This window comes from Brassica napus, chromosome C4 (assembly GCF_020379485.1).
Source record: "Brassica napus cultivar Da-Ae chromosome C4, Da-Ae, whole genome shotgun sequence".
Classification (NCBI taxonomy): Eukaryota; Viridiplantae; Streptophyta; class Magnoliopsida; order Brassicales; family Brassicaceae; genus Brassica; species Brassica napus.
The window spans coordinates 53,037,112-53,089,980 of NC_063447.1; the positions used below are offsets into that span (position 1 = coordinate 53,037,112).

General features: G+C 33.5%; 3 protein-coding genes across 3 annotated transcripts; 1 reads left to right on the plus strand and 2 right to left on the minus strand.

The window, feature by feature from the left end:
- Positions 1 to 3,756: 3,756 nt before the first annotated feature.
- Positions 3,757 to 7,544, minus strand: LOC106381103 (U-box domain-containing protein 12). Its single transcript, XM_013820965.3, has 4 exons — positions 6,751 to 7,544; positions 6,517 to 6,633; positions 5,095 to 5,529; positions 3,757 to 5,008 (listed from the first exon to the last, which is right to left on the minus strand). Exons 1-4 carry the CDS (start codon positions 7,015 to 7,017, stop codon positions 3,866 to 3,868), a joined length of 1,962 nt encoding a protein of 653 aa, XP_013676419.2. The 5' UTR covers positions 7,018 to 7,544; the 3' UTR covers positions 3,757 to 3,865.
- Positions 7,545 to 26,367: 18,823 nt separating this feature from the next.
- LOC106381101 (putative E3 ubiquitin-protein ligase XBAT31) lies at positions 26,368 to 28,758 on the plus strand. Its single transcript, XM_013820964.3, has 8 exons — positions 26,368 to 26,702; positions 26,774 to 26,833; positions 26,900 to 26,971; positions 27,205 to 27,326; positions 27,414 to 27,554; positions 27,625 to 27,732; positions 27,813 to 28,080; positions 28,151 to 28,758. The coding sequence occupies exons 1-8, from the start codon at positions 26,523 to 26,525 to the stop codon at positions 28,559 to 28,561; spliced, it is 1,362 nt and encodes a 453-aa protein (XP_013676418.1). The 5' UTR covers positions 26,368 to 26,522; the 3' UTR covers positions 28,562 to 28,758.
- A 15,195-nt stretch (positions 28,759 to 43,953) lies between these two features.
- On the minus strand, positions 43,954 to 44,637 carry LOC106395188 (cyclin-dependent protein kinase inhibitor SMR10). The gene has a single exon (XM_013835700.3). It carries the CDS (start codon positions 44,420 to 44,422, stop codon positions 44,018 to 44,020), a length of 405 nt encoding a protein of 134 aa, XP_013691154.1. The 5' UTR covers positions 44,423 to 44,637; the 3' UTR covers positions 43,954 to 44,017.
- Positions 44,638 to 52,869: the final 8,232 nt, after the last annotated feature.

A 52,869-nucleotide genomic window follows, 5' to 3' on the forward strand; every position in this document is an offset into this window, starting at 1 on the left:
CTATATTGATAATAGTCCCATCTCATGGTGTTCACAGAAGCAAGAAGTAGTAGCATTATCAAGTTGTGAAGCAGAATTCATGGCTGGGACTGAGGCTGCACGGCAGGCTATATGGTTACAAGATCTCTTGAGCGAGATAACAGATCAACAAAGCGAGAAGGTGCTGATATGTATCGACAACCAGTCTGCTATTGCCTTAACAAAGAATCCGGTGTTTCATGGAAGGAGCAAGCACATACACAGGAGGTATCACTTCATCAGAGAGTGCGTAGAGAATGGACAGATTGAAGTAGAGTATGTTCAAGGTGATAAACAGAAAGCGGATATCTTGACAAAAGCTCTAGGAAGAATTAGATTCAGAGAAATGAGAGACTACATTGGAGTGAAAGAAAACTTCAAGCTTAAAGGGGAGAATGTTGGATAAACTTGAAGTTACTTAGGCTACAAGTAATAGATATCCTAATGAGTTTAGGAAATATTGTGTTGTGTTTATCTTAATGAGTTTAGGATATCTAAAGTGTTATATAAAGAGATATCAACTTGTGATATAACTTAAGAGTTTAGAAGTTTGAGAGCTTGAGGTTTTGAGATAGTTTCCTCAAGAGTGATTAATAAGAAGTGTTCTTATTCGAGTTACTATAATTGTGTTTGTGATTACTGAGAACTATAAAGATGAAGCCATGAAGGTAGAGTATGCTTTTGCGGGGTGTTCTAATCATCCTAACTCTTAAGCCACAATTGCATTAGGTTGTTGAAAGACTTTTGCTACTTCCTTCCCAAGATTATATCACGCAGTTGGCGATCTATGAGCTAGAACTTTTTTGCTGGTGTTGATGCTTACTATCACGTGTCTGCTATTTCTCAGCCCAAATGGAATATGTTGAGAACAAACCAAATCAAACTCGAAGAAAGCAAAGAAACCAAAATGATTGAGGCAAATACTCGTTTATGGTTTGTATATTACAGTTGCCTCAAAATCCGATTCTTTTCGCTTTAAGAATATACTAGGTGATTTTGCCGTACTCAGTTACGGGTATAAATATTTACAAAACAAGTATATTATAAAATTATTAATATTTAATTTTAATTATTTTGTAATTATATGTATGATTTATTTTAAATAATATTATATGAATTTTAATTAGACATTTAATTTGAATATTATAATATCTAATCAGCTTGGTTATTACTTGGGTATATTGAATTGTATCCACTTTTCCAAGTTTAATCATAGTATTTTTGTGTTGAAATAGATTAAAATTTTGATTTTTTTTACTTCAGCTTTTGATTTTGGGCATAAAAATTTAGATTGTTTCAGTTATGGGTTATACATATTTCTTCAAATTGGAGCATAATTAGTTTTGATTCTAGTTAAACTAAATTTGATTAGTTTTATTTATTGCATTAGTGCAGTTCTTCATATATATTAAATATGTATATAAACTTTCATAAATTCTTATATATAATTTGATATTTTAGCATTGTAAAAATAGTAGAAAATATGAATTGATGATAAGTACCAATTTTTATAAACACATTACCAATAAAATTTTAAAACTCATGAACAAATATCAATATTTACAGAATATTTTTTTTTTATAAATTCTAAGTAACTTTATACTTTTGATGTATAAAATATAAATTAAAAACATTCTAAATAATCGTAACATAAAATTTTAAATTGGTTTATGTATTCTAATTATAGGTATATCATATTGTATAAATATAATTTTTTTGATAAATCAAAATAAAAATAAAAATATTAAGCCTTAAAGTTTTAGGGGTATTTAGGTTTGATTAAAGTTTATATATATATATATTAAGTATTTTGATAAAAATAGAAAATGTAATCAAAATTAAAATTTAACAAAAAGGCATTTGCAAAAATGATATTTTATTGTCTCAATAGTAGTAATTATAAAATATTTTAGCTCATCAATGATATTCTAGTATATGTTATTTAAATTAATTTTCAAAATAATCTGAGAAAATATATTGATGTAAAAGATATTTTATTAATTTAATATATATTATGTTGTTTAATATTATTCTGTAAAGAGATGATTATTTTTTAACATAAAATATTTTTTGTGAACTTTCCTTTTTATGAAATCACACTACATATAAAATATATTTTCATAAAATAAGTTTTCTTTCCTTTTTGTAAATATAATATTCTTTTTTATTAAAATATGTTTTCTTTCCTTTTTGTAAATATAGTATTCATTTTTATTATATGAATATTTAATTTTATTATATATGTTATTTGGAAAACATAAAAAGAAAACTAAAAAAATAATTGGCATAAATTATTAAATAGTTTTTAATAATGACAATGAGATATAATAGTTTAATTCATTAAAGGTATCTTGGTAATTGACCATCATAAAAATTAACATGAGCGCGACACACATTCAAAACTAACTTATTAAATAATATTATAAAGATATTTATCCTAGAAAAGGTAATTTTCATAACCAAAGTTATACATATATAAGTATATAACAAATAAATCTCACCAAAAATCAACTCAGCAACTTTCAACTGAATTCCACAAAAAAAACACATTTTTTATGGCTGTGACGAGACGTTAAGAGTGGTCAAACACGGTGAGTTACAAAGGTAAATATGTCTATGTTTTTTAAAGACTTGGTCCGAAAGACCCTAAAGAAGAACAAAGACACATTTGGTGTGCGGAGATTTTGCTAGAAAGACGCCAAGGAAGGGATAATTGGAGTGACTTTTAACCCCTGTTCGTTTGGTTGCCGCAGGTTTCAGCGTCAGCGGCAGCGTCGGCGTCAGCGGCAGCGTCGGCGTCAGCGGCGGCGGCAGCGTCAATGAAGACAGTTGTTGTTCGTTTCGCAGACGCTGACGCTGCCGCTGACGCTGCCGCTGACGCTGCCGCATATTAATATCACGACCGCAGGTTTTATCGGCGTCAGCCGCAGGACGCGGCGTTTGGACGCGGCGTCAGACGCAGCTTCCTGCGTCAACGAAACGAACAAGAGTTGACGCAAAATGTTGACGATGCCGCTGCCGCCGGTACCTGCGGCAACCAAACGAACAGCCCTTAATGTGATTATATTGTGACTGAGAAACTTGGCCCTCATAAAATTCTAGCCTGTTTGGTTAGATTCTGGAACTTTATTTCATATCAATTGTGCTTTTAATCTGCTTTGAAATTTATGCCTAGCTGTACACAAATGCCTAAATGCGATTATTCTTTGCATTAAATCTAAAATCTCATTTTTCTGAATTCGTTGATGTAAATAACATTTAAAATTTTCCAAAACTTATAGTAAAAATGAAGACATGTTCATGAAGTTGCACCATCCGGATCAGAACCGGTCCTAGGGTGGGTGTATAGGGCTAAAAGTAATTTTTTTTTTAAAAAGAGGCCAATTTTCAGGAAAAAGAAAAGAAAAAAATGAGGTAGATCAATTCTGAAACCGGGTTCTTTTAACTTAGAATATAAACTTAAACTTTAAACATTAGACTAAAAATATATTTGTTAAAATTATAGCCGAATTTATTTAATTAATAAGTCAGCCGGAAGCCCACGCTTCATTGGCAGGGCCAAGGGCAGGCTCTGCTCTGGATCATTTACATAAGTCACATATTGCTAGTTGTTATGTCTCAAGTATACTCTTTGTTCATCAAGACGAGATCAAAAGGAGTTCTCAAGGCAGTCCAAGTTTTTGAGACATGCAGAAGCAATAGATTGTGTTGTGATTTATTTTCCGAGTTGGAGAGAGGTACAGAGAAAAACAATTCCATTGTACAGGTTTCAAAATCTTGTCCTTGTGGTGTAACTTTAATATGAAAAATGTAAAACAAAAAACTGTAAAAGCAAACCCTCTAAACCTCAGATCAGAGAGACTTGATCTTCTACACCCAAACCAGACTGCTTCTGCTGTTCATTAAAACGGCTAAAGCAGTTAAGTAACTGTGCCGCTTTGCGCTTCCCTCTGTCAGTACCATTCTCAGCCATTTCTATTAAACACCCCATTACCCCTAACTTCTCAGCTTCAATCAAATACTGCGGATCCCATGAACACAACTGGACTAACACCGCAGCTGCGTTCTCTTTGTTCCGCGGCGACCCGCTTCTAATAAAATCAACCATAAAGGCAACAGCATCAGCCGCTCCAACCACTACTTTCCCTTCAGGATGACTCGATAGTATAGCCAATATAGCTAATGCTTCATCGACCATTCTTCCCTCCGGTTCTGTTAGTAACCGCATTAGCACCGGAACTAAACCGGCCCTCACAGCTTTCCCTTTGTTCCCTTGAAATATACAGAGATTGAACAGAGCAGTCCCTGCATCTTTCTTGCCTCTCTGTGACCCTTCGCTCAGCAAGTTCACAAGCGGAGGGATGGCTCCAGCCGCGCCTATCGTCACTTTGTTCTCGTCTATAACCGAGAGGCTGAAAAGTGTAGCCGCCGCGTTTTCTCTAGCTTCCATGCTTCCTTTCTTGAGCACTTGAACGATCCCCGGAACCGCTCCAAACGTAGAGATGATCCTTCCTTTGTTCTCTTGAAATATCGAGAGGTTAAGGATCGACGTCACGGCGTGTTCTTGCGTCCGGGGGTCATCGAAGTTCATGAGGAGACTCACTAGAAGAGGAATGGCGCCTGATGCAGCGAGGACGACTCGGTTATGGTTGTTCTGTTTTGCTAGGAGGCGGATTTCTCCTGCGGCGGATCTTTGCTCTTCGGGGCGTTGTGAAGTGAGCTTACATAGGAGTGCTTCGATCTTCAACTGTTCATCAGAAGGAGGTGAGAAGGAAGTCGAAGAGGAAGAGGAGGAGGAGGCTTTACTACTCGGTTGAGGATTGTTGGGACGTTTTGGAGGTTCGATGCCATTGGATTCACACCATTGAGCTATAAGGCTTCTTAGAGCATAGTTCGGTGTGACGGTGTCGCTTGTTAGCGTTACTTGAGTCTTTGGACACGTGGTGTTTCCTTCTTCTAGCCATTTCTTAATGCATTCACGATCATATGTCTATAAAAAAAAAATAATTCAGACAAGACAGAGTTAACAAAAGTTGTGATAAATTAAAAATTAGGGGAGACGATGTTTTACTCTACCTGCCCTGAAGAAACAATGACAGGATCACTAATCAACTTGAGCGAAATCGGACAGCGGAAATCTTCAGGAACATTCTTCTCATCTTCATCTTGTGCCTTAGAAAGCGACGGTTTTGATCTCAATGGAACGTCATCCAAGTTAGGATTATAAGTTTGCACAAAGTCCTTGATATTCTTGAGAAGCATCATCATCTTCTCAAAGCTTTCGCCAGGATCGTCACCGCCGCTGGTACTAAGCATGTCAAGTAAAGCCAAAGACTCTTCCGTAAGGTCGGTTACAGTCATCAGTTGAAGCTTCTCAGCCACTCTCCTGAGGATCTCAGAGTCTGTTGCACCGTCGTAAAGAGATAGAAGGTCTTTATACAGCTCGTCATCGTACTTCTCGCCGCGGCCTTTGCCAATCGATCTTCTTAACTGAACTAGAACAAGCTCAACCTACAATTAAGTAGAAGCAAAGTTGTGGTCATGAACAAGGCCGGTGGACATAGCCAAATGAAACATTGGCCACGACTCCCAAAAATCTGAGTGGTTAATATGTATATACTATCGACCCCCAGATAGGCCTGGGACGGATCGGATATCCGGGCAATTTTAAGGTATCCGGATCCGGATACTTATCCGGCGGATCCATATCCGGCGGATCCATAATTTTATTATCCTTATCCGGATTCGGGGTTCTCAGATATCCGGGTGACGGATATCCTTCTAAAAATTGTAATATCCGACGGATATCCGGATCCGGATTTGGATCCTTAAAATAAATAAAATAATAATAATAATATATATAAAATATTAAAAATAATTTATAAATAAAAAATATATAATGTTTTTAATTATTTCTATGTATAATATTACAAAATTTACATAAAATTTACATATACTATTATAAAAATGAAAATATATTAAACAAAGTTAATTTTTATATATAGATATTACTATTTTTGAAATAGTTATTAATAAAACTTACGGATCCGGATATCCGGACTAAAAAATCAAGATATCCGGATCCGGATTCGGCCCCTCCGGATATTCGGATTTTCGGATCGGATCCGGATCGAATCTCGGATCGAATCCGGATCTCGGATAAAAGTCTCAAGCCTACCCCCAGATTGGTTAAGAAAAGTATATATGCATTGATCATTTATTCCTTTTTTTTTTAATAACATATGTTCGGAATCCGTTATCACCTAATATTAGGTCCGAAATTACAGTATGTACTATTAGTTTCGTCTTAGCGGTCAATCGAACCGGGGACCTCTGACACAATGGCATGGGTTCTTTCCAGTTGAATTAATGACCTCTGGTTATGAATTGATCATTTAGCACTCAATCCATAATTATTTCAAGACCGTTAGAGACAAGCAAATGTAAATGTAATTACCAAACATCAGAGACAGAGAATCTCTTTCTCTCTCTATGTACCTGTTCTTGAAGCTCATCTGAAATTTCAAGACTCTGGTAAGGAATCTCACTCAATGCTTGTTCTAACAAAGCTGTCACTTTCTGGAATCTAACCATGACTTGGTCTCTCTCCAACACCTTAAAGAATCATAAAGACAAAAACATTTTAAAAAAAAAAGAAACAGAACATATCTGCTTCTGTATTCCCGACAAACAATAGCATCAAGAATCAAAAGATACTTTGTTTTCACGCACCAGGTAAATCTTGCTGACTTGGCTTATATAAATAAGCAGATCCTTGGCATGGAGGAGCGATTCTCTGAGAGATAGCAAAGCCTTCATCATCGATTCTTCAGGGAGAGAGTTTTTGCAGTCTCTGATCTCTTCCAACATGGGAAGGAGGAGCTTTAATCGCCGGGAGAGATGGGCGCAGTGTATCTTCATCGGTGGACGGTGATCTGAAATCGAAGCGATCTCTTTTACTGATTCGATTAAGATCTTTGCTAGCTCTGTTTTCGCCATCTTTTCATGTGTGGAGAAGAACGCTTGATCTGGGCCGGGAGAAGTTTTTGGTCAGGAGATTGGACTCTCAAGCATGGAAAAATTAACAGAGAAGACGAAGAAGAACTTGTCTGCGTGCGTGGACTTGTTGTTAGAGAGAGAGGGAGAGAGAGACGATGTCGTGTGTAGAGAGAGAAAGCACTCATCACGAGTCACAAGTCCTGAAACGGTTATAGGTGAAAAGTGAAAACAGCTCTGCTCGGGTTGACCCGGTTCAGGTCGGGTTGGTCCGAGCAAAACTTGCCTTCTTTAGCGCAGATTTGGGGATTGACTGGTTTGATTTCTTACCTTTAATTATTTTACTTTCAGTTTTCAACGGAAAATATAATCATAATAATTATTATGCACGGAATATATCACCTAAAGATCCTCAATTAAGTGAATCATGTTTGCGGACAAATTAAAAAAATTGAACTTAATTAATCGGAAATTATTATGATTAACCATATATATATAATACACTTATGTGTACTATTAAAATCGAAGTCATGACTTTTTTCATGTGTGATTTTTTTTATTTGGACCATCCTAAAAAATTTATTAAATTTTACATAACTTAATTATAGTATCTTTATTTTATTTGAAACACTAATAAATATCTTAAACTATTTATCTAACAAAATCTTTCAAATATCTTTTAGAATCTTTTTAAAATATATTTTTGGAACTAGTTAATTAAAATTTTAATTATCACAAAGTATAATTAGAAACTAAATTTTAGTTTGGTTTTGATTGTACACAAAAATTAATAATTATATAAAATACTTTTTAATAATATTTTAATGATAATAACAATTTTAAATTGATTTAATCTTTTAAAATTAAGTTTAAGAAATATTTTAAAAGATGTTTTTAAAAATAAATATTCGTTTCTATTTCTAATTTAAAAATAAAATATCTTATCTATTTAGCACAAAAATTATAACTTATTTCATATGTGATTTTTGTTTTTAATTTAGACCACTTAGAAATCATACTTTTAAATGTTTTTACCATGTAATATAATTAATTTACACCTCTTTTTACTGATGAAACATTTGATATTTATTTATATCGTATATATAAAACTTTGGTCCACTGTTATTTACGTTTGTGCATTCCCCTGAGTTAAAAACCAAATCGGTTTATTATTTAAACATCTATACTAAATTGGTTTAATTAATCATTATATACCAAATTCTCTATTACGTAGGTTCAAATTAAATTAATTTCCACATATATTTCAAATTTAGAAATAAAAAATTATGTAAATAAATATTGTTACATAATAATGTTTTCAATATAAATTTTGTTAAAAAGATACAAAATTTATAAATTTTATAGTAATAATATTATACGCCACACAGATACTATTATAAAATTAGATAATATATAACACCAAATTATATAAATTTATTGATATATTTTATTGCATAATCTAAAAAATTTTAGTATTAAAAATCCGCACGGTCGTGCGGGTCAAGATGTAGTAACTATTTAAAATTAAATGGGTCTAGACAAAACTTGCCTTCACATGAATGAAGGTGATTTATGGACAGTTTAATGTTCTTGAAGAGGGCATACATTAACAAACAGACATGCCTAATTCAGGATCCGGTTATGTGAGAGGTCATCCAATTGGTCTCGACCAACTAAAGCATTTAACTTGAGTTATTCTCGGTAGGTTCACTGCCCAATAAAATTTTATTATTTTAAATTTGATATCTTTTAAAAAATGAAACAAAATATTGTCAAATTATATTATGTATTAAAAAAAAAAAATAGTAGTTACAGAAAAAAAAATTAATTTTTTTTTTTTTTAACATCGTTAGCAAAACACTAAACCCTAAATCATAATCCCTAAACCCTAAATCCTAAACCCTAAATCCTAAACCCTTGGGTAAACCCTAAATCTTTGGGTAAACCGTAAATCTTTGGATAAATCTTAAACTCTAAATAAAAAAACACTAACACACTAAACCCTAAACCTTAAATCCTAAACCTTAAACCCTTGGGTGTTTTAGTGTTTAGTGATTTTGATTTAGAGTTTAGGATTTATCCTAGAGTTTAGGGTTTACCCAAGGGTTTAGGGTTTAAGATTTAGGGTTTAGAGATTATGATTTAGGGTTTATGTTTTGCTGACAACGTTGAATTTTTTTTTTTTTGTAATTACTACTATTTTTTTTATTTATTTCTTTTTACCTTTTAATTTTAAAAACATAATATAATTTGATAATATTTTTTTTCCTTTTTTAAAAAATATCAAATATGAAATAACGCAATCCTATTAGTTAGTGAGAGGTATACCCTCGGAGTGAATCCAAGAATAAGTCATTTAACTTTCTTGCTATCCAAGCTTCTACGTCGGAAGATGGATTTTCGGCATCCAACAGTTTGACTTGGGAACAAATCAACAACCTTGTTCTTGAGATATGTTTTAAAATATTTCAGTTCACTTGTATTGTACTCATTTTAATTATTTTTTTTCACGTAGGCAGTTCTGAAGAAGAAAGGTTGGTTGGTTGGTTGGGTTAGGTCGTGGAGCAGGTTCCGTTTACTGATCTCAAAATTGTGGAATAACTAAGGAACAAAGATGAGCGGATCGTGGCGCTAGAGAACCAAAATGCAATGATTCTATCTCAATTGGCTAAAAACCAAAAGGTTACCGAGACGATGAGACAGAGATTCAACGAAAACTTGTAGGTATTTTTATTTTAAAAATAATAATCAAATTTTAGTTTTATTTTATGAAACCTTTTATGTAATTGAATTTTAATTATGTATTTTAATTTTCAAATTATGAGTTTTTGATTGTCTTTATTAATGATTTAAATATAAATATTTGATTTAAAAAAAAAAATTGTTTAGAAAAATTGACGAATTCCTGAAGAAAGCATTACCGACGGAGTACCAATTAATTTGTTACTAGGAAATGTTTGTTGGGCATATTTCTGAAAAACTGCAGTTATTGAAAAAATTCTAGACGAACCTTTGGGAAATTTGTTTTTACCACCTTTGTCCATGGGGAAATTTTAGTGATGCATTTCCGACGATTATTTTCTACCGTAAGTAACATGACGTCTCGAGAGAGGAGAATACGTGTGTTACAATTTGGTTAATTCATCGAAAATCCATAAAAAATACGTCTGTCGAAAATTCTTCAGTGTTTCGAGAATTACTGACGAGTTTTTCTGTCTAAAAAAATAACTAGTCTCGACAAATGAGCTTCTTAGAGAAACTATAGGTACAATGCATTTTCACGGATTTCATGTGGTTTAAAGTTGAGAATTGTTTTAGTTGTTATGTAAATTGGAAGGTTTTAGACTGTTTTCTCTATATTCTTAGAGATATTTTTGTCCAAAACTAACAGCATTAATTTGTTAGTGATTTAATTGCCAGAATATCATAGAGATTTGCTTAAGTATTTATACTTTAACCAAGCAAATTGTTCCTAAACTAAACCCTCCATTAAATAAATAACACCCAAATAAACTCATACACTAACTCATATTTGGTTCGGTTTGTTTTTCTCGGTTTGACTTTGTTGGGACATGGTCCTTAGATCTATCTGCTGGCAAATACTCTTACAAGTACTTTTAATGCCAAAGGCCCTCAGGCTGAGGGTTATTTTATTTGTATAATTACTCAAATCTTAGTCAAAAAATCAGCTAATTTTGCATTCTTCTCCTCCGTTTGAAAACCGTTTTCAGCCACGTAATTGCGTATAAGCAAACCCCCTGAAAGGTACTTACCAATTAAATAGATAATTAGATATCTTAATCATATCTTAATCCATCTTACTATTGGACAAACATGACTCATTTTTATTTCTGGACACCATTTATCATATCAGGTTGAGACTGTATATATTTTAGAATAGCATTGTTGAGAAGTCTTACTTGAAAATTCTTCAAACGTGATCAATACCGGTATTTCTTAAATAAAGTATGTCAGATATTTCAACGGTACGTATCCTTCAAATCAAAATTAATTTCCTTTCATTTATATCATTGGCCTACATGATAATTCTGATATAACAACATTCATCAACAATGAATTCATCATGCATCCATTCTTAATAGTATATGGAAGAATCTTATGGAATATATTGTCACTTATTTTAACATTTAGGATATAGTCAATTAGTCATCATATGATATTAAACCGTACAAGTTATAGAATCTTCAGTCAATTTTTTTTTATAGAATCTAAGCGATAGGATTCCGTGATATTTGCTCTAACAAGATAAGTATTTCTCTGCTACTCAACGGACTGGATGAGTGAGCTCTATACGTTTAGAAAAAGAAATCCAAGTTTGTGCCGATGAACATGCTTCCAAAGAATTAGATGGTCGAGCTTCGGTCTGCAGACCTCCGGATTATAAAAAATGCATGTTGTGTGAAAAACAAACATTTATACTTTATGATCTTAGAATGAAATCAGTGAACGAATATCATTTGCTTAATATTAAAGTTATTCAATATGTGTCGGGTGAGTTGATTTGTTTCTGTGTATATCACTGTTACTGTATCAAGCTAGTTATGAAAACGTTTTTGGCGTAGAGATAAAATAGAAAAGGAGAAAAATAAAAGGAAAGTATAAACGAGACATGGAAGTAAGAAATATCAGTGAAAATAAAAGGAAGAGAAAATTATTGTCGACTCTGACGAATCTCGCGTGCCTATCAAATGATTTACTATATTGTCCTGATTTACAATTTCTATTTTTTCTGGACTGATCCCGATTTACAATTTTTTCACTCATAAAGTTGAGTCCAAAAACTTCTGCCCCTTTGGTGTTATCAACAACTCCATCTACCGACTACCGTACGCTTCCTATTTACTTAGTTTTATCATTTCCGCTATTATTTTAATAGGAGTATTTTCCACAAATCATACATTTCCCTTTTTTATATTTTGTAGGATTATTCGTTTACCTAAAAATAATAAAAGATGATAATAGAACCAAATCATACAAAAACAAAAGGTTGAATTATGAGTCACTTCTTTATTACACGATTTTGAGATACTTACTTATTGAAATACTGAATGGGTCATAGTAAAAGTTGAGAATAGTTTTGCATGTTTTTGTATAATGAAGTGACTCATAATACTTACTTATTGAAATATTAATAGCGGAAATTTTTTTGGGCTTACATCAGTTATTAACTTCAATTTCTTCTAGAAACTAAATTATCGCTGTTTAACCAGTTTGGACTTGAGCTTCAGTCAAAGTGGTGAACCGCAACAGATGATCGGTCCACTCTCTAGCATTAGTCGGAATGTATTCCAAATTCGGATCGGAAAATGTGATACGCTTTCGGGCTAATTTATTCTATAGCATTAAATGCGTTCTTTTTGGACCGATCGAATCAGCCGATTGAGTTTATCCGAAAAAAAAGACACACACTTTGTGATACAAAGTGACTCATAATCACAAGACCGGTTGTCTTATTTGTTATATATATGTGTAGAAATACCGAATGGGATGTTTAAATTTCAAAAGACTGATTGCACGTACCAAACATGGAATCTTTTTTCATGCCCATGTTTTTCTTTTCATGCCCATATTTTCAGTTAAATACATCTATGATTATTAGATTAAAATTAAAAAAATTGGTGGACCCCAAATTAAATAAGATCCTCATGACAATTGCCAATCTGACACACAAAAAGTTATGTCGCCATGGTATAATGCATGACAATACCTGATTTAGGGGGAAAATGAAATTTACGTGATTATATATATATATATATATTTTATAAAATATCTAATCTATTAAAATAGAATGATATTTAAAATTACCATCTTATGTTTTTTTGGACTTATTAAAAATGTTGTGACTAAATATTAAATGAATAATCAATTTATTCTAGTTTAATCCCTTATATATTAAATGAGAAACATTGTAATAAATGCATTCACACTATAATACACACGTGACAGTCTCACAATGATTTGATAATAAGTATGCTAACGCGTTCATACTATATTCATAAATGTGTTCACGCTATATATTTTGTATTTTTTAATATAAAACTCACATGCATGGTTCCGATAAAACTTTAGATTTTTCTGTTCGAATCAAAACAAATAACGAATCAAAAGTTAATATATATATATATATATATATATTATTTTTATTGTTTACGGATAAAGTTGGGCAAAATATTTATATATTTAAATTTGATTCGTTATCCGTTTTGATTTGAACCAAAAAATATGGATATTCGTAACTCTACGAAGCAAATCAAATACTAAAATACAATATAAAAAAAAACAAATCATAAATACCAATATTTTTAGGAACGGATATCTAATTCGATCTGTTATATGTATATATATACATATATGTACAGAATTATATATATATATATATGTTATGTATATATTATAGTTTATATAAGTTTTACAATATTTTTATGAATTAAATTTATTATATTAAGTATTAAAATTTTAAAAGTAAATAATATTTTATTTTTGTAATAAAATGTTGTTATTAAAACTTTCAATTATTTTTAAAATTTTATTTTATCTACGGATCAAATAGGATATTCTTTAAAATTCTAAATCATTTCGGATATCAGAGTCACCGGCTATCCAGATGGCTAAAAATTGAATCGACATGAATGCCTCCAAATATCTGGATATTCGATATCTGTCCACCTCTATTTACAGATACAATTTTTTTTTGTATATGAAAAAAATTCACTAATGTCAAGGCCTTTTTAATTTTTAATTAATTTTAATTTTATCTTTCATGTATTATTTTGAACAAAAATGTTTTAATATTAATTAACAATATCTTTATATATTTGTCAACTATTTTTATATACTTTTACATACACATACATGCGCACCTTGAAGTGAGCACCTTGTAACTAAATATTTACCACAACTGAAGTATTTTTTTTTTTTGGAAGTTGAAATATTTTTTTCTTAATGCTTCTTTCGTTACCGACCAAATTGTAGTGAAAGGATTTGTTTTAATAATTTTATTTTCCTTTTCTTGAATTATTATCCGTTTACCAACTATGATATGAAACCATTGGTTCGACATGACATGACGACTATCTAAAATTCATAGCATGAAAATAAATAAATAGTAGTAATTTTTTATTTTTACCAAAAAAAAACTAAAAAAATCAAATATTTTAACCGAATAAACCAAAATAAATATTAATTAAAAATAATAGTTATATTTTAGGAGATTAAAAACCAAAAAATAACTTAAAACCGAACTGATATCTAGATTAAACAGATTTAATGTGTTCTTATTAAAAAATAACGAAACTAATAATCATATGCCGCGCAAGGCGCAATTATTACCTAGTAATCGGTTATATCAAATGACTCAACAGATTTAAACTTTTTTTTATCGAATCTAACATGTTATATATTTTCTGGGGGAAATTTGGGAAAATACATTTATATGAGATTCAAATTTGAAAACTACACTACTATTTAATTTTTTTGAAAACTACCCTTTTGTATATATAAAATGACTAAATTATCCAATCAAATAATTGAAAGCTATTTTAATATATTTTTAAATCTTGTCATGTACAAGATGATTATCCCGTCCAGAAAAACTAGCAAGGATATACCATCGATCAGCTTTTGGTTTGTTAACAACATAAAGTCTGTGTATATCACCAACGTAGTAGTTATGTTGAGTCTCTGAACTTTGTGTCACATGAGGTAGCTTTCGTTAAAATTCTCTTTGACATTGGCTGCCATTAAAACTAATTGTTCAGCTATTCCCTCTACATTTAAACATCTTATTCAACGTGCAGTTCAACACTAGGGCAAAGAATATTGCCTAAACTGCTCAGCTTATAGAACAAGAATGAGCTCTATTTTACTCACGAAAAACAGGGGAGCCCTGTCCATTGATGTGATGATGCCTAGGGGTAAAAAAAGGACTAAGAAAGTTTCAGGTTGAAACTTGTAACAAAACATCTATTGAGCCATGACTGCTTTGAACTATACACGGACTAATAAAATATCAAGCTACATTCCATCTCGTTTTTATATTTAATAAAATACAACTAAGAAGACGAAAAAAATAGAGGTGATAAATGATCAAGGAATGAAAGCAAGGAGGTATTCTATGAAACTCCATTATTTAGATATTACCTTCTCCTTGCAACATAAGATCCAAATATTAAGTTGCAAAAACCAAGAATACAAAATTTGAACTTATCAAACATACAACTATCCAAGTACCGTGTATATGACGCAACATGAAGTTCTTCTTTCATGTACCATCATATGTATAAGGGAACATTACTGAAAAATGTATACGACGCACCTGATCTACTTAATTCACTTAATAAGGACGCATGCATATTCTAGTTTATGACTTATATGATTTAAGTTTATGAATTCACTAAGTTGTATTTAAATTTTATTGTACTTTTAAACACAAACAACAAAAATACCCGTGAACCCAAAAAATACATAAATAATTTTGATTTCAATTTAGGTTTTTTAATTTAAATCAAAATGAGGGTAAAATGTCTTTTTACATATAAGAAAGTGTAGTTTTCAAAAAATATAAAACAAAGTGTATTTGTCAAATTTCAAATCACAAATGAGGTATTTTTCAAATTATTCCTATTTTCTGTGTTCCTAAAAACTCATTTTTTACACGTACATATTCCAGACGTTTAGCAACATAATTTACATTTACACTATACAGTTATGTCAATATGTTATTAAATATAACTACATAGTTATGCCTATGATTATAATTAATATAACCTTTTCATGTTTAAAATAGTAGATTGTAAGTCGACTAAACAGATGAGAGATGACATTCTTTTCTATTGAGTTCGACTTTTATATGAGTCATACCATATTTTTGAAACTCATATTTATGCAGTGTTTGATATCAAACCATTTTCTATACCATAAACCCTGATTCTTTTGATCAAAGAAAAAAAAAAACCTGATTCTTATACTAAAAATCATAAATTAATCTATTTTATGGTATTTTATAAATTAAATTTGACCAAGATTTGTGTTAGATCCCTTACAACTTTTGTAAATCAATGAACCTTTTTATGGTACATTATAAATCAAATATCTAATGTATTTTTATCCCTAACAACTTTTACAAAATTTCACCTACTTATGGTATCTGATATTTATTTTCAAACATCTTTGAATTGATAACTAGAACAATATTTTTAGGTATGATTATGCATGAATTAAGTTATGATATTAATAACATACAATTAATTATAAACTTTCCCAACTTTTAAAAATCAATAGATATCAAAATATATCAGACGTGATTAAATGCAAGAAAATAGACCCGAGAAGTTGTTCCATAATTAAATTTGAGCAATGTTCAGTATATCCGACGATATTTGCTTTCACAAAATTGGTAACAACTAGATTTTTAAAATATCTAATATACTGCCGTGGAATAAAAAAAGCTATTTTTATAGATAGTGTTCATCAACACTATTTTTCTCAAGCAAAATCGTCCCCATAAAATGTCTTCAATCGTTCAGCGGCCAAAAAAAAGTGTTATATCATTAACCTTGATTTTTTTTTAAAAACATAAAACAATTTAAAACAGGATGACGTGTGCAAATCAAAAATATTTAAAATAGAAAAAAATATAATTTCTTATAGATTATCTTATAGATTATCAATAACAAAAATAAATTAATAGTAAATCATGTTCATATTTCAGTTTTTTTCTATTACCATATTTTACCATTTTAGAAAAATACATAGTAAAAGTTCATCAAATCAAAAGAATTACAGACCAAATTTTCAAAGTTTAATCCACTTTAAAAAGTTTTTTGGCAAAAATAATAATTCAATTTTAAAAGGTATCATCAGATTTTTGGGTTTCACTGGGTCAATCGTGTCAGTTTGCGGGCTAACGATTGGTTTCGAGTATTTTTACCAAATTTTATCAGCTTTTAGCTAATGAAGTTTTCAATAAATTTTAAATGGATTATCTACATGTCACTAGGTTTACTGGTTCGATTGCAGATCCAGATTAAATACAAAACACTATATTTAAACTATTTAGTATAACATAAATTCTTGCAAAACTACAAAATTTATCATTACCAGCAATATTTAATATATTTAGGGAAAAAAATTAAAATTAAAATATTTACATCTCACTATTTTACGAAACATCATGATAGTAAAATTTCAAATTATGTTCTATCTAATCAAAACAAATAAGTTTATGAATTTTTATAGAAAGTATCAACAATATATATATTTGCGCTTTGTAAGCGCGAGTAAAAAATCTAGTGTGTAATCATTTGGACACAATAATGAGACATGTTTATGAACTCCCTTACCTATACCGCATCAGGATTTGATACCATGGTAATAGGTGTTACAATTATTCCACGATAAAATAGTAATTTGATATTAAAAATTTATATTACTATGAAAATAGTCAAAATATTACGTTGATGACTATATAAATATTTTTAGAAAACAATAAATAAATATTATTAGGCGTGGTGGTCAAAAGTAAACTGTGAAAAAAAAAATTTGGTCAAAAACCTGACGGTTAGAAATTTTGGTTCGTATTCAACTACAGGCTGAAAATCAGTGAAGCTTAGTAAAATCAGCGACATAATCTGCTTTAGTAAAACAAATATATATACATATATATATTAAAATGTTTGATTTTGTGTTTACCTAACGATAAGAATATATAAGTTATTACTAAGAGCATTTTTAATTTTTTTTTCGATTTTTATTTTTACAATAGCATTTAGAAGTAATGTTATTCCATCTTATTACTGTTTATTTCTCTAAAATAAAACTTGTTATTTTTTTCTATATGTAAAAGAAAAAATAGCAATTTCTATTTTACATCTATATTTAGAGCAATGCTATTATAAGAAAGTACATTAGAATTATTTGATCTCTATTATAAAATTTTTATATTTTAGAAAAAAACAAAATACACCAGAGATGATCTGAGATAAACATAGTCGAGTCTATTCCAAACAGATGTATCTACTTTTCTTCGTTGAAAGATCGTATCGTCATTAATACTTAATACAATATAGAACATTAGGTACACGTATATCTTGGCTCCCTCGCTGATTGTCAGTTATGTGTATGCCAATATTTTTTTTTTTGAAGATTTAAAGGGTTAAACTCGAGTTTATTCAAGATACATAACTAATTTTCGGGTGGGAGGTGCAAACCACGAATGGATCTTTTCACGGGTATTCAAATGGGCCGTAAGCATGGACCCATATCCGCGTAGCCACATGTGAAACTATTAATTTCGCACTAGAAGAGAGTCTATGAGTGACCTGGACTAATATGACAATTCTTTCTCTGGTGAAAATCATTAGGCCACCACAACACGGTCATGTGTATGCCAATATTGCCAAATAATGATTGGTGATTTGTCCACCTTAAAAGATTTTTTCTTATATATGCTATATACAAATGTCTAAATTCTACTCAGGATCAAAAGAATAGAGAAATGATGTTCTTAAACAAAGAAAATAGCGAACAATATGTTAATACGATAATCCATATCCCAAATTAATCGTGCAAGCTTTGATACGATCCATATCTTATTATATGCTATATAGTAGAGAAAACCATAACGACTTCACTAATTTTAGTTTTGATACCACTATCTCAAGAAACTATGTACGAGGACGATATAGTCAGTACAATTAATATACGTGCAACATCATCACAATATTTATGGTAGATCTTAGTCGTACAATCATCTGCTGAGAGAGAGTTCCATGTTTTTTTTCTCTCTACAGAGTTGCATGATATTTGCAATAAAAAATTCAGTATGATGTTTCTATCCTGGGTTTTTATTACTAGAATGACTTTTATCACAAATTTACTTTTATGCCACCAAATTAATATACACAAGTTTTTCTCCTTTTTGACCAGAAAACATTTCTTAAACAAACAAAAAGTTTTGATAAAAAAAAAAACAAACAAAAAGTGAAACAAGAATTTGATATAGGAGAAAAAGTCATCAAATGCCACTTGGATTCGACAAGAAAAATTTTCAAGTGGGGGTGTGCTTGTTGGCTTTTAGTTACAGATTGACCACACATTTATATGATTTTCATCCTAAATAATTATTTGTTGACTCAACTAACTACATGGATGGTGTATGAGTGAAAGAAGGATCTGATAAGAGTTATCTATACTATTAAAACAGCAACATGAACTATTGATAAAGGTTATGTCCAACAATTTATTTTTCTTTATTCAAAGAGCCTCTAATTAAGTAATTTGCTTAGTGGACACATATTATGTAACGCCAATTTGCATAACCGTTTCTTTTTAGTTAATCTTAACCGTTTGATGTTAATGCCAATGGAGAATATCAAATGCAGTTATGTCCTTTTTACGGTAATTTATTATTTGGACAGTTGGACCACGAAAAATTAAATCATACATGTAACTACATTAAATTGGTGACTAATTAAATCATACATAATTACATAATCTGGTTAGTACACGTAAGATGGTTCACATTATATTGATGTTTCTTTGCATACAAATAATTTCTGGTCTAATTCGTCATCGGTCCAGATCATGCCTATTCACATGTAACTCCAGTTGTATAATAATGTGTACACATCTCAATAAATGTCGAGAATATGATAGACCATAGACTTACAATATAACTTTATCCAACAAGCATTGGTTGAATTTGGTAACAATATGACTTCAGATTTTCAAACCAAAAGTGATACCAAGATGAAGGAACACAAATATATGTGATAGTGGTAATCAAACGAGATCACCGAATTCGAATTACATACGTGTTTGTTATTATATACAAAAGATATATACAAACATGAATCAGTTTATCATATTTTTATTCAAATATAATATTAGATAAGATGTTTTCTTTTCAAATCTGATATTTTTTTTTCGTTTGATTTTGGTGGACATATACTCAAATATTAATGGCCTTAGATCTTAAAATTATATAGTTCCTAACGTATTTATGATTTAAATGGAATGAATTCTAAATAAAACCCCTTATAAATAGAACAAATTAATTTCTGTAACAAAGTATTTAATTTGTTTTTATTAAATTTAGATATAACCCTACGTTTTTCTATAAATATACACTACCCACTACGTTATGATAACCATACGTTATATAATTGTATATATTTTTTTTAATATATAAGAAAAAATTACAGAAAAATATTACATATTTATAGAAACATAAAAAACAAAAAAAATTACAAACCAATATTATACCCGCAGGTCAAGATCTAGGACAGATAAATATGATTACAAAAAAACGGGTATACGTACATATGATTACAAAGAGCTGAGTGTATGCCGAATAATATTTTAAATTGCTATTATTTTATAAAATAGTTTTTGATTAAGATTTATATATAAACTAGATTTTGACCCGCCCTTCAAATGGCGGATATATTTTTTATTTTACATTTTTGTTGAAATTTAATTTTTATATTTGTGTTTTTAGTCATATATATATTTTTCTTTGTATAATATTTATCTTAAATGATTAATAAGAGGTTTTAATAATTATATTAAAATAGTTGGACCACACTTATATCAATAGGTCATGTTCATGTTTTAATAGTATTGATATAATTACATAGAAAAACACAAATATGATTACATAGAAAAACACAAATATGAAAATCAAATTTCTAAAAAAAAAATTAAAACAAAAAATATAGTTAAAATAAAAGATATACCAGAATCTAGTGTTCTGTTAAAATATCTGAGGGATGATGCATAAGCATTTGGAAGGATCTACGTTTAACTAATCATTTTCTTATATTTATTCAAGACTTTAAAAGTCCACTTAAAGTGCAAATGCTATTAGTTACTTACAGTATTTATAGATGTTTCTCTAAAAGAGATTTCATGTTGCTTTAGTGATTTGTCAAAAATTAATATTAGTAGAATCACATGTAAGTTACGTAATTATAGAGACTAAAATCAAAATTAAATAGTATTTAAAGTTTTGAGTTGAGATTTTACTATTCAGATTCTCAAATTCAAGGGGTTACTAGATTTTCATCCGCGCTTTAGCGCAAAATAATTTTTGATATTTTTTTTATATAATCGCATTTTCTCTTCATTTAAAATAGGTTTGTGCATAAAATCTGTAATTCAAAGTTCGTACCGAACTCAAACAAAAAAAACATGATCCGTATCCAGTTCTAAATATAAGAAATTCTAAAATAGTAAAATAGATCTTGTAGTGTGGTACACAACATATCTGAACCCGAAAGGACAACCCGAAAAGTCAAGAACCCAAAAAATCAAGAACCCAAAAAAAATCAAAAAACCGATCTGAAGGTCCAAATAATTGCAAATACATGTATTTGAAACATAAATATGTACTTCAAATATTCAATTATATATTTATTTTTTGAAATTATATCTAAAAATAAATATTTAAATCTTCAATAAGTATTTTAAATATCCAATCCTATATAAATAAGTTTGTTTCTTATATTTTGCTTTTCAATTTTGGATTTAACTTCGAATATATCCAAACCGAACCCATATAACCTGAATCGGAACAATATATGGTTACTTATGGATTTTAGATGTGCTACAATTTAGAAGAAAAATCGATGTGTTATATCTGAACTCGATCTGTACTTACAAATTTACCATAATGAAACCTATGATGTGATATAAATTAGAACCAAATTTCTAAAGGGAGAATTTGGTGAATATTCATATTGGACCCTAATATTAAGCTTATAGTCATTCTACATGAGAAAGTTTTTGATGGGATTAGTTACATCCAATATTGTCAGGAATAACCCTGTAAGCGCGTGTGCGTGAAGAGGAAGAGAAGTAAAGTTACAAACACATGTGCTCAATTGCTTTTAAATGAACATGTTTTATTATGTATAATAGAAACGAGACGATCCTATATTCAATTTAGTATGCCCACATTTTGGTAAAAACCATAGACCTCTAAGTTCGCTTTGTTTCCACGTTCTTATGTGAGGTTGAATAAGGTTCCAATTATATAGGTAGGAGGTGACCAAAACAAAACTATACTATACGATATATGGTATAGTTTAGGTAAAGAAGTCAGATCCTCAATACATGCTTTCTGACAAGTTGCAGCCAGTGGCGAACCCAAGAAATTTTTTTTGAGGGGTCAAAATATAGTTAATGGGTCACGGGGAGGATTCGTACCCGACTTTTGTGGGTTCAATGAATCCCTTTCCAACCAAGTACGCCGCTCTCGGTTATTAAGCATGATTGACATCTCAGACAATACTATATGGTGTATAATATAGTATCGTACAGTTTGACACAAATTCTACACTGATTGCAAAAGAAAAACATGATACAACTAGTGAACTTAAAGTGCTCGAAATTTCTGGATTCTCCTCTGCAGGAAACAGATATAGATTTACCCAAGGGAAGGAAAACTTGTGACAAACTGTACTATACTCTACTATACAACAATACTCCACATGTGCGCATTTGTGTGGCTCGTATATTAAGCATGGTTGCCATTTCAGACTATACTATATGTTATACTAGGGTCGGCCCGCCCTACGGGCGGGATATTAGTTAATTTGATATTCACTAAATGTTCGAGTTGAAATTTGTTTTAAGATTCAAAAATTTGGTTATCTGTTATGTGTTATTTATTAGTATACGGTGGTATAGTTGTTTTTCGATTATTCTTGCTTTGGTATGGTATCAAATTAACTAATTGTCCAACTCATAATTATAGATGTACAAATGTGGATTTGTGATAAAGTTTGATGACAATACTGTTTTTTCTTTTTAATTCTTATTCATAGTGGAGTGTGCATGTGTCAGAAAGAGGCGTATAACAACTTTTATGTTTTTGCGTATGGATTTTAAATATATATTATTTTGTATAATGCATACTTGCTCTACAACATTTGCTTGTAAACTAAAAAAACTGTTTTCGATATTTTTAAAAGAGAAAATATTTAGTATATAATATAACATGGACATATGTATTGACTATATATAGAAGTTGAGTGTTATTTTAAAATGACATATCTATAGAGGTTTTTCAACCATTACTTCACTGACACAAAACATTTATAACTGTAAATATCTTCTTTTAAAAGCAAAACTAATAAAAACGTGTACAACAAATGTATTTTGATATATATTATATGCATCAAGTTATAAAGGTTGGAAACATTGCAAAACTGTTTGGAGCAAAGTTTTTAACTTCACGATCTTCATCTTGACGTCAATTCAGTGTCGGCCCTGGCCACAAGCAGAAGAAGCATGGGCTTCCAGCCGACACGATAATAAGTATTTTCGCGGCCACATATTTATAAAAATTGACTTCAGCCTAGTGGTTCTAAGAGAAATTACCAGTGCTAGAGGTGCTGGGTTCGATTACCCCTGACTGCATTCATTTATTTTGGCTCCAAATATAAAATGGGACACGTGTCACTCCCATAACGCACGACTTGATGACGTGGCTTTACGGGAGAAAGGCGAACATTTTTTTATATATATAGATAATATAGTATCGTACAATTTGACCTAAGTTCTACACTAATTGCAAAAGAAAAACATGATACAACTAGTGAAACTTAAAGTGTTTGAAATTTTTGGATTCTCCTCTAAAGGATACATATATACATTTAACCAAGGGTTGGAAAACTTATGAAAAAATGTATTATACTCTACTATACAACATATATAGTATAGTTTGAACGACATTCATTTTGTACTGAACCATACAAAACTTCCAAAATAGTGCACAAATTGATGATATAAGGTCATCGAATGTGTTATCTGTTGGTAGAAGAAACACATGAAACTACTTTGAACCATAAGGGCTTTCAATTGGCATAATTTAATATAGCAGACCCATATATTACCTAATTACTGCGCAAACAGTTGAAAGTTATTTTATAGTATAAAAGATAATAGTATAGAAATGATACAACTACTAGATGACAATACAATCGTTCATATGTATTGCATAAAGTATATAAAATTCCTGAAAATTAGGTACGGCATGTGAGTAAACATTTAAAAAGTAGACATAATAACAAAGGGGGTTCTATTCAACAAGTCACTATAGGTAGCATATGAGTAGAGAAAGAACAACTTAGCGGTTCCATCCAATATGTCACTATAAGTAGCATATGAGTAGATAAAGAACAACATCATGGTTCCATCCAACAAGTCACTACGGGAGTTGGGCGGGGTTGAATGTCGAGAAGGCTGCAACTGCATATGTCTTTCTTCGCTGCAACTGCAAGTGATTCATTTGTGAGTGAGGCGCACTGATTCAGGCTCTATGTGGCATTAAATTCCAAGAGCACAAGCATTGCCACACAAAAAAACCTGAAAAATGTAAATCATGTACGTTAACCAGTTTAGCACCTTCCATATACTATATACATTTATTATATAGTATAGACACCTCAGCTGCATCATACATCAGTTTATCCTCCCCCTCTTTCCTCCCACACAGACTTTTATCCTCCCCCTCTTTCCTCCCACACAGACTCAGAAACTTGTGTTGTGAAACAAACACAAGCATTGACATTCAAATGTACATAGATCATTTTATACTTAATAATTGACTATGTCTACTACACATGTGTATCTGTACTATTTAAGTTTCTCATATAGTATAGTCTTATAATTGACATCTTACATCAAACACAAGCAGAATACACAAAGACATCCATGGAGAGGTCACGGTTTAAGGAGCGAAATAGAAAACTACAAACTGAAAAATGAAACTAAAAAATATGTTTCACATTACCGTATTCGTCGATCCACTGGTAACCCACTTCAGACTAGATCTGAAAAAAATGGTGGTTCCGAGTAAATTACAGTAAATTAATCGAGGAGAAAGATTACACTGAAACTGATGGTTTGTCCCCTTATTTTATTCAATCAAACCAGTGTCACCTTGCTTCGTTGTCGTTTGCTCTGTAATCGCGCCACCGTGAAATTGAAAGCTCCGTCGTAAGACAGGTTTTGAATCTGCAACGTCTGACGCTCTCAACAACCGAAAGTAGCAGATTTAATCATTTTTCCTTTTCAAACTCGACTGACAATCGCTCTCCCAAATCGATCTTGTTCTTCGCCTGAAAGAAAATAGAAAGCGAAAATCATTTTTAAGTTAACGAAACCGTTTCAATGATGTAGAAAAAGACACATCAACAAGTAACACTTTTCACGCGCAGGTAAGGATATAACCGTCATTTTTTAGAATAATATGTATTATATCATAGTCAAAACTTTGATATGGTTATAAACTTAATTTTGGCTGTGCTATGGATATGCACCCTAATTTCCCATTTCTAAATATCCAAACCGTATCGCAACGGGTACCTGAACGCTCAAGCCTAACTTAAAGTATGTTTTATGTTTTATTCAATTAGTTTTATATTTGATAAATATTTTATATGTGTTGGAATAACCCGTGAAACTATACTAAAAAAAATATCAATAATAACGTGTTCCAGTATATGATTAAATATTAATGACTATTACTATTTATTTTATCATATATATCTAGTTTAATACTTTATCTATAAAAATTATATTATTATGTATTTGGTGAGGGTTTTAAAGAATTTGTTTCTTGCATTTGAAGTAAAATACATTTGTATATATGAAATAGTAGGCATATATAATTCTTTTTATATTAATAAATAAATTATAATTGATGATTTAATTAAAAGTAGTGTTAAGCTAAAATGAATTCATTATTTTAAAAATTAATAGATTAGTTATTTAGTTCCTTAATTTTAGGTTAGTGTATATATTTAACAATAATTAAATTATGTATAAATAGAAATAAGAGGAAACCTAATTAAATATAATGGTCTAACCTAGACTATTTGTAAGTACATAAAAAATATGACCCTAAATTAATAGACTAGAAGGGTATGTTAAAAATTCAAAAACCTTAAAGTTTGAAGGTCTAAGAGCTGCGGCTCAAAAAAGAAGGTTTAAGAGCTAAACACAGGTATAAAACAAATAATAATAATCTGGTATAAAACAGGGGATGATATGTAGTTATTTTCGCCATGTTTCATGTGATTGAGGTACTCAGGTGAAACAATCGAGATCTTTAAGCAAAAATCAAAGAAGTATGATTAACTGAAAACTATAAATAAAATAAAAAGAGGATATCTGACAAGCTGCCCGAAATCACGGAAGAAACTGTAATCCAACTGACACGGGCAAAGATTAAAAATTGCTGCCCGTCGGGGAAAAAAATAAAAGAAATTTTTTATTTTTATTTTTAATTCCAAAGTTTTTTAATTTTTTAAAAAATAATATCTCAAAGCGAAAAGGCTCCATCATAAATGTGAAACTTCCCTCTTCTTCTTCTCCACTGGAATCACCAAACCCAAACAGGGCCCACCGTGGCGCTTTACTCTCACGGCGGAGCGCCTCACCGGTGGCAGACGGTGTCGTGATTCCCAAGAGAAGCAGCGATGGGGCAGAGCATGAGCTGCGGAGCTAGACCAGAGCACGAGATATTCGCCTCCGTGCAGCGCGGCGACATCGTCACCGTGCGTCGAGCTATAACGGCGGATCCGAGTGTCGTGCGACAGACCACTGCTTACGATCGTCACTCCCTTCTCCACGTCGCTGCTGCTAGCGGCCACATCGAGGTCTGTTTTAGTTAGTTTTCTCGTCGGAATCTCTTGTTTGATTCGGTTTTATTACTGATGCATTTCTGCAGATTCTGTCATTGCTTCTGGAACGATCTTTAAATCCAGATATGTTGAATCGCCACAACCAGGTAACATTTGATGATTCGCATTGATCTTTTGTTGTAATTCTAATGAAGCTGATGTGATTCGTGTAGACTCCGTTAATGTTGGCTGCAATGCATGGGAGGATCTCTTGCATCAAGAAGCTTGCTCAAGTTGGAGCTAATGTACGTAAGGTTTTTTTTTTTTTTTTTTTGAATTATATAGGAGTATCATGACCCTAGTCTAGATTATTCACGTGTTACCACGTCTTGGTTTCCTGTCCCTGGCGATGCCGAAATGTTAATTTCCTAGTGGCCGGGATTCGAACCCTGGTGGCTTCACCGTATTGGACTTTTGCCCTCAAGATAACCACCACGGGACCACAATTTTTGACTATGTTAATGTTGGGGATCTGCAGGTTTTGATGTTTGATAGTGTGAATAGAAGAACATGCCTGCACTACGCAGCTTACTATGGACATGCTGATTGTGTTCAAGCCATTCTTTCTGCTGCTCGCTCAACTCCCGTTGCTCTTCATTGGTGACACTCTCTCTCTCTTTTACATGATCATTAGTTATGCATTTTAGCTGAAAGTTTATTTTATACTTTGGAGTTTACTTTTCTCAGGGGATATGCGAGATTTGTAAATCTGAGAGATGACAAAGGAGCAACACCGTTGCATCTAGCTGCACGTCAGAGAAGTCCTGATTGTGTGAATGCCTTGTTGGACAGTGGCTCTCTTGTTTGTGCTTCTACTAGCCTATACGGGTGATGAAGCTGTTTCTGTTGAAATTAACATTTGTCAATCTTTTGGGACTGAATAATCTCCTTGAAACAGGTCTCCAGGAAGCACAGCTCTTCATTTAGCAGCAAGAAGCGGATCTATCGACTGCGTCAGAAAATTACTAGCTTGGGGTGCTGATCGTCTACAGAGAGACGGTTCTGGGTATTTTTAAACATTCTCTATCGCCACTTTCCAAACTTGTATTGAAAATCTCAGTGAATCTTGAAATCTTTTTCCTTCAGGAGGATACCTTATGTGGTTGCCATGAAATACAAGCACGGAGCATGTGGAGCGTTGCTTAACCCTTCTTCTGCAGAGCCTCTTGTCTGGCCATCGCCGTTAAAGTTCATCGGCGAGCTTAACGAGGAGGCGAAACTGCTCTTAGAGCAGGCTCTGATGGATGCTAACATGGAAAGAGAAAAAGCCATCCTTAATGGAACTGATTACTCCTTACCATCACCACCACCATCTTTCTCCGACACTGCCTCAGATGATGATAACATGTCTGAGGTAATGTTACACATAAAGCTTACACTGTTTGTTAAATCCTATATTAATGCGTTGTAAAATGTGTTTTCAGATGAGTGATTCAGAACTGTGCTGCATTTGCTTTGAGCAAGTGTGCACGATAGAAGTCAAAGACTGTGGTCACCAAATGTGTGCACAATGCACACTTGCACTTTGCTGTCACAACAAACCGAACCCAACGACCTCAACTGTGACTCCACCGGTCTGCCCGTTCTGTAGAAGTGTCATCGCACGGTTAGTAGTCGCTCAGAACAACAACAAGGACGATAGGAGCAATAGCCAAGATGAAGTTGGTGATGTAAGCTCCTCAAAACTAAGGAAGCATAGAAAATCGATAAACCTTGGAGAAGAAGGCAGCAGCTTCATGGGACTATCAAGCATTGGATCGTTCGGAAAGGTTACCGGCCGTGGCTCTGGAAGGATCACAGCCGACAATGAGCTGATGAATAAACCGATCTCCTGAGGATTGATTTCACTTTAAAGACGAGACATTTTGGGTGAAATTGTGAGAATGTATAGATGAATTTATGTAATATGATCTTTTGTGGTGGTGGAGGAGAGGGAGGTTAAAATAAGGAAAGAAGAAGTGAGTTTGTGTAATGCAGTCAATGATTTGTTGTTTCTCTGATAAGTTTTGCAGAAACATTTGGTTCGATGTTATTACTGTTTTGTTTTTTTTTTTTTTTTTCTTTAATTGGGAGTATCCCAGGCCCTTAGGGCCCAGACTAATCCCTAAGGGGAGGTGCAGCCCACGGATAGAATCTCTCTCCGGGTATTCAAATGGGTCCGAAAGTATGAGCTCATATCCATGTGGGTGACAAGATGGGCACTTCGCCACCGCCTGGCGTCGAACTCGTGAGCATGATAATTGGTCCCAAGGTGCTTCGCCAAGGGGCTACCTCATCCCGTTAATATTTGTTTACTTGATAATGAAGCTGAAGCTCATAATCTTCTTCTTGTCTTTGTCTCACTTGTTTTTGCTGATAAATTAATGGAAAAAACTGTATTAAATTCATAAAATGGCAGAAATGTTTTTACTCTGCCTTCATCTCTTTATTTTTCGCCTATTTTTATATTCTTAAAAATGGACAGTTGAGGTGGGAACAAATGCTATAGGAATGGCTGCAAAGTTGCCAGTGGAAAAAGAGATGAAGGAGAGAGAGAGTCATGAAAAGACGAAGAAAGAGTCTCTTGGTGGTGTGTTTTGGGGATCGTTGTCCCCACATGATCCAATCACTTTGTTTATTAATGCCCTACTTTTAGAAGAATATTTATTTGATTTACAAAATTATGAGTGTTATAAAAATCCGTCAAGACGGCTAATAATCAGAAAATTGGATATGAGCAAAACCGATTAAAAAAAAACAGTCTAGATAATAAAAAAATCGGTATAAGTGTACGCCTAAACGGTAATATTCTTTAAGACGTTTAACCATCGCCTAACGACTTTTAGAACATTGTATATATGTATTTTTTTTCTTTTTGTTAAGTTTATAGGGAAAACAATTATGGATTGTGTTTTTATTTTTCATTAAAAAAAATCTTTTCTTTTTATTTCTTTCACGTTTTCCCTCTTCAAATTCAACCTACACTTTCGGTTCAAATAAGTTTTAGATATAAAAGAAAACTAAAAGGCAAATATTCAACCTCCATTTTCTTTGTTTGTCTGATTTTATAGTCATAAAAAATCCAACATTCATTCTCGAACCAGTACCATCTGTTTTACTTTTTACTGGTTCTCTATCATCATTCTGATTTTCTTTAGTTACTTTTAGAATTTTTTTTTGGGTCAAATATAACTTTTAGAATTTAATTCGATGGCTTAAACTATAAAAACAGAAATCGAAAATCATAATACTGAAGTCAGAAGAGTCTGACATAAACATGTTATTGACTGCTTCACGTAGGCCCCGGGACTGTTTCATGTGACTCCTTCCTATTGTATTTCATGCATTTTTTTAATTATCATTTCTGTTTTATGGCATTATAGACGATCAGAATTATTCGAACTCAAATCATGACGTATATTAAAAGAAAAATGTTTGATATTAATGTATTCACGATATACGATATGTTCGTTACGACGGTTTCGCATTTGAGAATGAATAGGTCGACGTATCATGTTTAGATAGGTTATCAATCAGACTCCACCTAAATGTGTTCACATATTATTTTACTTTTTTAATATAAAATTCACATGCGAAATTCCACGGATTATACAAAAGTTCTACATAGAAAGATAATTAATAAAAAATTCACTAATGTATAAACCTATTTATTTTTACTTAATTTTTTTTTTTTTTTCATGTGTTATTTTAAACAAAAATATATTTTTTTGTTAATTAAAAATATCTTTAAATATTTATCAATCACCTTTATATATTTTTACATACATATATATGTGCACATTAACGTGGACACCTAAACTACAAGAAAACAACGGTATTCTGACGGACATTCCGACGGAAAATAAAATCCTCGGAATATACCGAGGAATTTCCGAGGAAATTCCGAGGAAACACAAAATTGGGGTTCCTCGGAATTTCCTCGGAATATACCGACGGAATTCCGAGGAAACCTCAGTCCGTCGGAATATTTCGAGGAAATTCCGAGGAACAATGTGTTCCTCGGAAAAAATCGATGAATTTCGAGGAAATATTATAGCCGTTGGAGAGCCGTTGGGGGATTTTACAAAATTCCGACGAACTAGCCTTTTCCGTCGGAATTCCGTCGGAATTTCCTCGGTATGTCGGCAGGATTTAATCTATATATACAAGCACTCCTCTTCCTCTTCATTCACTCCATATCTTCATTCTCCCTCTTACTCTATTTACACACGAATTTGATTCATAAAAAATATGTCTTCTTCAAATTATTTTCGTTCTTGGATCGATCGACCTCATTTGGATCCGAACACGAGATTGCTTACGGAAGAATACCAACGAGGTATAACCGAATTCATGGGGTTAGTTCACCGACAACCGGAAGCAAAAACAGGTAAGTTAAGATGTCCTTGCTCTAATTGTAAAAATATAAAGGTTATTAAAGAGTGGGATGTTTGGACTCATCTATATTTGAGTGGGTTTACACGAAGTTACAAAATTTGGTATCATCATGGGGAAACTGATTATGAACATGGTAGTACTAGCGAACCTCAGCCAGCGGTTAGATTAGAAGAACCAATTAGAACGGATGTAGATTATGGTGTAGGTACTGAGCAGATGGTAAATGATCATTTTAGAGGGGAAGATTTACCCAATGCAGAAGCTAGGAGATTTTATGATATGTTGGATGCTGGAAAGCAACCATTGTACGAAGGTTGCAGAGATGGTCATTCAGCTTTATCATCTGCTACAAGATTGATGGGCATTAAAACAGATTATAATTTGGCTGAAGACTGTGTGGATGCGATTGCTGATTTTGTAAAAGGTATTCTACCCGAGGATAATGTAGCTCCTGGTTCATACTACGAGGTTCAGAAACTCGTAGCTGGTCTTGGTTTATCGTATCAGGTAATAGATGTATGCAGCGACAACTGCATGATTTATTGGAGGGCGGATGAACAGCGGGTTACATGCAAATTTTGTGGAAAGCCTCGTTATAAAGATACGAGTGGAAGAGTTCCAGTGCCATATAAAAGGATGTGGTATTTACCTTTGACGGAAAGGTTGCAGAGGTTGTATCTGTCTGAACGCACAGCGCAACCAATGAGATGGCATGCGGAGCACTCAACAGATGGTGAGATCAGACATCCTTCAGATGCAAAAGCGTGGAAGCATTTCCAATCAAAGTATCCCGACTTTGCGTATGAGAGAAGAAATGTCTACCTTGGATTATGTACTGATGGTTTAGTCCGTTTGGCAAGAGTGGAAGACAGTATTCTCTATGGCCCGTCATTCTTACACCATACAACCTCCCCCCAAACTTGTGCTTGCGACGAGAGTTTTTGTTTCTCTCGATTCTCGTTCCCGGACCAGAGCATCCTAAGAGATCACTTGATGTGTTTCTTCAGCCACTAATATATGAGTTGCAACAACTATGGGCTCAAGGTGCTGAAACATACGATGTTTCGTGTAAAGAAAACTTTCAAATGCGGGCAGTACTAATGTGGACAATAAGTGATTTTCCAGCATATGGTATGTTGTCTGGATGGACAACGCATGGAAGGCTATCATGTCCATATTGTCAAGATAACACTGATGCTTTCCAACTAAAACACGGAAGGAAAACGTGTTGGTTTGACTATCACAGAAGATTCCTACCACCTGATCATCCATATCGTAGGAGTATGAATTTGTTTACGAAGAACAAGAGGGTGTTTGACAGTCCAGCTAAGAGATTTTGGTGCAGAAAGGACGCCAGAAGTCGGTGGACATGAGCGTTTTCCGGTAGATGCTGTTGGAGAACTACATAACTGGCACAAAAAAAATATTTTCTGGGATCTGCCATACTGGGAGGATCATCTGCTAAGGCATAATTTAGATGTCATGCATATTGAGAAGAACTTTTTTGACAATCTCATGAACACGATCCTTAATGTTCAAGGTAAAACAAAGGATAATTTGAAGTCAAGACTGGATTTAGTCGATATATGTGCTCGTTCAGAACTTCATGTTGATGAAAATGGTAGGGCTCCTTTTCCCATATACCGACTTGATGCAGCGGGAAAAGATGCGTTCTTTGATTGGATTTCAAACGATGTGGAATTTCCAGACGGTTACGCATCAAATTTGCGTAACTGTATCGACAGAAAGGAAGGAAAGTTTACTGGCTTGAAAAGCCACGATTGCCATGTAATGATGCAGCGCCTCCTTCCGTTCGCCTTCAAGGAACTATTACCACGAAATGTTCATGAAGCAATTGCAGGGATAAGTGGTTTCTTCCGCGATTTATGCACGAGATCAGTGACTCTTGAAGGTATTGAAAATTTGAAGACTAACATAGCCGTGATTCAGTGCAACCTTGAGAAGATATTTCCTCCCTCATTTTTTGATGTTATGGAGCATCTTGTTATTCACCTGGCAAGAGAATTGGAACTTGGTGGTCCTGTGCAGTATAGATGGATGTATCTGTATGAGCGGTATATGTTTCATTTGAAGAAGATGGTGAAAATTTTAAGTAGGGTGGAAGGTTCTATAGTCGCACAGATGATCAATGAAAAAACTTCAAACTTTGCCGAGTACTACTTTCCAGCAGAAGTTCAGACCAAAAACAGAAGACCTGCTCGGCATGATGATAGAGGCGAACGGACAGCATATCATGTTACGGTTCCAGACATTTTCACAGATTTTGGACGACTTAGCGGAAAACCAAAGGACCGTCGACTTACTGAGCAGGAGCGCAGTCATTTGCAAACATATTTGCTCACCAACTGCGAAGACGTTCTTCAATATGAGAGGTAAATAAATGAGCTTACAAATTTTTATTTTAACAAGTTGAAATTTAAATCTTAATTAATTACATTATTGTCATCATATACAGGATTTTCATGGCAGAAAAGCGGTTCGAGTATAGATACGCCACAGAGGACGAACTAGAAGAAATGAAGCAGAGAGAATTTAGTGGATGGATGTTTACTTATGTGAGTGCTTTAAACAAATTAAAATATATTTTATCACATATTTATACTAATTCACATTTATTGATATAATATATATATATATGTGCTATTAATAGGTGTCTGCTGGTTTGGCCAGAGGTGAAACATTTGACGATTGGATACGTGAGATGGTCGTTGGACCAAACTTTGTTGTGAAGTCATATCCGAGATTTTGTACTCGAGGATATGCATTCACAACTCAGAAGAGGAGACGTTCGAGTACGACTTATGATGCTGGCGTTTGTTCTGCATCAGGAGATGATGTATACTACGGACACATACATGAGATTTTGGAAATTAAGTATTTGGGCATGGTTGGATTGCGCTGTACTGTTTTCTATTGTGATTGGCACGACAACACCCCAGATCGAGGTGTGAGAACAGATGCATTTGGTGTTACATCAGTAAATTCGAGGCGAAAGCTGCAATATTATGATCCTTTCATTCTTGCTTCTCAGGCCGATCAGGTAATTAAATGTTAATTATTCAGAATGATTCATCATCATGTGTATTAATTTATAATTTTTCTAAATGTTACAGGTTTGTTATATCAAGTACCCCCGGGTAAGGAACAGAGATGATCCATGGGTTACTGTTACAAGACTCAACCCGAGAGGCCGAGTTCAGGGAAGTTCTGAGCTGGAAGACCCACTACAACCAAGCACATCCGGCAACTTAAGTGCAGCAGAAGATTTAGCTGGAGTTGGCCTTGTAGTCGATTTAACCGACTTTGGAGAGGAAGCCGTCGTTCACGTAGAGGATGAACCAGTGATTGGAGAGTTTCACGAAGATCCAGATTCAGATTCATCTGGTGATGATGACTCGGAAACAGACTACCATTGAACTTATTTATTTTTTTTTTAAAGAAATACCGAGAAATTCCGAGGAACACTTGATATAACCTCTTTCCTCGGATAATAGTTATTTGGTTTATCTAGCAAGGCAAAGCTGAATACGAATTAAAAACTACTCAGAACACAACCAAATAAAACGAAGAAACCATGTAAAAGAAATACGAACTCATAATTAAGAAACCCAAAAAAAAACTCAGTTCAAAATTAACAGAAAATAAGACCATAAAACGTTAGAATAGAAAAGAAAATAAAATAGCCGGTGATAGCTCCTACTCCTCGTCTCCTGCTCCAGATGTTCCTGCATCGTTGGGTCTCTTGGACCTCTTTCTTACCCTGTGTGTACCACTCGAACCCGAACCAGAGGTGGATGGAGAGTTGTCCCGATGAACTACATCATCCTTTTGGCAACGACACGGCCTGATACGTGAAATGGCAGCCCAGATCTTGTGTAGCATGTCGTTGTTTGTCTTTATGCTCTGATCTCTCCAATGTTGTTGCTGGCGCGAAGTGGCGTTCGGTGGAAGCTCTTGCAGCTTGTACTGGCTGGAGTCTGATGGGAGTAGCTGATGGGGTTGTGAATCATCTGGAATGGCTTGTGCAGCCTCATCTTCTCCTTCTTCATCAACCACGCCCTTGCCTTTGGTCTGATATTTTGGCGTGAAGAAGGATGGCTTGTCTACTAGTGCGGTAGCAGGGGGTAGGAACTCAACTGCAGCCTCTGAAAGTAGAGAAGTGAGACCGATCTGAGGTAGGTGGCAGTAGAGTGTTTTCTTCGCTCGGTCCTGGAATACGTAGACGTAAGGACCATCCCGATGGATCCTCGAGTGGGGACCAGCTATGAACTCCTTACTTACTAGAGAAATGACATCCAGGTAGTTCCAAGCAATGTTGTTCGATCTGTCCAGTGCTACCTGCTGGTTCTTGCAGTCTACACCCACATGTCTAAGGATCCGAGTAATCACTGCACCAAATCCACATGCATTGCTCTTTTTTTTGGTTACTTTCCCCTTGTATCCTGCTAAGTTTGCGGCCAGCACCGCTCCCATGTTGAAGGCAGTAGCAGGTGGGAATGTAGAGTTTCCAAATGCCGGTAGCAAATGCCTCACACCTTGGTACAGGAGGCACAACTCCCATTGCGTGACTGATGCGGCTGTGGTTGTCCCGTATAGCAATGAGCCAATGAGGCGTGTGGCATATCTCAGTACTGGGCTCCGGATAAGTGACTCCTTTGCCTGAGAAGATCTATAAACCCCTGTGCCAATCGTTTCCCAGAAGTTCAACAGCTCTGAAGTCCAATAAAGACCAGATGTCCTCTCCCCTGCACTCAATCCAAATAGTCTGCAGAGGTCTGTGAAAGATACCTCATAGTATACTTTCTGCACTACGAATGCCAGAAAACCTTCCTGATGGCTATCATCGGGACGGGTGACGTATGCGGATGCTATGAACTGGCGTACCAACTCCGGATAAGTGGGTTCGTTGAGGTTGCATAGTTGGCCTAGACCCATGTTCTGGAACAGTCCTTCAATGTCTGCTTGGATTCCCAATATTGTCATCGTCTCAGGACATGCTAGTTGTGTAGCCGGAACGGCTACCTTCTTCATGTTGTTGTAGTGGGTGGTATCAGACTTATCCCACTTCTTTGGCCTTTGCTTCTCTCGCTGAGACGAACCCTCTTCTTGTGTGTTCTTCTTTGCTGACATTTTCGTGCGCTTCATTCTCTACAAAATAGAATCATTGCTCTCAACATGGTTATAATCAATTAAGAACTCAAAGCAACATGAAAATGAAAAGCGAAATCGAGTTGTGATAAAAAAAAAACAAATTGAAAAAAATTCTCAATCCCTAAATCATCTCAAATCCTGTTCCAAACTCGTTGATCACAGACAATTGTGTTCTATTCCATGTTTAAACATCTGTTTCATGCATATTTGATCAAGGAATCAACACGGAAATAAGAAATTCACAAAACCCAAAAAATTGCTCAAGAACACGATTTCAGAATGTGGAGATTCGCGGAGTATACCTGTCTTAGGGTGGAGACGAGTGTAGGAATCAGGTAGAGCTCGAAAAATCAAGTGGAATGGAGCCCAAAATTGTTCAAATCGGATGATTATAGAGAGAGAAAGGGGGGGGGCGAATTATAGGGAAAATCGGAGGGGATGAGAGTTCTAAGGTTTAGATCCAGAAAAGGTCGGGTTTTGCCTTATAATTCTGTTTTCCGAACACGCATCGATCGATGCGTTTTTGTTCTATAACGCATCGATCGATCACAATCTTACGGCCCGGTCCATCTTTGTAATCGATCGATTTGTTTTTGCTCAGAAACGCATCGATCGATGCGTTTTTAAAAAAACATACAAGATTTTCCGAGGACATTCCGAGGAAAAATTGAGATTCTCGATCGATCGATGGGATACTCTCATCGATCGATCACAATCTTACGGCCCGGTCCATCTTCGTAATCGATCGATGCGTTTTTGTTCTATAACGCATCGATCGATGCGTTTTTAAAAAAAACATACAAGATTTTTCGAGGACATTCCGAGGAACAATTGAGATTCTCGATCGATCGATGGGATACTCTCATCGATCGATCACAATCTTACGGCCCGGTCCATCTTTGTAATCGATCGATTTGTTTTTGTTCAAAAACGCATCGATCGATGCGTTTTTAAAAAAACATACAAGATTTTCCGAGGACATTCCGAGGAACAATTGAGATTCTCGATCGATCGATGGGATTCTCTCATCGATCGATCACAATCTTACGGCCCGGTCCATCTTTGTAATCGATCGATTTGTTTTTGTTCAAAAACGCATCGATCGATGCGTTTAATTAAAAAAAATTACGTTTTGAAATCCCAAACACTAGTTCCTCGGAATTTCCTCGGAATATTCCGAGGAAGAAGAGGGTTTCCTCGGAGTTCCCTCGGAATAATCCGAGGAAATTCCGAGGAAATAGGGTTTTTAAACTGAAAACAACGTTTTGCCGTTTGAATAACACCTATATAACCCTTATTAAGTGTCTTACGTTCATTATGAAGTCAAAAATTTGTTCTTTACCGTATAATTAACACTTTTCCGATTGTATGAACGAAATCTCGCAACATAAGACAAACACTTATACCTTTTAATAAACGGTAAACAGAATACTTTCAATTAGTTTTGAAATTTTTTATTTCATGGTTTATGCTCATCTATACAAAGAATCCTCAATGGTATGCATTACAATTGTATAAGAAATGAAATACGGCAAAAAAAATTGATGTTTTGAAACCCCAAACACTAGTTCCTCGGTATTTCCTCGGAATATTCCGAGGAAATTCCGACGGATATTTTACTATCCGTCGGAATTTACTCGGAATATTTTCATTTTACCGGGCAAATATTTCGCGAAAATTGAAATTAGAATTCCGACGGAATTCCGACGGATAATATCCGTCGGACCCTAGGTTTTATAACCCCGAGCCACTTCTTCTTCCCCATTTCTTTCTTCTTCCTCTGCGCAAATCCTCTCTTCTCTCCGGCGATTTCCCCCTGAAATCCGACGATATCTCCGGCGATCTCCCTCTTCTCTTACACAAATCATGTAAGGACCCTATCCCACTCTCTTAGGTTCTATTTGTTAGGTTTTTGTGTGGTTTTGATAGATTTTTTTAGAGTGATTGGTTAGGATTGTGATTTGGTTGTATAATAGGTTTAGAATTGTGATTTGGTTGAATGATTTGTTTTGTTGAATTGATTTAGAATTTTTTTATAATTTTTTTTTCTATTTATAAAATCGATTTTTGTATATAAAATCGATTTTTGTATTTTACAAAACGATTTTTCTATATAAATTCGATTTTTTGGACTTTACAAAAAAAAATTTCTATATAAATTCGATTTTTTGGATTTTACAAAACATTTTAAATATCTATAAAACTTTTTTTGTGATTAAAAACTATTATTTGGGATTTAAAAATATTTTTAATATATATATATTATTAAAACTATTTTTTGTAATTATTAAACTATTTTTATTTATTACAACTATTTTTTGTTTATTAGAACTATTTTTATATATTTATTAAAAAATTTAAATATATATAAATCTTTTTTTGTGATTAAATTATTTGAGAATTTTTTTTTTAAAAAAAATTATTTTATATATTTCTGTATTTATTAAATATATTTTTTAAATTTACAGGTCTCATGATGATCAGACCCGGCCTCGACAGCGTCGTGGTCGTGGTGGTACGGGGAGCCAGTTTCGGGATTCCAGCCATTTTCAGGATTTCCCTTCGCCCCACAGCTCCAACCATACATCTCCCTCTGCTGCACCCGCTCCTGCTCCTCTCGCTCCCGCTGCTGCATCCGCTCCTGTTCCTCCGGGTCCTCCGGGAGTGATGCGAGTTGCGGAGTTGGTTCAACAGCCCGGTCGTGACCATCTTCCGTATCTCACTCCGTATCCACATGGACGGGGTCAAACATGGTAATTAAACATTTTTTTTTCTTTAAATTTGGATTCATTATTAACCGTTTGTTATTTTAATAAGGTTCAACCGATCCGGGAACGGGATCAGCGCATGGATCAACCGTATGATGTACTCGGCCCTCGACAGTGGACATCCGACTTTCACTCACTTTCCAACCGACAAGCAGGTTCTGTGGTTTCGTCAGTTTGCGGTAAGTATTCTAATTTTTTACTTATATTTTTAATCTTTAATATAAATTTTCTACTAATTGTGTTTTTTTTTCAGCAAGAGTTCAACTGGAATTCCGATGAGACGCTCTTTATCTATCACCACTTCGTCCATAAAGTAATGGACAACTATGGGAAGCAGATCCCCGAGTGGAAGAAGAAGTGGGAAATCAATAAGGTTCGATTTAATTTATTAAACAATTTTTTAATTTATTAAACTATTTTTTAATTTATTAAATTTTTCTTTTTTTTTTATTATTAGGTCCCAAAGTCGATGAACCACACGGTCTGGAAGGAGTTGTGTGCGCATTGGGATAAGGAAGAGACGAAAGAAACTTCTTCCACCAACTCCACCAACCGCAAGAGCGACCGTAAAGGGAAGGGCATCTACAAGCATAACTTGGGTGCTCAATCTATTGCCACTCTCGGAGATCGCATGGTAAGTTCAACCGCTTTTTCTTCAATTATTTGAGTTTCAGAATTTAAATTTATTGTGCATTTCTTCTAATTTCTAATGTTTCTTTAATTTATGTTTTTTTTCAAGGCGGAAGAAAATGATGGCGAGCCGGTTGATGATCTCGCCCTAATGAGGAGGGCGTATACCAACAAGAAGACCAGCCAGATTGATGACGGTCTTGTGAGGGACGTGGTCGACCTGGTCCAAACTCAGGTGGTAGACGAAGTGTCTCAGCTTCAAACCGAGGATGACGCTTCGACGGCTTCGACCAACTTGTCCTGGTTTCGAATCAACGAAATCGTTGAATCCGTAAGTTCTTTGTTTTTAAAAGTTCAATTCATTTATTTCTTGGTTTAAATTTCTAAATTTGGTTTTTTTCTATTCAGTCGGTTCCAAAGAAGAAGGGACGTTTGGTTGGTTTGGGTCGTCGCACCCGGTCGGTTCCCCCTTCTTCTGCACCACCGTCCTTTGTTGATCCAGAAGTACTTACGGCCCAGTTGAAGGACAAAGATGATCGTATATCTTTGTTAGAGACCCAGATGGCGGCTCAACAGGCGGGCTATGAGGCACAGAGGAGGCTGAACCAGCAAATAATGGAGATGATGCAGAGGATGTACCCGAACGAGGTGTTCCCGGACGTGCCAGACCCGTAGTTTTTTTTTTTTCCACAAACTCGGAATGTTTTATTTTTATTTGTGAAACTTTGAATATTAATTAATATGATTTCAATTTTACTTTTAATTTCATATTTTCGAATTTAAATTTCAGAAATTTTATTTTTTTAAAAAAATTAATATTTTTTACATTCCGGGGAAATTAATTATATTTTTCACTTGATCGATCGATGCGTTTTTAAAAAAACGTTCGGGCTATACCGAGGGACAGGTTCCTCTGTTTATTCTGAGGAACTTTTCCCTCGGTATATTCCGAGGGACATCTCCCTCGGAAAATTCCGACGAACTGGTCCCTCGGCATATACCGAGGGAAAAGTTCCTCGGAATAAACCGAGGAAAATGTCCGTCGGTATACTCCTATCGATCGATGTATATATGTCCAAACACGCATCGATCGATGAACTTCCGAGGAATTATACCGACGAAGTTCTCCCTCGGTATATTCCGAAGACATTTCCGACAAACTAGTATTACATTCAGATAAATATAGTGTAATAAAATATAATTATGTGTTTTAAATTTCCGGCATATCAAATATTTTTTTTGAAAATTTTGTGTTTTAAATTTCATATAATATTACATTCAGATAAATATAGTGTAATAAAATATAATTATGTAAAATAATTTTAACTTTTTCACTAAGTCCAAACAAAAAATAAATGTAAAGTTTTGTTTTTCTAAAAAAAATAATAGTTAAAAAGGTTCAGAAAAAAATTCGTTCTAAAAATTTTCATGATAAAGACCATATTTTTTTTTCTTTTTTGCACTAGGACCCATCATAGTATTAAACCGGCCTTGAATATAACAGCGTCCAAGGTAAATCTTACATCTCATCATAGAAGGCCAAAAAGGTTCATATGTATTTATCTGGTCCAAAGTGGTAACCTAATCCTTGTTTGTATGATCTTTTGTATAATAGTTAACCTATGATTTGAAGGTTTCCCAGACTTGAAATGGGTTCTCTTTATAATAGCGTTAAAGTAGTTCTCAGATAGATAATTACTGTGAATTAATAACTTTGGTCTAACATTTTTCTACTTAAGAATACAGATAATTTGGGATTAGGCTTCTATTTTCTTTTCAGCTCACTTGGATAGATCCAAATTACATGCTCACAATAATACTATCACTATTGACAAAAAAAATACTATCATTATTCACAAAAATGAATTATTTATTGTAATTCATTTTTATTTCATTAATTTATTTTAGTATACATTTTCTTGTAATTTTTCTCATAAATTTGTTGGGAATGCTTTCCTTAAAAACTGATCGATATACTTATCTCAAAAATTCGTTGAGTATTTTTCTCAAAAATTCGTCAAAGATACTTCTATTAGAAATTCATCATAAGCAAAATCTGTTAGACATTTTTTATTTTATTTTCAAGAATCCTTTGAAAACCTTTGATAGACTTCTATAGATTTTTATTTCCGACAAGATAGTTTCAACCATCAAAATCTTTTGAAAAGGTTAATTCTCTACAGACTCCCGAAAGTTTCGCTAGTTCGGAATCGCTTGTTTTCCCATAGTAGCACCATACGCTAGTCCAATGTTTGACTCCATCCCAAACGTTGGGTTGGCTTGAGGAAGTAGAGTTTCTATAAGTAGTAGAAGAGTTACATTTCCTGATCTTGAAAGTTTTGACTATTGTTGTTATCTTCCTTATTCATTGAAAACTGTCGGCTTTTTCAGGAGGTTTAATTGTATTAAGGTTGTACACTTTGGTTCCTATATGATCCATCTAATTAATACAACTTTATAGTATATACATTAGAGAATATAATATATATATATATGGGGTTCTCTCTTTATACAGTTTTATAGTAGTTCTCTGTTGGATCATTACTCTAATTTGACCAATGCAAACAATAACTACTTGCATCCTTTTTTATTTTCTGTGTTGTTTTTATCCCATTTCTCTACTTTCAAAGTGCTTTGGTTTGCTTGTACCACAAGAATTTGGACCAAAGGTCCCTCCGTCTTTTGATTGAAAATTTGAAATACAGCGTCAAGAAAACAATAGCTCTGGTCTAACATTCTTCTACTTGTAGGAAAATGCAAAGCATTTGGGCTTAGACTTCTATTTCTTTTCAGCCCACTTGGACAGATTAAAATTACACGTTGCAATAATATAATACTATCACACAACTCACGGTAAAATGAACTGTTTATTGTAACTTAATTTGGATATATATCCAAATTTGTATATATAGTAGTAGTTCTTACACTATGTACATATTATAAGTAAATTCATTTTTCAGTGAAGTAAAATGTAAATAAATTAATTTCACTTTTGGTTTAAATGTGTCTATCTTTATTTAAGCTTTAACAAAATTGTAAAAAGCTTCTCCAACATTCACTCAATAAAATAATTATTTTGAAGTTTTTCTTTGAAAAATTAGTGAGATATTGTGGTGAAAACCAGCTTTTTAAAACTTGATAATCGAAAAAATGGGAAAACATGTCCACCTTGATTTCAGTGATCAAAGCATTCAAATCCTTAGTTAAAGAAAAAGTCTTAGATATTTTCAATACTAAATTCCACTTGTATAAAATCAAAGTATTTGACCAGCTCTACTCTTCTTCCGGCTTCCCAATGCTTATAGTTTACGTCCTCTAGTTACCTATTATTCCCAATGTAAGAAATACTAGATCTCGATCCGCGTAACCGCGCGGATTTTTGTTTTCATTTATTTTTATATAAACATTTTTTTTTCAATTCTAAATTAGTATATATTATAATATATATGTGTCTATCAATTTTTAAAACATAGTAAGTTTACGATAAATTTTTTTCATTGAATAGATTGTTTCAAACTTCTATATGTATTTGTATCTTCTTCTATATATATATTTTCGATTTATAATTTCATTATTAAAATCGTAACTATATATATAAAGATTAGTAAAATATTGTCTTATTGTCATATTCAAAGATATTGTAACATTTCACAAATTTAGAAAGTTTTTAAAAAATTAAACTTTTCGCTTCATAGATTATATTATCGAGTAAATAATTAAATATTTAGTTTTTGTTTAATTTTTAAAATAAACTATATAGTTTAAAATTTATTTTCATTGGTTTGAGGTAGTAAAGATTAATAATTATTAGATAATATGATTTTTGTTATTTAAAAAAAAATCTTTATAATTTTAAAAGTTAACATCGACAAATATTTAAATAATTAACATGTGGATGTATAGTATTACAACATTAAATTATATCTATTTAGTTAATACTATCTATAAATCAAATGGATCATCTATTGTTTAAATCCAATCATTGATAACCCAATAAAAATTTCTGGTAGGCCCGAAATTTAAATGATAAGATTAGAGATTAAATGTAACATGACTTTCTATAAATAGGTCCATTAGGTCGATTTCTTAAAAAATCACACATGAATCTAGGTTATAACTTCTGTTTTAATATATAAGATAATAGACTCACAAGAAAAAAGAGCATGCATAAGTATAATAGCCTTGTCACTTGTCAACCCAAAAAAGGGAAAGAAAGAACTAGCAACTGAACAAACAACGAATAAATAAAGGGAATAAAACTGAAATGGCATCTCACTACATTACATAACTCGTAGTTTATTAATTTATAACATGTAGATACGATATACATATACAAATGAAACATCAAATACGTCTGGCTTTCTTAACCTTGTTACCTAGAGATGCTGAGTTAAACATACAATTAATCTCTCTAGAAACATTCAAAATGATCATTCTCCTGCTTCTATAAGAATCTCGAACCTTCAAACTTCTCGATGGAACTCTCTTAGGCTTCCTCGGCGCCGGAGGACAAATATTTGTAACCTTCGGGAGAATCTGGTCGAGGCGTGTCGGAGTCTTACAAAAATCTTCTTCTTCATCTTTCTTAGCCTTTACTCCTTCGCGTGGAGTATTAGGTATCTCTCCGACTTTGGTTTCAAGATCTTGATTTGGCCGGATTTCTTGAACGCTTTGGTCTGAAAACCCTAGTTCCGTTTCGCAGAGATTGTTTTGACCGGAGAGACCAATTCCAGCGTTCGAGAAACCCATCTTTCAGAGGGAAAATGTAGCTCAAACTTAAAAGGCGAAGGGGTTAAATAGTTCTGATGTGAGAGAGAGAAGAAGGAAAAGAGAGCAAGAGTTTATGACTTTTAGTAGCTTACTTTGATTTATATAATGGTAATACTATGTACGTGTTGTTTTGAATTGTGTATTTTGGAAACATTCGGGATTTTACTTAATGTTGTGAGGGATCCGAAGCAGCAAATACACTTTATGTAAGCTTGCTTTTTATTACAGTAAGGTTTTCCTCAATTTGGTTAATCTCTATACCAATCACATGTTTCTCGCCTTTTAAGGCCACATTTTGCTTTAAGATTATTTATTAAACAAACCCAAAAAATTAGAAAAATGAGGCTTCAAATATATATATAAGAATATACGAAGCCTTTTTTTATTTTAAGTTCTCCAATTGAAAACCCGACAACTAAATTACAAACCCACGTGATTCCTTCTACATTTTTAAAATCATGTGTATCATTCTCGTCTCTATAATATTATTTTAAAAGTCAGTTTTTTATGTATCGCGTTCACGTTAACTCTCACGGTGGTTTATTATACTTAAACCCTTAATGAATTAAAAATATTATTAGAAATTTTCATTTTTTTATTATTAGTGATTTCCATTAATAACAATTATCCATGTTTCTTTTTTTTAATATAACTGTGATTAACTTTTTAGTGTAATTTTCATTTTTATTAAAAACATAAATAATAAAAGGAATTTTTTTTATAAAATGTAAACATAGACATTTATATAAAACGAATTTAGTTTTTCTATTCTTTATGTTTCCTACAACAAAAATAAAAAATTCAATAACTTTTAAAAATTTATACTTATAAATATATATATATATAAATAACTTCACAAAACTTAAAAATAATAATAATTCAGATATATTTTTCTAAAATATAATAATATTTTTATTATAAATATCTTTTGATCTAATAATTAATAAAAAAATAATTTGGAACAACATAAATGATTATTTAATAGAATCCAGTTTCTTATCTGTCATGCTCATATTAACTCTCATAGTGGTTTATTAGACTTACACCCTTAATGAATTTAAAAATATTATTATTGATTTCCATTTTTTTATTATTAGTGATTTCCATTAATAACAAGTATCTATGTTTCCTTTTTCTTAATAAAACTGTGATTAACTCTTTAATGTAATTTTCCTTTTTATTAAACACATAAATAATAAAAAGAAAAATTTATAAAATATAAACATAGACATTTATATAAAAAAGAATTTATTTATTTTATTCTTTATGTTTCCTACAACAAAAATAAAAAATTCAAAAAATTTCAAAAAATTATACTTATAAATATATATAAAAATAACTTCACAATAACTTAAAAATATAATAATTCAGATATATTTTCTAAAAGATAATAATATTTTTATTATAAATATCCTTTGATCTAATAATTAATAAGAAAATAATTTGGAACAACATAAATGATTACTTAATATCTTATTTTTTCCAAAAAAATATTATATCTTACGATTATTTTAAAACCAAATAAATATTTTATAATGTGAGGCTACAACAATATAAATAGTATTTCTTATTTATCAATATATTTTTGATTGAATGATTAGAATTTTCATAACAAAATTTATTAACACTTCAATTTTTTAATTTTATGGAAAACAGCAAATAGAAAATTATACACAATCTTACAAAATATATTTTTCCTTCTAAGATAAAAGTAACAAGATGAGCTTATTTTAGTTTAATTGTAACAAAAAGAAACTGTGATCCAAAAATCGATAAAATTCAATATACTAAATTATTAAAAATGAAATCAAACAATTATTAAGATTTAGTGTGTAGCAGTGTTCTGTTGTATGAATTTTCAAAATATTACAAGTTATGTTTATTAATGCAATTCTGATTTAATATTTATGTGTCCTATTTTCTAAAACAATATATACTCATTTATACAAAAACACCAATATATTTACAAATATAAGAAAATGAACTTAACTACATGAAATTAAGAAAATAATAGTCCAATTTTAATATAATTTGTTTAATTTAAAATAGCAGATATAATTTAACACAAAATAAATATTTGAAACTATACAAAATATTATATGTGAAATCATATATCCAATTAAGATGGGAACATAACAAACTGACTTTTTAAATAATATTATAGAGATTAAAAATTAACTTAAAAGTTATAAACAAAGAATTTTCTTTTATCAATTGTTTTAATTCAATCATTACGTAAATGTTTGTATCCGTGCATGAACACGGGAAAATCACCTAGTAGTGGATTAATCAAGTAGGTATTCCATTAAATAAATTAAATTAAATTAGCAAACACATTATATAATAATTGTGTAAAGATAGATATACGAAAGCTTGAAAGCGTATTGACATGGAAACGGGAAAAGGCCAGTTTTGCTGGTTGAAAAGAAAAAATGTCAATTACTTTCCTTTATTCATAAGTTAAAAGAAATTATTGAATTGTGTCCAAAGTAAGATAGCCCGTCTCTTTCATCTTATTCAAATTAATTAAAATCATCATTATCTATAATATCTATTCACACTCTCTCGTCTCTGATCCCAACTTTTATCCATGCATATGTGAACTTCGTTCTCACATGCCTTCTATGTTACCACACCCACATATACATACACTCATGCACATCACCATATCTCCAACTATTACCATTTAATATGATCCATCATACATCCATTACCTTTTGTGTGTATATCTAGTCAAGATTGATTCAACTGACAAAAATAACGGATCGCTATATGCAATATACTAGACGGTCTAGACTCTATGTCGATTAAATAACGAGCGATGACATGAAACTACCCACCTAACTGACATAAATCTTAAATGTTTATGACACAAAATTTACATTCTATCGACATATATCTCAATCTTTGTCTATGAAAAACAAGAAAGGTAACGAAAGTGAAGACTAATAATAGATAGTGTATATGTTTATTTGTCTCTGTCATGTATAAACTAATAACAAAACAAGTTGGCTGTAGATAATCCAATTGTCCGGACTTTATTAGACTAGTGTGTGGTAATATTGTAAATTTGTAATGTTGTTTCTTAACAAATAACAAAACAATCAGAGACAAGATACTCATGTAAGAATATTATTTCAGTACATTAATTTAGCGTGGTGACGATTTGTTATACGTTCTAGAAAAATTACCAAAAACTAAATAGATCCAAGATTTCTTCACGTAGATATAAACGTTTCAATCAAATCACGAGAGAATCTTCGTAATCCTTACCGGACAAAAATAGTAAACCAATTTTATTATAAATATAAATGATAAATGACATGTAAATAAAATCATCTATATAAATTTGCAGTAAAGCAACCTAGCGGCGTATTAGGAAAGTGTATCTTAGATAAGGTTTATTTTACTAAACCGTTTTACCCTTATGTTATGTTTTCTATTTTCTCTAGGGTTACGTCTTGAAGTCGGTTTATGCCTTTGTATATATACTCACGTTAATGGTCAATACAAAACACAAGTTTAGAGTTTACAATATCATCTCAAGTTTACATGGTATCAGAGCGATAAAGTTATGTGACCCGAGTTATTTTTTTTTCTGTCGTTCGTAGTCTTTGTTCTTGGTAAGAACAACAGTCTGAAGTTATGGTCGACGGTGACATGTCTTCTGCTACCAAAAGTTTGTCTGCTCAAGTTGAGCAAGGTCAAGGTGGTGCCGTCAACATACCTACTCCATATTCTCTGTTTGCATCTGACAACCCAGGAGCGTTGATAACATCGGTGATGTTTACGGGTGACAACTACAATGAGTGGTCCACGGAGCTAGTTAATGCACTTAGAGCTAAACGGAAGTTAGGATTTATCGATGGAACAATACCAAAACCTACTATTGATGATCCTAAATTCGAGCTCTGGTCGTCTGTCAATTCCTTAATTGTTGGCTGGATTCGTTCGTCCATCGAAGCCAGGGTACGATCAACAATTATGTTTATCTCTGACTCTCACAAGTTATGGGAAAACTTGAAGAAACGTTTCTCTGTGGGAAACAAAGTTTGTATCCATCATCTTAAAGAACAGTTGGCGTCTTGCAAACAAGATGGACAGTCAGTAATGGATTACTTTGGTCGTCTTGCTAAGATGTGGGAAGAGCTGGACACAGACAAACCTCTCTCACCTTGTACTTGCAGTGCAGTAACTGTCTACGAGAAAGAAAGAGAAGGAGAGAAGGTCCATCAGTTCCTTATGGGCTTGGACGAGTCGCGGTTTGGTGTTGTGTGTCAAGGAATTATTGCAACAGACGCCTCTATTGATTTAGGTGATGCGTATGCTAGAGTCGTTCGAGAGGAGCAGCGTCTTGCCTCTTCAAAGGAACGTGAAATCCAGCAGAGTGCAGTCACTTTTATGGCTAAGAAAGAAGCATCTGAGACACAAAATTCTGGTCAAACAAGACGAGTAGTTCATTGCTCTCATTGTGGACGTCGTGGTCACGAGAAGGCTAATTGTTGGCAGCTGGTAGGTTTCCCCGACTGGTGGGAAGAGACACCACCAACCCGAGGTGATACCAGAGGAGGAAGAGGCGGTCGTGGTTGTGGAGGTTACAGCTCAGACCGCAACAAGACTAACAGTACAAAAGTCTACAATGCTCATGCTACCTCTTCGAACTCATCATCGTTTCCAGTGTTCACCGAGGAACAATTGAAAGCGCTCACTCAGATGATTAATGAGAAAAACAAATCGACTGAGAGGCTGACTGGTAAGCTTTATGGTGATCACATTCTAGACACAGGTGCCTCTCATCACATGACAGGAGAGCTCTCGTTTCTAGAAAACATCACAAGTATTCCCTCTTGCCCAGTTGGGTTTGCAGACGGGAATAAAACTTATGCGACGCATACCGGTGTCTTTCACTTGTCCCATAGCATCACATTACCGAATGTGTTGTTTGTGCCGAATTTAAACTGCTCCCTTATCTCAATGTCTAAGCTACTGCGACAGACGAATTGCTTTGCTCTTCTAACCGACACTATTTGTGTTTTATAGGATCGTTTCACGAGGACGCTGATTGGAGCAGGTGAAGAGAGAGATGGGGTTTACTATTTTAAAAATGTTATGGCTGCACGTGTTGAAGTTTCTGACAAGTCTACTCGCTCAGTTGATTAGTTTCGTTGGCATCAAAGGCTTGGACATCCTTCGTTTTCAGTGTTATCTTATTTACCGTTTGTGTTAGATTCTAATAAAGCTTCTAGTCCTTGTGACACTTGTTTTGAAGCTAAGCAAACTAGAGAAATTTTCTATGAATGTTTAAATAAAACAACAGAATGTTTTGAGCTTATTCATTGCAATGTCTGGGGTCCTTATAGAGTTCGATCTTCATATGGTGTTGTGTACTTTTTCACAGTGGTTGATGACTTCTCACGAGCAGTCTGGACTTATTTACTTCTTGAAAAGTCAGAAGTTCAAACCGTCCTTAAGAACTTTTGAAAGATGGCTGAGAAACAATTTTACAAAGAGGTTAAGATTGTTCGCAGTGATAACGGAACCGAGTTTATGTGTATGTCTCGTTTCTTTCGTGAGAATGGGATCATCCATCAAACCTCTTGTGTGGCTCCTCAACAGAATGGACGAGGAGAAAGAAAGCATCGTCACATTCTTAATATTGCACTTGGTTTGATATTTCAGAGTAACTTGCCGGTCAAGTTTTGGGGGGAGGCAATTTTGACTGCAGCCTACCTGATTAATAGAACGCCTTCAGCTGTGCTTGGTCATCGCTCACCATACGAGCTTCTGCATAATGAGAAACCAAGTTACTCATAACTCCGTTTCTTCGGGAGCCTCTTTTTTGTTCATCATCGGTCGCGTGATAAAGATAAATTTGGGAAACGAAGTCGTCGGTGTATTTTTGTTGGCTATCCTTATGCACAAAAAGGATTGAAGGTGTATGATCTTGATAAACACGAGTTCTTCATCTCACGTGAAGTTGTGTTCCAGGAATCAGAATTTCCCTTCTCAGCACCAACACTCGCTTCTCTTAACAAAGAACCCCTAGTTTCAAATGCAGAACCAGACAGTGATTGGGAAAACACTAATATACCTACCTTAGAAGACAGGGGGAGCTCGTCAGTCTCAGCAACACCTCCTATGGCCACGGTCGTTGAGAAAATAACGACATCGTCCTCTCTTATGACTGATGTTGTTGGGACAGTCGATATTAAACAGTCTCCGCTGAATGTTGTTGTTCCTGCATCACCTGCTGTTAACACACCAGTTGTACAAGCTGAAGAAGAAGTCTTAGGTCGAGGACAACGACCTCGTGTTCCGTCTGTTAAGCTCAAGCCTGTTCTTCATCACATCCTCATGAGACAGTCAAAGGTAACTCACTATATCCTTTAACTGATTACATTACTGACGAAAATTTTTCACTAGCACATCGAGCATTTCTTGCTGCTGTTACTGCTGGAGTAGAACCACGATCATACTCTCAGGCAGTCAAGGATAAGATTTGGCGTGGTGCAATGAAACAAGAAGTGATAGCTCATGAAGAAAGCGGCACTTGGGATATTGTTTCTCTTCCGAAAGACAAGAAACCAATTGGTTGTCAATGGATTTATAAACTAAAGTTTAATGCCGATGGTACAGTTGAACGTCCTAAGGCGCGTCTGGTTGCTTTTGGAAATAATCAAGTCCAAGGTGATGATTTCTCCGGAACATTCGCTCCAGTTGTTAAAATGGGCACAATTCGCAGTCTACTTGCCGTTGTCGCAGAAAAAGGATGGGAGGTCCATCAGATGGACGTCCACAATGCGTTTCTTCATGGTAATTTAAATGAAGAGGTTTACATGCGGTTGCCACCGGGTTTCACTCACTCTGACCCAACTAAAGTCTGTTTGCTCCGCAAGTCCTTATATGGACTCCGTCAAGCTCCGCGTTGATGGTTTGAAAAGCTCACAAACTCGCTGTTAGAGTACGGGTTTCTCCAGTCATATTCAGATGCTTCTCTGTTCACATACACAAAAGACTCTAAGGAGATTCGTGTGCTTATTTATGTCGATGATCTTGTTCTTGTGAGTAATGACCTTGAGCTTCTCGTCAAGTTCAAGACTTACTTAGGTGAGTGTTTTAAAATGAAAGACTTGGGAAAGCTCAAATACTTTCTTGGCATCGAAGTTGCAAGGTCCAAAGAAGGTATCTTTATATCTCAACGGAAATACTCGTTAGACATTATTGAAGACACAGGTCTTCTCGGCTGTAAACCGGTCTCTATTCCCATGGAAAAATATCAACAACTAACAGCAGAGGACACTCCACTTCTTGCTGACCCTAAGAAGTATCGCCGCTTGGTTGGTCGGCTAGTCTATTTGATGATCACTCGACCGGAGTTATGCGACACAATTCATCTTTTGTCTCAGTTTATGCAACAACCACGTGAAGCTCACTGGAATGCGGCTCTGCGTGTTGTTCGTTTTCTCAAAGGTTGTCCAGGACAGGGTATTCTTCTGCGTGCTGATAATAACCTTGAACTCTCAGTCTATGTCGATGCTGATTGGAGTTCGTGTGCAGATAGCCTTTCTTGGTGATTCACCTATTGATTGGAAGACTAAGAAGCAAGACATGGTGTCTATGTCATCTGCCGAGGCGGAATATAGGGCCATGGCCACGGCTGTTAAAGAAGTAAAATGGATTGTTCCTTTAGTGGAGGATCTCGGAGTCAAGATTGTTAAACCGGTTCGTTTTTATTGTGACAGTAAAGCAGCCATTCATATTGTTGCTAACCCTGTTTTTCACGAACGTACGAAGCATCTTGAACGGGATTGTCACAGTGTACGCGATGCGGTTAAAGCAGGTCTTATTTCAACCATTCATGTCAAGTCGAAGGATCAAATTGCAGACCTTTTAACCAAAGCTTTGGGACGTCCTCAATTTGAAGCATTGTCGTCCAAGTTGGGTGTTCAAGACCTTCACTCTCCAACTTGAGGGGGAGTATTAGGAAAGTGTATCTTAGATAATGTTTATCTTACTAAACCGTCTTACCCTTATGTTATGTTTCCTATTTTCTCTAGGGTTACGTCTTGAAGTCGGCTTATGCCTTTGTATATATACTCACGTTAATGGTCAATACAAAACACAAGTTTAGAGTTTACAATATCATTTCAAGTTTACACGGCGTAGTCATAGTCAGTTACTCAATGCCAGTGGTAGCTGGGTTGGGACTTGGGAAAAAGGGACTGTATCACTCTGAATTTAGTAATTCTGAGTGCGATCTTTGCTGCAAACTAAGTCATTTTGTTTGGGCCATTTCGGCTCAAAATGCTTAATCTGTGGTGCGTTTGTAGAAAGCTTCTGGCAATGAACTTTCCCTTTACACACAAACGTAACAAGAAAAGAATATGAATGGTGGCCGCAAATGCGTTTGATGGTTTTGTTGAAGA

What these genes read in the sequence shown, in the direction of transcription:
- LOC106381103 (XM_013820965.3), bottom strand. Translation starts at nt 7,017, where the DNA reads ATGGCGAAAACAGAGCTAGCAAAGATCTTAATCGAATCAGTAAAAGAG. An exon ending in AAGTCAGCAAGATTTACCTG is followed by an intron (nt 6,634 to 6,750) that starts GTGCGTGAAAAC and finishes TGATTCTTTAAG; the next exon opens with GTGTTGGAGAGAGACCAAGT. An exon ending in CAGATGAGCTTCAAGAACAG is followed by an intron (nt 5,530 to 6,516) that starts GTACATAGAGAG and finishes ACTTAATTGTAG; the next exon opens with GTTGAGCTTGTTCTAGTTCA.
- LOC106381101 (XM_013820964.3), top strand. Translation starts at nt 26,523, where the DNA reads ATGGGGCAGAGCATGAGCTGCGGAGCTAGACCAGAGCACGAGATATTC. An exon ending in TTGCTCAAGTTGGAGCTAAT is followed by an intron (nt 26,972 to 27,204) that starts GTACGTAAGGTT and finishes GGGGATCTGCAG; the next exon opens with GTTTTGATGTTTGATAGTGT. An exon ending in CTACAGAGAGACGGTTCTGG is followed by an intron (nt 27,733 to 27,812) that starts GTATTTTTAAAC and finishes TTTTTCCTTCAG; the next exon opens with GAGGATACCTTATGTGGTTG.
- LOC106395188 (XM_013835700.3), bottom strand. Translation starts at nt 44,422, where the DNA reads ATGGGTTTCTCGAACGCTGGAATTGGTCTCTCCGGTCAAAACAATCTC.